Source organism: Euphorbia lathyris, chromosome 5 (genome assembly GCF_963576675.1).
Source record: "Euphorbia lathyris chromosome 5, ddEupLath1.1, whole genome shotgun sequence".
Classification (NCBI taxonomy): domain Eukaryota; kingdom Viridiplantae; phylum Streptophyta; class Magnoliopsida; order Malpighiales; family Euphorbiaceae; genus Euphorbia; species Euphorbia lathyris.
The window spans coordinates 842,758-914,846 of record NC_088914.1 but is presented as its reverse complement, the minus strand read 5'-3'; the positions used below and the strand labels follow the sequence as shown (position 1 = coordinate 914,846).

At 36.6% G+C, this 72,089-nt stretch overlaps 3 protein-coding genes across 9 annotated transcripts in view; 2 read left to right on the top strand and 1 right to left on the bottom strand.

Moving 5' to 3' along the window:
* The window catches only part of LOC136229233 (beta-hexosaminidase 3), a 19,195-nt gene extending 13,516 nt beyond the window's left edge, over positions 1-5,679 (top strand). For all 7 annotated transcript variants that reach the window (XM_066017882.1, XM_066017881.1, XM_066017884.1 and 4 more), the window contains 5 exons: positions 1,132-1,162; positions 1,567-1,665; positions 1,746-1,805; positions 3,171-3,421; positions 5,353-5,679. In XM_066017882.1, the coding sequence (XP_065873954.1) occupies positions 1,132-1,162; positions 1,567-1,665; positions 1,746-1,805; positions 3,171-3,421; positions 5,353-5,519 (608 nt within the window). In that variant the 3' untranslated portion in view covers positions 5,520-5,679. The remainder of the gene's footprint in view (positions 1-1,131; positions 1,163-1,566; positions 1,666-1,745; positions 1,806-3,170; positions 3,422-5,352) is intronic.
* Positions 5,680-7,191: 1,512 nt separating this feature from the next.
* On the bottom strand, positions 7,192-17,900 carry LOC136230248 (endoglucanase 7). The gene is made up of 5 exons (XM_066019257.1): positions 16,314-17,900; positions 13,336-13,643; positions 11,629-12,226; positions 9,091-9,263; positions 7,192-7,867 (listed from the first exon to the last, which is right to left on the bottom strand). Exons 1-5 carry the CDS (start codon positions 16,699-16,701, stop codon positions 7,466-7,468), a joined length of 1,869 nt encoding a protein of 622 aa, XP_065875329.1. The 5' UTR covers positions 16,702-17,900; the 3' UTR covers positions 7,192-7,465.
* Positions 17,901-47,674: 29,774 nt separating this feature from the next.
* LOC136231126 (conserved oligomeric Golgi complex subunit 1) lies at positions 47,675-57,578 on the top strand. Its single transcript, XM_066020411.1, has 6 exons — positions 47,675-50,150; positions 51,567-51,761; positions 53,018-53,298; positions 54,607-54,786; positions 55,474-55,651; positions 56,483-57,578. Exons 1-6 carry the CDS (start codon positions 47,925-47,927, stop codon positions 56,654-56,656), a joined length of 3,234 nt encoding a protein of 1,077 aa, XP_065876483.1. The 5' UTR covers positions 47,675-47,924; the 3' UTR covers positions 56,657-57,578.
* The last annotated feature ends 14,511 nt before the right edge of the window (positions 57,579-72,089 follow it).

Here is a 72,089-nt window from a genome sequence, read left to right as displayed (position 1 = left end):
TGTATAACACATGCCCATCTTACCCTATATTGATATTAAATCAATAAATGGGGTTGCCAGGATTCGGATTCTTGATCACTTAATATATCACCGCTTCCTGAACTTGTACATAAAAGTAGATTGACTCCCTGAACTTTGTTAGTGTTTCACCAACTCCCTAAACTTGCTTATTTCGTAATAGTAGCTCCCTAAACTTGTCCATAAAAAATATATTAGCTTAAGCTTTTAGTTCAAATGGTTTCATGATATAATATTGGCCTAATACATCACTAACTCCCTGAATTTGTCCATAAAAGTAGATTAACTCCCTGAATTTTGTTAGTGTCTCACCAGCTCCACTAAACTTGTCCATAAAAATATATTAGTTCCCTGAACTTTGCAAGTGAGACACTAACAAAATTCAGGGAGTTAATCTACTTTTATGGACAAATTCAGGGAGTTAGTGATGTATTAGGCCAATATTATATCATGAAACCATTTGAACTAAAAGCTTAAGCTGATAGTTAAGCTTAATTCATATTAATATCGGGTTAAATGCACCGTTGGTCACCGGACTTACATTGTTGTCTCGGAATAGTCACTCAACTTCAATTTGTCTCAATAAAATCACTCAATTTTGAGTTTTGTCTCAATTAAGTCACTCTAACGATTCCAGTGATTAAAAAACATCGAAATGATGACGTAGGTGACATGTCAGCATGAGTCAACTCAGATCTCTGACCGAAACGACACATGACATCCACGTGTCGGTTATTTTTTTCATAAAAATAACCGACATATAATAGCCATATGGCGCATACGTTGATGTCATGTATTATTTTGGTCAGATATTTGAGTTGACTCATGCAGACGTGTCACGTATGTCATCATTCCGATGATTTTTAATCACTGAAATCGCCTGAGTGACCTAATTGAGACAAAACTCAAAGTTGAGTGATTTTATTGAGACAAATTGAAGTTGGGTGACCATTTTGAGATAAACATGTAAGTTCAGTGACCAATAGTGCATTTAACCCTATTAAATTAATATCTGCCAGTCTTAGACTACAATAGTACAACTTTCACTATTTCCTGTATTCTATGGAGAGCACGACAATTCATTTCTCATGTAATTGCATCAATTCATTTCAGGTTGTTGGAGAACTTCCCATGTGATGAAATGGTAATAAATCCTATAAAAATAAATAGAATACTGAAATTATTTTCTCAAGCAACTAAAAGTTATAAACTTTATTATGTTATAGAATATATAATTTATTATCTTACCAAAAATAAAATAGAACTTATTAATTTAATTGTATTATTGTTTTTTTTTTTTTTTTTTTTTTTTAGGGCGAGCCTTGGCGCAACTGTAAAACGTTGTTGCCGTGTGACCTGAGGTCACGGGTTCGAGTCTTAGGAGCGGCCTCTTGCCAATTAAATTGGCAAGGGAAGGCTTGCCCCCAATACACCCTTGTGGTGGGACCCCTCCCCGGACCCTCGCTCAGCGGGGACGCGTAATGCGACCGGGCCGCCCTTTTTTTTTTTTTATTGTTTTTTTTTCTTTTAACATTGTTGTCACTGCAGGTTAAAAGAGAATCGTATGAATGAAACTGATGCTTATCAGTACTTTGTCCTGCTGGCACAGAAATTAGCTTTATCTCATGGATATGAAATCGTTAACTGGTATTTAATTTATAAAAAAGCTAGTAAAAATAGTTCAGTTTTAAGCCCATATAGAACCATCTAATTATGAAATCTGACAGGGAAGAAACCTTCAACAATTTCGGCAATAAACTCAACAAGAAAACTGTGGTGCACAACTGGTATATCTTCCTAGAATGTTAATCAATGATCTATCTGATTCATGATGCATCATTTCAGTTTTATTTATTCATGAGTTTTGATTTATGCTCTTCACTATTAAACCCAGTTTGTTTGTCAGAAAATATTGGTTAAGGGAAATTTTGTGTTGGAAAATGTTTGGCTACAACGCCGGAAGCAGTAAGAAGTGGTGTGTCAGTTTTGTTACTATACTAAAATTTTGGGTTGACTTATTTTTCTAGGGTAAAAAGAATTGAGTAGGGTTAAAACATTTTTCTAACTTTCTTCACAAATTTTTCTGGTGACTATACTAAAATTTTGGGTTGACTTATTTTTCTAAGTAAACAAACATTGGAAAATATTTTTCGGCAAACAAACGGACTTAGTCATTAAATAAATTGTTTCCAGCATTCTTTGTTTTTTATTAGGTCATCTTTCTTTTACATCTTTCGATTAACTTATACTATAAGTCTATAAGAGAAGAGATATATGTAAGAATATAAATCAAACTTGTTTTGTTTTAAACATGTATTGATTAATACATCATTTGCCTCTGAACTTGTCCAAATAAGTTGATTAGCCCCCTAAACTTTCAAAGTGTTCCGATAGCTCCGCTAGCTTGCTTAAAATGTCTCGATAGCCCCTCAAATAGCTTCAAATATAGTTAATTAATCACTTGTTTGCCAGAAGTAAGCTGCATGAGGAAGGTGTATTGCATGCGTCTTGAAAAAGTCAAATGACCAAAGTTGGGGTATGCGATTCTAAGAACTTCCTTTTTAATATGTTTTTGAATTATGTAATAACATTTCAAGACGCGTACAACACACCTGCCATATGCAACTTACTTATGTGCAACCAGGTGATTAGTTGACTACTTTTAAACAAGTCAAAGGAGCTTATCAGAACACTTCGAAAGTCGAGTCCAATTAAGCTTAAAGTGTACAATTTTCAACTTTTTTAAAGTGTACAAATTTCATATGAAAAAGTTCTACTTGCCCTTAAACTTGCTTAAAGTGACCACCCGACTCTGAAAGGTACTTAATAGCCTCCTGAGCTTGCTTAAAGTGTACAAATTTCAACTTCTCCAAAATCTCCTCCATGTGGATTTTAGGGGTTAACTGTTCACTTTAAACAAGTATAGACTGTCAATAGAACATTTTTAAAGTTCAGGGGTCAGTTAGCGTTTTGGAACAAGTTCAGAGGAGCATGATGTATTAAGCCTATAAATGGAGTGCTTCAACTCCTAATATGCGTGTGACATGTGCTCCCTGGTTGGACTTAGAATTACATGCATTTTCTCTTTAAATTGTTGTGTATGCAAGATGAAGCTCATGGCAGATTCGTTGTCATTCAATTTCCCATTGCAGGCTTGGTAGTGGTGTAGCTGAGAAAGTGGTTAATGCTGGTTTGAGATGTATAGTAAGCAACCAGGATAAATGGTACTTAGATCACTTGGATACTACATGGGAAGAATTCTATATGAATGAACCGCTCACAAATATCACAGACCCTCAAAAACAAAAGTTAGTTATTGGGGGTGAGGTATGTATGTGGGGAGAGTCAGTAGATGCATCAGATATCGAGCAAACCATATGGCCACGTGCTGCAGCTGCTGCAGGTATCTACACTATCATATTTCATGACAATTTCGAATCACAGTAATGTTCACCTGGACCTTGAATAACCCAATGAATTTGGTAGGCTTATTAAATCTACGTCTTAGGATGCTCTGAATCTCCACCCTAGAATTCTAATAAATCTAAATCTTCTAATAAATCTAAATCCAACATTGAGAATCCAGGTGAACATTACTGTCTCGAATTATATTGTTGATCTTACAGTTGTGTCTGCTAGAAAACGCTTAATACATCACCCGTCCCCCGAACTTGTTTAAAAAGCTTGATTGACCATCTGAACTTTTGATGGCCCACTCAACTTGCTTAAAATGCAGTCAGTGGAAAAGGAGTAAGTTGCAAACGGAAGTTGTGTTGCACGCACTTCGAAAAAGTAAAACAAACAAGATCGGCGTATGAGGTTTTAATATAAATCTTTTAGAGTTGAGCAAGTAAGAACTTCCTTTTTAATATGGAAAAGAAGTAAGTTGCATGCTGAAGGTGTGTTGCACGCACTTTGGAAAAATAAAACGACCAAGATTGAAGTATGAGGTTTTAATATCAGATAGGAGAGGTTTTAGAGTTGAGCAAGTAAAAACTTTATTTTTAATATGGTTTAATCTATTTTGTAAAATATGTAATACCATTTCAAGGCACCTGCAACACACTTTACGCATGTAGTTTACTTTTTTGCAACCGAGTAAATAATTGACTACATTTTAAGCAAGTTGATGGGCTATCAGGATATTTTAAAAGTTCAGGCTCAATCAATCTTTTTGGACAAATTTAGGGGCAAATGATATATTAGGCCGCTAGAAAAACTTGTGCTTCTCAAACTATGTATGTATTTGTGAGGCTTAATACATCATTTGTGACTTGAACTTGTCTAAAAAGCTTGATTACCCTCTGAACTTTCAAAATATATCGACAGTCTTCTCAAATTGCTTAAAATGTCTTGATTGCCCCCTAACTCACTTAAAATGTAGTAGATTGATCATTCGGTGGAAAAGAAGTAAGTTGCATGCATAAGGAGTGTTGCATACGCCTTGAAATGTTAGTATGTAATTTATAGAATAGATTAAAACGTATTAAAAAGGAAGTTCTTACTTGTTCAAATTTTAAGACATTTCCTTTTCTATATCAGAACCTCATATACCCTGACCTCGGTCGTTTTAATTTTTTAAAAGTGCGTAAACACACCTTCTACGTGTGGCTTTCTTCTTTGCCATCGAATGATTAATTGACTGTATGTTAATGTTGAGGGGCTATAGGGACACTTTGAAAGTTTAGGTGACCAATTAACCTTTTTGAATAAGTTCAGGGGGCATATGGCATATTAAGCCTATTTGTGAAGTCATTCCTGTTGGGTTCAAATGCAAATGGTTGTCTAAAAAATGGTCACTCAATTTCAATTTGTCTCAATAAAATCATTTAATTTTGAATTTTGTATCAATAAAATCACTCCGATGACTTCAAAAGCAAACAAACACTAGAAAAGTGACGTGGCTGCCACATTAGCAGTAGTCAACTTTCACGGTTGGCCGAAACGACCTAAATGACACCAAGTTGACCGAAACGACACGTGTCGTTTCGGTCAGCTAGGTGGTAGCCACGTATCGTTTCGGTCTGCTGTGAAAGTTTACTAATGTTGACATGAAAGCCACGTTATATTTCTAGTGTGGTTTTTTACTCTTGAAGTAGCCGGAGTAACTTTATTGAGACAAAATACAAAGATGAATGGTTTTATTGAGACAAATTGAAGCTAAATGACCATTTTTGGACAACCACAGTGACGAATCCCATTCTTATTACATCATAACGATTTTGGTTTTGGATATAGGTCAATATTTATCTGAACATACTATTTGGCTATTTTTCTTGGACATGTAACTAACTATCTATATGGTTTTTGTGCTTGAAATCTCTCTGATTTAAGAGCGGCTATGGACACCTATTGACAAGCTTGCTAAGGACCCAGACCAAGTTTATGGAAGATTAACACACTTCAGATGTCTGTTGAATCAAAGAGGAATCGCAGCAGGTCCGGTAGCTGAAATGGGCCGATCACCTCCTTTCGGACCAGCTTCTTGCTTCGAACAGTAATTAATATATTCACATCTCCTGTTGGGGTCGAGAACAATTCTTTCCCATTCAAAGGATCATTGCGATAACGAATAATGTATTTTCGAGGTGTGTAAAGATTGTAAACTGGAATGTACATTTTCTTAAAGTGAGCTGCTATATACCGCAATTTTTTTTTTCATTCACCGCACTCTTTTGACATTTATGCCTTTTCATTTTAGTTTTTTTAAAAACTCAATTTTTTTTTTTCTCTCTTTCTCTCCCAAGCCTAATAACCCGAATTTGACGAAAATGGATCCGAGTATTCCCGAAGACCATGATTTCGAACACGAAGTAATCTTACGATATAAATTTAAATTAAAAATTCGTTTTTTAAATTTTGAATTTTTTTTTAAGGAATAAGCCTAAACGGATGCGCCACCCAGTTCCACCATACGGTGGAACGAGCGCGGAACCTAGTTCCACCTTACGGTGGAACGGGTGCGCCACCCGTTCCACCTTACGGTGGAAAGTATGGCCGACGCCGTTGCCACCACGGGCGGAACGAACAGTTCGTCCGTTTCGCCCGTGGTGGCAACGGTGTCGGAGTTCCGTTTAGGCAAAAAAAAAGGGTTTCGGACATATTTTTTTAAAAAAAAACTTATCGGAAGATTCATTAAGCCTTTTCCCCTTCCTTTCTTTGGCGGTATGTCGTTTTAGTTTGGGTTTTATGAAAAGCTTCAAAAGCTAGAGAGAATTTGAGAGTTTTTGGTTATTGGTTTGAAATTGTGAGGATGGCATAAATGTCAAAAGAGTGCGGTGGAAAGTATAGCTTTTGCGGTATATAGCAATACCCTTTCTTAAAACAGTAGTGAAAAACAAGTGTAGAAAACATGTCATTCGTCTTGATTTGGACAAATATATATGCATGTGAAGCATTAAATATCAAGAGGTCTAAACCAACGAGACATATGAAAGGTTCGCGAATGTACAAACACTAGCTACCAAAAAAGATGAAAAGTACATAACGGTAGAGGAAGTAGGGTGCTTTTATGATCAGTTCAAGGTTTCCAAGGCGGAGGAGGTGGTGGGTTCGGGGGTAGAAAGGTGGAACCGCTGTGAAGATTGTGTTCTTATCAATATATCCACATCTCAGATTCTTATTGGTGGAGAACAATTCTTCCCGATTCAAAGGATGCGTTGCGATAACTAATAATGTATTTTCGAGATGTGTCAAGATAGATAGTAAACTGGAATGTATATTTTCTTAAAACAATAGTGAAAAACAAGTGTAGAACATATTGTTGGTGTCAATTTAGAAAAATATATATGCATGTGAAGCAGTAAATATCAAGAGGTCCAAATGAATATGTTCACATCTCCGATTCGTATGGGTGGAAAACAATTCTTCCCGATTCAAAGGATGCGGTGCGATAACTAATGATGTATTTCGAGATGTGTAAAGATAGTAAACTGGAATGTATATTTTCTTAAAACAATAGTGAAAAACAAGCGTAGAACATATCACTGGTGTCGATTTAGAAAAATATATATGTATGTGAAGCAGGAAATATCAAGAGGTCTAAATGAATATATTAGTAGAACATATCACTGGTGTCGATTTAGAAAAATATATATGTATGTGAAGCAGGAAATATCAAGAGGTCTAAATGAATATATTCGCATCTCTGATTCGTATGGGTGGAGAACAATTCTTCCCGATTCAAAGGATACATTGCGATAACTAATGATGTATTTTCGAGATGTGTAAACCTCGTAAACTGGAATGTATATTTTCTTAAAACAATAGTGAAAAACAAGCGTAGAACATGTTATTGGTATCGATTTAGAAAAATATATATGCATGTGAAGCAGCAAATATCAAGCGTTCAAAACGAACGAGACATACAAAAGGTTCTCGAATGTTCAACCACTAGTACGTATGTAATGGTATCCTCGACGAATAGTAGGGTGATTTTATGAGTAGTTCAAGGCTTCCAAGGCGGGGGAGGAGGTGGGCTCGGGGGGTAGAGAGGTGGAACCGAAGAAAAGATTGTATTCTTATCAATGCCAATGCCACCGTTGGTAGTCAGAGAGACAAGTGCAGCAACTAGACCGGCATTTCCCGCTAAGGTAGGCTCCGAGTGGTTAAAACTATTTCGCACATCACGGAAGTTATCAAACTTATCGGGGCCTCCAACCATTGCTCCGGTAATATTATTAGGATTGGGTTTGGGGCTGTCAAACCATTTCCATCCGCCCTTGCACGAGTACTTGTTCTTGTCGTGAGGTATTGATGCTCCGCGGTGGTGCACATGTCTCGGGAACTTGGTGCCGTAACCTACCACATAGCTCATCTTCTTGGGATTTTTACCCAGAATGTAGTCTATCTGTTGCAAAAGCAGAAAATAAGCAAAGATGAGAACCATTGGTATCGACCATGTTATAAAACTCAGACCGAACTGGCTAGTCGAACCAGAACCAGTGCTACCCCTGTTTAATAATCCGGTGCAGCATTGAGGTCGCACCCTTATGCGTGAAAGAACATTTTCTCTAGTAATTGGTTAAAGGTTTGTAAAACCCATTTACTTATAAACTAGTGCAAATTCTCATTTCTTTCCTTATCCATTTTGAGCTTATAATATACCGTTAAAAAAGATCTCATAACATAGAATACATTGACGTATTTCAAGTTATTTTAAACTTCATTTATCCGTTATATATTTAAGGGCTAATACACATATATGCCCTTGAATTTGTCCGTTTTGTCACATATGCTCCTATATCAAACAAACACCTAAATATATCCTCATATTTTTCAAAGGCCTAATACATCACCAACTCTCTGAACTTGTCCATAAAATAGACTGGCTCCCTGAACTGTGTTAGTGTCTACCAGCTCCCTGAACTTACTTATTTCGTATCACCAGCTTCCTAAACTTGTCCATAAAAATAGATTAGCTTTCTGAACTTTACAAGTGTCTCACCAACTCCCTAAACTTGCTTATTTCGTAACAACTAAATACAAAAACTTATTAAACCTAAATAAGCAAGTTTAGGGGGAGCTGGTGATACGAAATAAGCAAGTTTAGGGAGCTGGTGAGACACTAATAAAGTTCAGAGAGTCAATCTACTTTTATGGACAAGTTCAGGGAGCTGGTGATGTATTAAACCTTATTCAAATGACACCAAAAATGCCTCCATATCACCTCTACATCACATGTCACTCCACATATATCAAATAAATAGCCACATATGTCATCGTAATTTTCAACGACCGACAAATATACCCTTAATGGTGTGATGACTAGACTAATAAAACTATGTCAAATAAAATTAACGTTCAAATAAGAGTATATTAAATATAAGGATATTTATGAGTATTAGCAAAAAAAAAAAAACCAAAATTTGTTTATAATTTTTTTTTTATATATAATTTATAAAAATAATTTTAAAATAATTACATATATTTACATATATAAATATTATTTATTTATTTATTACGTCATCCGGTCCGATCAATCCGAGTCATCCGGTTTGACCAAGTAACTCGTGACTCGGGTTTGATACCGGTCCGATTCTGATAACATTGGATATGATGTGATATACGTACTTGGGAAGTGGCGAAACTCCTAAGTTCTTTCAGAGTAATGAAATTGGGACCGCATTTAAATCCCGGAACACCGGTTGCGTTCAGATAATCGACAAACAGCGACGCCAAGAAGGCTGCATTAGCCACATACTGAAGAGGCTGTGGCTTTCCACGGTTTAGTTGGATCATTCCTCCTGCATCCATTTTGTAAAATAGATTCAAGCATGTTATATACAGGGATAAAGACCAAATTTAACGTTTTCGGTGAAGTGCAAATTTAACGCTAACATATTAAATGGTCTAAATTTAACTCTAATGTTTCTAAGGAAGATCAATTTTAGTCATACATTACCGAAAATTTGAAAAATCAGGTTTGGCTGATGTTTAACTGTCACATCATGCCTTCCAAACAATTTTGTCAATAAATTAAAGCAGTTTCGTACTTTTTTTTTTTTTTAATTATATTAATAACACAGTAAATATTTTAGACACTTAGGCAAAATAATCTGTGATTAACTTATAGGTAGCAGATTTAGTTTTTAGCATTTTAACAAAATTTTCTGTTTACTTTACCTGATATTTGCTGTTACGGTTTGCTTGTGGAAAAAACTGTTTTTTTCCAAAAAAATATGGATTCTATGCTTTTGTAAAAAGCTGTTTCGGTGAAGTGCTTATTTAGCCTTAACATATTAAAGGGCTAATTACAAATCTAGCCCAATTAAAAGGGTCCATTTACATATCTAACCCACTTTGCTTCAATATCACCAAATTAGACACTTTCATCCACTTTGGACAAGAATACCCATATTTCTATTCGATCCATTCTTCTTCTTCGATCGATTCTTCTTCTTCTTTCTTCTTCGATCGAATCTTCTTCTTCGATCGAATCTTCTTCTTCGTTCGATTCTTCTTCTTCTTCTTTCTTCTTCAATTGGTTCTTCTTCTTCTTTTTTCTTCTTCTTCTTCTTCTTCGGTTCATCTTCTTCAATTTCTGATACCAATCGTTAGTGATTATTGAAGTATTATGTTCAATTTCCCGTAGAAATTGTATGTTTTTAGCTTATATACATGTTTTTCTTGCTAATCTTGCCTCTTTCTTCATCTGTAATGGTATTGTTTCAATTTCCTCTATTTTCCACCATTTTCCGTCAATTTCCTCCATTGTTGTCGCATTTATGACGAATTTATCGCATTTCGTCACAAATGCGACACCACTTCGCAAATGTGACAACTGTTGTCGCATTTCGTCGCAAATGCGACAACAGCTGTCGCATTTCATCGCAAATGCGACAACTTGCTATCGCATTTCGTCGCAAATGCGACAACCGTTGTCGCAGATGCGACAAATCTTGTCGCATTTGCGACGAATTCGTCACAAATGCGACATTACAGCAGTTCAATTGTTAGATTTTTTTTCTTTCTTATTTTTTAAGATTTCCTTCCTAATCCTCTTCCGCAGACACTAGTTCTTCAAAGGTTGAACGAAACAAAATCTATTCTCTCTATAAACCACCGTCTTTTCGCCCGTTTGGGATGACGAGAAAGACGTGCATAATCTGAGAAAGAAGATGAATTGAAATAAGGGTATTCTTGTCCAAAGTGGATGAAAGTGTCTAATTTGGTGATATTGAAGCAAAGTGGGTTAAATATGTAAATGGACCCTTTTAGTTGGGCTAGATTTGTAATTAGCCCCATATTAAATGGTCCAAATTTAATGCTAATGTTTATGAGGAAGATCAATTTCAGCCTTATATTGTCGAAAATTTGAAAAAATTGGGTTGACTGTTATTTTAACTGTCACATTAGACCTTCCAAACGATTTTGTCGATAAATTGAAGCAACTTCGTACATTTTTTGTTGGTTTCCTATATGTTTGACAAAAATATACATGATTAGTAGCAAATTTAGTTTTTAGCATTTTAACGGAATTTTTGTAATTTTGTTAGTACGACATTAATTATCTTAGACATAATTGATATTTGGACAACGGTCTGAGGTGACAGTTAAATAACAGACAAATCGGTCTTTTCAAATTTTAGATAACATAGAGATAAAATTGAACTTGCTTGGAAATGTTAGAGTTAATTTAGTTTGGGTTAAATCTGCACTTCGTTTGAAACGTTATGATTATATTATATGATTATTATGATAGAACAAATAGATTTTAAGCACGTTATTTATAACGTAAATATCATTTTTACTTAACATACTGTTTAGTCATCCTATTTTTAAAAACACATTATAAAGTCTCTATTTTTTGTCACATGTAACATTTTGATCATTTTCTGTCTTTTTTTTTAAGATTTTTAACCGTTATATTCAGCATAAATAAGCAAACAAAAATAACTAAGTAAGGTCATTTTGTATCGCACTATGGCTGTTCGGAAACCTAAGATATATTTGGTTAAAAATCTAAAAAAATAGATAAAATAGCTAAAAGGTTAACGATGACAAAAGATAGACCTTATAATGTGTTTTCAATATAAGGGGACTAAACAGTATGTTACGTAAAAAAAACAGAGACTAATAAATTATTTACCCTTATTTATATGTACGCACCTCGAGTCCATTTGAAGACGTGGAACTTGGGAAGATAAGAGCACATAGAAAGGCTAGTAGCGTCCTGATACATCCGCAACATTTCTTCATAAGGGTATCCCGGGCTGAGGAATATTCGGTACCTTGTTAACAACAACATGGCTGCAGGTAACTTATTATCCCAACTCGGCACACGCAAGTCTAGATTACCCGAAAAGGCGTGGGCGTTCTGAGGAATGCCAGATCTTGTTGCCAAGTCGATATAAGAGACATTTCCCGTGGCATAATACAACCATGTAGAACCCCACATGTACTCATCATAATAGCCGGTAGAGTTGTAGAATGGCGCGATGTAAGGTTGCCCGCGAGAGTAACTGGTGCGTTTGTCTTTGTTCCGCGCAAAGTCGAACACCGTTTCCGCACCTTTCACTAGCTTTTTCGAATAGGCAGCATTGTCTTGGAAAACTATTGAGGCTGCTGCTAATGCTGCTGCCATTTCCCCCGCAAGTTCGGGGCCAGCTGTTACGAATAAGGAAGGTCGCTTATAGTCCATGTCCTCCGGTCTTTGCCAGCAGGTATGGTCATCTGGTGTCGTAGAACCATTCAGAGCTCCGCCCACCTATACATACGTAAAATTAGAGGTGACAAAGTACACATGACATGAAATACATAATTTTAGTGTTTGGGTTTAGTTTAGCAGGTAATATGTCATTTTTAGGTTGACACGAAACTGACGCGTAAATGTTTGGGTTGGATTAAGGTTGACATGCTAAACCGAAACGGCATGAATATTTAAAATCATTGTTATATTCTCTCGTGTTTTTACATGTCACTTTATTAATAAAGATAAGGCTTAATACATCAGTTGTCCCCTGAACTTGTCCAAAAAGGTTGATTGGTCTCTGAACTTACATTGTGTCTCATTCGCCCCCTAAACTTGTTTAAAGTGTCATGATTAGGTCCCTAAATCTATAAAAATGCCATAAAAATGTACAAAACATAAAGTTAATATGTTTGAAACGCTTAAAATCACGAATTAGGCCTTTATTTGATTTTTTTTAGGGATTTAGACAAATTGCAATGTATGTTACTTTAAACAAGTTCAGGGGGCAAATTGATCACTGTAAGTAAGTTCAGGGGTCAATAGGTCATTTTAAATAAATTTAGGTGGCCAATAAGTTATTTTAAGCAAGTTGATGGGGCTAACGAAATACCGTGTAAGTTCAGGGGGTCAATCAATCTTTTTGGATAAAATTAGGAGAATTTTGATGTATTAAGCCTAATAAAAAAAATTTATAACTATTACTTGCAAATATGATCTGAACCTCCTAAATTTTTATAATCACATTACATGTGTTCCTAACATGATATTACCCGACTTTTCGATGGTTAACTTTAGCATATTGATCTAAAAATGACATAATTTTTTTTTAAAAAAAATAGTACCATATCTTCATATATTTTTAAAAGTTATCATTAATATATATATAACACGAAAACACAACACGAAATCGATTGTGACATGGAAGTTTTTGAGTTGGGTTTGGATTTACTCATTTTGAAACCAACCCAAAAATAACATGACTCGAACACGATAATTTTCAAATCCACGTAAAATGACCTATTAACTTTATTGCGTGTTGAGCCCGAGAACGCCTTCTCAAATAACTTAGTCTGCGCAACTGAGTGGCATCCAGTTTCAAGTGGAAATTACTAATTTGACCTCACCTGACAATAGAGTTTGTCAATTCGGGTTGCACTAGAATTGAACGTTCGTAGCAAGTAATCGGTACCCCATTTAATGAGATCACGCGTATGGTCATACTCGCCAACTGCTCGATACTTGTGACTATATTCTATCACACTCCAACTCAACATTGTCATTGCATACGCCATCGGAAAATTGAACTTGATATTGTCTCCCGCATCATAATATCCTCCTATCAACCCTCCTTTAACATCGGTATCATTCATTCCGTCGTTCAGCCCCGAATCCCCCCTCCACGGTATCCCGTTACTCTTTGGCAATTTCCCAGCTACACCAAATGAATCACAAAATCAATTCAATATCAGCGACAGAAACAACCAGGTTGTCGCAAATATTGGATAAATTACAACTATAGTATCTAAACTTTTTCTCTTTTACATTTTGGTACCTAGACTTTATTTTTGCACAAAACAATACCTGAACTTAGGTTGACTGGACAATATAGTACTTAATCACCCGCTACAACCGGTTAACCAATAAAATATGAGTAAATTACAATCTGTGGTATCTAAACTTTACATTCTTTCACATTTTAATACCTAAATTTTATTTTTGTACAAGAAAATATGGTCGTGGTGGGTCCTGTTCTAGTATGGGAAGAAATTGTTTTAGAGAGAGAATGGAAAGATTAGAGATGGAAATGAATGACTAAATTGTCTTTAAAACTTAAGTGGATCCCACATTTAAGTAAAAGAGTTTGTGAAACTATGTCTCTTGTGCAAAATGAAGTTTAGGCACTGAAATGTGAAAGAAATCAAAATTTAGGTATCACAATTGTAACTTATCTGTATTTTTAACAGTAAATAATTTATTAGTCTCCATTTTTTTTACGTAACACACGGTTTATTCCATCTATTTTGAAAAGCACATTATAAGATTCATATTTTTTTATCATAGTTAACCTTCTGGTCATTTTTTTTCTATTTTTAACAAAATATATCTTAACTTTCAGGACAGCCATAATAATACAAAATACTCATGTTACTCTGTTATTTTCTGTCTGTCTGTTTATGCCAAATACCGGTTAAAATTCATAAAAAAAAAATAGATAGAATGACCAAAAGGTTAATGGTGATAAAGGATATGAACCTTATAATGTGTTTTTTAAAATAAGAGGAGTGTGTTAGGTAAAAATGAGAAAACTTAAATTATTTACTATATTTTTAAGGGTAAATAATTTATTATACTCCACCTTTTTTACGTAACAAATTGTTTAGTCCCATATTTTGAAAAACACATCATAACGTCCTTATCTCTTATCAATATTAACACTTTGGTCTTTTTGTCTATTTCTTTTAAATTTTTAACCGAACATATCTTAGCTTTCAGGATGGCCATAATGCGATACAAAATGACTATGTTGCTATGTTATTTTCTGTCTGTCTGTTTATACCAAAAATAATTGTTAAAAATCTTTAAAAAATAGATAGAATGACTAAAAGGTTAACAAAGTGACAAATGATAGAAATCTTATAACCTGTTTTTCAAAATATGAGAACTAAAGAATGTGTGTTAGGTAAAAATAAAGAAAACTAATAAATTATCTACTATATTTTTAATGGTTAACCGGTTGTAGCATGTCAATAGGTACTATAGTGTCTAGTCATCTAAAGTTCATGTATATTTTTTATGACAAAATGAAATTTAGGTACTAAAGTGAAAAGAGTATAAAATTCCGGTACTATAATTATATTTACCCCACAAATATTGGAAATAACCAAATCATCAACGGAATGTTTATGTTTACGACAAATATTTCCGTCGGGAATGTTATTGTTCGTTATGTTCTCTTCGGAGAGACATAATAGAATCGAAATAAGCCAACTTTTTACATTTCTAGGCATTAAACACATTTTTTTGGAGGATTAAGAATCACCGACGGCAATATCCATGTGAAGATTGCCTCAAATATATAAACTAATTCTTATGTTTACAACAGATATTTTTGTCGTGAATGTTTTTTTTTTTTGTTATTTTCTCTCCGGAGAGGCATAATAGAATCGAAATAAGCCGACTTACATTTCTGGGCATTAAACACATTTTTTTGGAGGATTAAGAATCAGCGACGGTAATATCCATGTGAAGGTTGCCTCAAATATATAAACTAACGAATTCACCAACAGAATTCTTATGTTTACAACAGATATTTCCGTCGTGATTGTTATTTTCTCTTCGGAGAGACATAATAGAATCGAAATAAGCCAACTTTTTACATTTCTAAGCATTAAACACATTTTTTTTGGAGGATTAAGAATCAGCGACGGAAATATCCATGTGAAGATTGCCTCAAATATATAAACTAACGAATTCACCGACGGAATTATTATGTTAATGAGGCATAATAGATCAAAGACATTATATCCATTTGGGTCCCCAAACTAAAGTTTTAAAGTCAATTAGGATCCTAAACTATCAAAATCATCAATCAGGTCCCTGAACTAAGCAAAAATCATCAATTAAGTCCTCATTCTATACTAAAATCAGAAACTGTGACTGTTTGGTATATACTGTAATAATCACTGTGTTGGTTCAAAATGAGTTTGGAGAAGAGGGTCTGAAACTGTTCAATCGAATGATTTTCGATTAGGCTTCAATTGATAATTTTTGTTTAGAATTGGAACTGAATTGATGATTCTTTATTAGTTCAGGGACCTAATTGATGATTTGGATAGTTTAAGGTCCTAATTGACTTTGAAGCCTTAGTTTAGAGAGCCAAATGGATATTATGCCTAATCAAAATAAGCCGACTTACATTTCTCGGCATTAAACACATTTTTTTTAAAGAATCAGCGACAGAAATATCCATGTGAAAATTGTTCAAATATATAATTCACCGACGGAATAATTGTGTTTACCGACAAATTTCCCGTCGGTGAATGTTATCTTTCGTTATTTTCTCTCTAGAGAGGCATAATAGAATCGAAATAAGCCGACTTACATTTCTGGGCATTAAAGAATAGAAGAGCCTTGTGAAGTGCAACATTGTAGCGGTCCGGAGGAGGCGGACGAGACTTATGCTCGGGCAAAGACTTGACGATAATCGTCGGAAGTGCAATGACAAGAAAAGCAAGAACAAGTGAATATAGAGTCCATTTTATAGCTTTGTGGCTGCAAACTATGCAACCAAAATCCACATATTTCTTCTTGTTCTTGGCTTGTTGTGGATAAAGTAACCAACTTTGTTGTGTTTCATCTAGATGATGATTGTGGTAATTTTGTTGTTGATGATCAGATTGAAATGCTGCTTTGTCAAAATCTGGTGTTGATTCTGTTGATTTAGTGTTGTTTATCTCAAATGATCCTCCCCAGTTGCTTCGGGACTGCATTTTCTTGTTCCGTTCTTATGGTTTTTCAGCTATGTTGCACGGAAACGGATAGGGGAAAAGGTGGGGAAAGTAAAGGAAAGGGACAGGAAACGCTACTGAAGAAGAGTTTTTGTGGAATATAGGTTTCTTTTTTCTGGGTTTTAGCTATATTGCACGGAAATGGACACGAAACGCTACTGAAGAAAGTTTCTGTGGAATATAGGTTTCCTTTTTTTGGGGGGGTTTAGCTATGTTGCACGGAAACGGACACAAAATGCTACTGAAGAAGAGTTTCTGTGAAATATAGATTTCTTTTTTTGTGGGTTTCAGCTATATTGCACGGAAACGGATATGAAATGCTACTAAAGTAGAGTTTATGTGGAATATAGGTTTCCTTTTTTCTGGGTTTTAGCTATGTTGCACGGAAACCGACACCAAATGCTCCTGAAGAAGAGTTTCTGTGGAGTAGAATATAGGTTTCCTTTTTTTCCTGGGTTTCAGCTATATTGCACGGAAACATATACTGGAAAAAGTTGATTCTAGGAAACCGGAAAGAGAAGGAGAGGGACATGAAAGGCGGAAACACTATTGAGGAAGAGTTTTCGTGGAACATATGTTCCTTTTTGTGGGTTTCAGCTATGTTGCACGGAAACGGATATTGGAAAAAGTTGATTCTGAGAAAATCTAGCTAGGAAACGGAAGAGTAAAGGGATACGAAAAGCAGACGCTACTGAAGAAGAGTTTCCATGCAACATTAGCTTCCTTTTTTCTGGGTTTCAGCTATATTGCAGGGAAACGGACACCGAGAAACGTTGATTCTGAAACAAATCTAGCTAGGAAATGGAAAAGTAAAGGAAAGGGATACGAAATGTGGAGGCTATTGAAGAAGAGTTTCCGTGGAATATAGATTGCCTTTTATGTTGCACGGAAATGGACACCGGAAAACGTTGATTCTGAAGAAATCTAGCTAGAAAAAGGGATATGAAATGCGGAGGCTACGGAAGAGGAGTTTCCGTGCAACATATGTTTCCTTTTTTCTTGGTTTCAGCTATATTGCACAGAAACGGACACCGGAAAATGTTGTTTCTAAAAAATATGGCTAGGAAAGGGATATGAAACTCGGAAACGCTATTGAAGAAGAGTTTCCGTGCAACATGGGTTTTGAGAGAAGCTTTGATTAAGAAGACATTCTGATAATTCTTAGTCTATATGTATGGTGATTAAAAGAGGGTTGTGAAAAGAGAAGATTAAGGAATGAAAATGGATTAGCAATAATTAATAGGTTTAGTGGGTGATTAATTAGTCAATAAAACGAGTTATTGCAAGATATGTAAAGTTGAATTGATCAGAGAGGAGAAAAAAAAAATGAGTTGACTTATTAATAAAAACTGAAAGAAAATGAAAGCTAACTGGTAAATGACAGAGGGATGTATGAATCATGAATGTGACATTCTGTCTCTCATTTTCATATTTAATTTTATATATATATAAAAAAAGGTTGCAAAACGCTAGATGCTAGTCGGGTGGACAAGGGTCTGGAGGATTAATTAGAGATTAATCGGATATAAATTTTTGTATTTTTTATTGGCCTAATACACAAATAACCCCTTGAACTTGTCCAAATGTTGCAACTGCCCCTTCCAACTTTCAATTGTAACAACTTACCCCTCAAACTTGTCCAATTGTAAAACATAACCCCAAATTGCTGACACGGACTGCAATTGAATAAACACGTGAAATAAAAAAGCTGCAAATGCTCGTGGAATGTGATAATCAGATCTTTAGACCCAAAAAAATCAGTATTTAAGTAAACAAATCCTCAATTCTTCAACTTCTTCTTCTTTTTTTTTTTTTTGTTATTGCTATTCGTTTTTTTAGTGATTTCTTGATTCAAAGTTTTGAGATATTATGTGCGTGAAAATGTGTTTATGTGGAGAAATAGCTCCATTGAAGATTTCATAGCGTGATACGAATTCAGGGAAACATTTTTACGGTTGCTTCAAGTACGGGGTAAAAAAAAATCCCAATTTGGGGTTATGTTTTACAATTGGACAAGTTTGAGGGGTTATATTTTGCAATTGGATAAGTTTGAGGGGTAAGTTGTTACAATTGAAAGTTGAGGGGGGCAGTTGTAATATTTGGACAAGTTTATGGGGTTATTTGTGTATTAGGCCTTTTTTATTTGTCTATCAACAAATTGTTATATAAATTCAATTAAAATATGTATTATATAATTTAAAAAGGCTTAAAGCACTATTGACCCTTCATCTATCCAAAATTTTATCATTTGGCCCCTGACATATTAATTGGTCACATTTGGCCCTTGACCTATCTCAATTGATGAAATTTCATCTAATTTATATTAAAATTTAACCGAATCATTATTTCATTGATAAGTAACGATATTTTGACACTTGAACTTAATAGATTTTAGTTTATGATTTGTTTTCTATTTTTTTTTCTTTTTGTTAATCTAATTAATTATTTCCACATAATGTGGCAAAAAAAACTTTAAGAAATATCACGTGTAAAGTTCAAGTGTCAAATATCGTTCTTTGTCAATGAGATAACGATTCCGTTAAGTATTAATACAAATTGGATAGAATTTCACCAATTAGGATAAATCGATGGCCAAATGTGACCAAATAATAGGTCAGTGGCCAAATGATAAAATTTTAGATAGGTCAGAGACCAAATATTGCTTTAAACCAATTTAAAAATAATAATATAAAATTATTTAATATAAGAAAACACGTATAATTTATTCTCTGTAATTCTCCCTATCCTTTTTTTTTTCTATTATTCGCATAAACATCAACATTTATAGGTTATAAAGAGTCCGTATTCTAAGTATACAAAACTTCTTCTACAAGACTTAATAGAATACATACATAATAAGAAATTATAATTTCTAAATACTCCCTCCGTTTCATATTATACTCCCTCCATTTCATTATATAGGTCATTATAGGATATTTCACACAAATTAAGAAATATATTGATTAATTAAAAATAATTTTTTCTCATGTCACTATTGGGGAATAAGTATTGGAATATTAAAAAATACATGTACCAATACAAAAAATTTAATGTTCGGACCAAAAACCTATACTAAAAGTTCTTGGAATCCTGGAATGACTTATATTTTGGGAAAAAACTAATTTGCTAGAATGACCTATATAATTGATAACTTGCTGGATCCGATTAGATGATCTCCACCGTAGTTACCTGCAAAACAGAACCGGAGACACGATCTCCGGGAAAACTCTCCGACGATCAAGTCAGTTTTTGTAGGAGGGTTGGTAAATTGATAATAGTATTGCTGGAAAAATATGAACGTACCTCCCCCTCTGGCCTTATGGCTTTTTATAAGTGTTCTGAAGTAACCGCCGAGGGCGGTTACTCCTTCTAGGCCACATCCCTTACGTGGCAACAAACGTGTTTGAGTGGGAGTTTTAATGCTCCGTTTAGGATGTCGGGGTGGTTATTCGCTTTACCCGCTTCCTTTATTCGGAGCCCGTTTGATCTTGGACCATGGGTCTAAGTGTAGATTGGGCCCGTGTTTATGATTCGGCCCGTTTTGGCTTCGCGGATCATCACATGCCTCCCCTTTAGTTTGGCAAGAGCCCTTTAGGGTCTTTTCACATGTTATAGGGGACTCTTCGTCTTTGTCTGGATATTCGAAAGTTGTTCTTTCAAAATTCGAAAGTTGTTCTTTCCTTCTCCTGTCATTTCTTCTCCGGCGTCAACCCCTTAGTGTTCGTTCTTCTCTGTATTCTTTCCCACATGTAAGTTTTCCTTTCCGTTACTTGTAATTCGTTCGGCTCTTTACTTCTGTTCATTTTTCTTCATCAATATGTCGAACCTTGACCTCGATTTCGCACCGTTCGACGAAAATTACGTCCGCGAGGTGTCTCATGAGGTCGATGAGATGGTTGATGAAGCTTCAACCAGCTCTCCTGGGTCTGATTCCCATCCCGCCGACTTCCTCCACCTAGCGAATACAACCGATGAGGGTCTAGGTTTTGACCCTAAGAAGTTGATTCCGCCACCTGTCCCAACCCCCCGTTTATTACCGAAGAAGGACCGGTCAGGAAGCCTAGTTTGTCGCGAGACAATTGATGATTTGCGGGAGCAGTATCCTTGGCTTCAAGGTCTCGAGACCATCATTCCCGGGGAGGATAGAGGACCGGGCGACTACCCAAAGGGGTATTTCACCATTTTCGTCGCCCAGATTATCTGCGGTTTCACGTATCCGCTGGCGGATGAGATTGCTTCCGTCCTGGGCGGTTACGGAATCGCACCCGGTCAATTGCATCCCAATGGATGGGCCGACTTAACTCTGGATAAATTTCTGGCGGATTGTTTGGAGGTTCCCTTCTCGCTCAAAATTTTCTCCAAGCTTCATCATTTCAAGAGTTCGGCGGGGTATTTCACTTTCATCCGTCAGAGCGGTTACTATGGTTTCGATGAGAAGCTGAACAAGATCCGCGAGTGGGACCGATCTTACTTCTTTATCAAGTTTAATAAAGGGAATCCAAACTTCCTTCGCTGCTGGGGCCGACCCAATGTGAAGAGTTTGAACTTCGGTTACCCCAGTGAGGAAGAATCCGCTGTTATAAAGTTCTTGAAGAGTACGCCTCCTTTTGTATGGACGTATGATCAGGCTTTCCACATGCTAAGAAGTCGAGTGGCGATTGCCTACCGCGAGGGAGATCGCGTTGTCTATATCCCTTATCGCGTTTTTGTTCAAGGTACTTTTCTTTTTTTTTTTCATTTCCAAGTTGATGATTTCTTTTAACCCTTTGCAGGGGTGATCCTTTATCTCAACTCGCTGCAGATCGGGAGGCGAAAGCTCTAGCAAGAAGGAAGAAGCGGATGGAGGGAACAACTTCTGTTGCAGGGGCGAATTCTCCTGTGGGGGCGGCTCCTTCTGTTGAGGCAGCTTCCCTTCCAATCGCTTCCGTTTCACAAGGCCCCACTTCTGTTTCTGAGGACCTTCCTTTAACTAGGAAGCGAAAGAATAATGCAGATACGGAGTCTTCTCGTCCCAGGAAGAAAAACACATCTGTATCTCCTACTGTTGGCGGTACACCCATATCTGCTTCATCAAAAGGAAAGAGCAGTACACCAATTCATGAGGTATCTTGATTTATTGCAATGTTTATTGTTCTTTATAAGCTATCTGCTGTTCTTCTGATCTCTTTCCTTATGCGTTCGCAGCTTATTCCCGATATTAGCGGGTGGTGGACTAGGACCTTTGGCATGGCCGTGAGTTTCTCCTGTAAGGACATTGTTTCTTCCATATGCAATGTCCTTGGGCGACTCCCCTCTGCTTCCCGCGTGCGAGAACAAGTACCGCTTCCTACTGCTATGGAGGGGATCGAGAAGCGCGCCATAGAGGTATATTTGTTGTTTTGGGGGTAGAAGCTTGTCATTCCCTTTCAAGGATTTTGTGTCCATAGTAATCGCATGTTTTTATTCGCCCTTTTTATTCGCGAGCCGTCTTATATGCAGATTATCAATTTCGCGGAGGGCGCTCTCCGAAGGGATGCTGAACGAGCCAAAGAGTTGGAGAACCTTGGTACTGAATTGGCGACTCAGAAGTCGCTTTATGATGATGTCCAAGGGAAGGCAAAGGCTTTTGAAGGCGCTTGTCAGAAGGCTATGAGCGAGAAGGAGGAAGCTCTCAAATCCCTCCAGGCTAAGTCCGACGAGCTGCAAAAGGTCCTTGATGATCTAAATTCATCCAAGGAGGCTCTGGAGATGCAAAAGAAGAGGGCTGAGGAGATTCTAGCTGAAGATAGTGCTCGCATCTATTGGTATGGGGAGCGAATTCATGCCGCTTATGAGCATGGACATCCAGATCGAATACTTAACCGCCCCAAGGTTCCCATCCCTGAAAAGGATTTAACTGAGAAGTGGGACAAGCTGGAAGCCGAGGATGCTGATATGGATGAGGTACTCCTCTTAGATTGGCAGAGTTTTCAGGCCTCTCCAATTAGCTGCGAGATCCCTAATCAGAACGCGGAAGAAGAGGTACCACAAGGCGTTTCTCATTCTGAGCAAGAGGTACCTCTCTCTGAAGCGGTTACTGATTCGAGGGTTGAGGATTCGCTTGAAGCAAATCCGCCCACTGGAGGAGATGAGGGAGCCGTTGAAGGCGAGGAGGGCAATAGGGGTGAAGGAGAGGAAGCTGTAGCGTAGTTTGATTTATATTTTGAACTGTTGTATGTAACAAACTGCCCGTATATATTAATTTTCTTTTACTTGCCGCTTTACCTACATGTGCGATTGTCGTTTTATTCCTTGTTGCCCTTTATTTTCATATGTTACCTTTGTCTTTTGCCGACTTCATCCTATTAATTCTTTGTAGTTAGTTTCGTTTTCGCTAGGGTGGCCAGACCCTTTTTGCAATTTTTTGAGTACTCGTTTATTCGCTTAATTTTATGCCTTATCTTATGATTTTTCTTTCGAAAATAATCATAAGGTTAATCATAAGGTTTTGCGAGTGATGCGTAATCATGCATCCGCCTTTCTTTAATAGGCAACACATTTATGTGTTTTTAAGATTAACCATAAGGTTTTGCGAGTGACGCGTAATCATGCATCCGCCTTTCTTTAATAGGCAACACATTTATGTGTTTTTAAGATTAACCATAAGGTTTTGCGAGTGATGCGTAATCATGCATCCGCCTTTCTTTAATAGGCAACACATTTATGTGTTTTTGTGATCATGTTGAAAAGGATCCGCCTTCGGACGTAGTATATTGAATAAATGTAAATACCTTTATTGATAAAGAAAAAAGGCTTCTTATTACATGGGTACATAAACTGCGTGGGATCAAAGCCTCATTAAAACCTTTTATCAGAAAACCCAGTGGGAAAAACTCATAAAAGGAAAAAGAGTACTCGTCATTTCCTTGAACTACTCGGCCTGTTTATATAGGCGTAGATTCTCTAAATTCCAGGTGCGCGAGAGCTTTTTACCGCTCATTTCTTCTATTTCAAAAGTTGATGGTCCTAGCTTCTTGGATACTTTGTATGGTCCGATCCAGTTGACACCTAATTTGCCTTTGCCTTCTCTGGATTGTATTTTATCCGCTTTTTCCAAGACCAAGTCGTTCTCGTTGATTATCACTTTTCGCACCCTTCTGTCATGATATTTCTTGATTCTATTGCGGTACACTGCCATTTTCATGTAAGCTTTTTCCCTTCGTTCTTCAATAGAATCCAATGCATCCCTAATATTGATAGGATTTTGTGTGTCGCAATAATAAATTATCCGATTTGTAGGCGACTTGATTTCAACAGGCAGGACCGCTTCGGCTCCATAAACCAGCGAGAAAGGTGTTTCGCCCGTTGCTGCTTTTACAGAAGTTCTGTATGCCCATAGCATATGGGGTATCTCATCCGTCCAACCTGTTTTTTTATCACCTAGCCGCTTCTTGATTCCCTGAATCATGGCCCTGTTGGTAACCTCTATCATACCATTCGATTGAGGATGATTTACAGAAGAAAAATGATTCTTGATTCCCGTGCTTTCGCAGTATGTTTTGAATTTGACACAGTTGAACTGGGTGCCATTGTCGGTTATAAGCTTTTGTGGGATTCCAAATCGCATGATAATGTTCTCTCGTAAGAACTCGATCATTCGCTCAGGTGTTTGAGCGGTTACTGCCTCTGCTTCTACCCATTTGCTGAAGTGGTCAACTGCGACTATCAAGTACTTCCTTTTCTTTGTCGTTTCTGGGAATGGACCCACTATATCGATTCCCCATGTTGCGAATGGCGATGCCGTCATTATAGTGATTTGTTCGGCTCCGGGAACATGCTTTTCATTCGCATGGATTTGACAGCTGCGACATTTCGCTACCATCTTCCGGGAATCATCCACCACCTTGGGCCAGTAACATCCCATCAACTTAACCTTTCTTGCCAACGCCACCAAGGCTTCATGTGCGCCACAAATTCCTTCATGTAGTTCTCGTAGTCTCCTTCATTGCGGCTAATGCATTTCAACCATGGACATGTATACGATTTCCGATACAAAGTTCCATCTCGAATTGAGTATCTCCCTGACTGCCCAATTAGCTTTCTGGCTAAGCTTTTATCAACCGGCAAATCTCCCTGTTCCAAATATTGGCGAATGGGCATCCGCCAATCTTCATCATCTACCAGTTCTTCGATGACCATAATCTGATCGACTTCGAACGCTGGTGTCGATCTTATTTCCAAATCGCATGCTTTTTGACTCCATGGTTCTCTACTCGCCGCTGCTTTTGCCAATTCGTCAGCCTTTGTGTTTTGGCCCCGCGGAACATGTACCATTTCCCAAACGACTCCCTTGCGTGTTAACTCCTGCGTCAATCTGCCGACCTCTTTATGGTATTTTACTAGATCCTCCTGTTTCACCAGATAATTTTTTGTGATCTGATTTATCATGAGTTTAGAATCGCTGTAGATTACCACTCTTTCTGGCGTAAGTTCATTAAGCAACTTCAATCCGCATATCATTGCCTCATACTCTGCGGCGTTATTGGTAGTTTCGAAAGTTAACTTTGCCGTATAGTACAGGCGAATAACCTCCGGGCCTTTGATGACGACTCCCAGTCCAGCTCCCTCTGTGGATAATGCCCCATCTGTGAACATGCTCCACTCTTCTTTTTGTGCCTTTGGACATTCGTCGTCATCCCACGTGAACTCATTCACGAAATCGGCGAGTACTTGACTCTTTAGTGCTGGTCTTCCTTCATAGCGAATATCGAATTCTCCTAAGCGAATTGACCATTCCATCAATCGGTCGGATGCGTCAGGTTTCTGCAGTACCTTTCGCATTAGAATACCAGTTCTCACAATGATAGTATGCGCCTGAAAGTATGGCTTTAATCTAGCCGTCGTGGTTATCACCGCGAGGGCCATTTTGTCTAACTTCGAATACCGGAGTTCTGCATCCTTCAAGACTTTGTTCACATAGTACACTGGATATTGTTGTCCTTCTTCTTCTCGCACCATCACAGTGCATATCGCCATACTGGTGACGGATACATAAAGAAATAAATCTTCTCCATCCTCCGGCCTGCTCATTAAGGGCGGATAACATAGTAATCGTTTTATACCCTCAAATGCCTCTTGACAATCCGGCATCCATTCAAAGGACTTAGATTTTTTGATGGCATTGTAGAAAGGTAGACATCTCCTAGCTGAGCATGGTATGAATCGCCCTAATGCCACCAACCGCCCATTCAGTCTCTGTACTTCTCTTACGTTCCTCGGTGTTTTCTGCATCCTTCAAGACTTTGTTCACATAGTACACTGGATATTGTTGTCCTTCTTCTTCTCGCACCATCACAGTGCATATCGCCATACTGGTGACGGATACATAAAGAAATAAATCTTCTCCATCCTCCGGCCTGCTCATTAAGGGCGGATAACATAGTAATCGTTTTATACCCTCAAATGCCTCTTGACAATCCGACATCCATTCAAAGGACTTAGATTTTTTGATGGCATTGTAGAAAGGTAGACATCTCCTAGCTGAGCATGGTATGAATCGCCCTAATGCCACCAACCGCCCATTCAGTCTCTGTACTTCTCTTACGTTCCTCGGTGTTTTCATCTCCATCACCGCTTTTACTTTCTCCGGATTCGCCTCAACTCCCTTGCCGCTAACAATGAAACCCAGGAATTTTCCTGCTCTTGCTCCAAACGTGCATTTTTCTGGGTTCAATTTGAGGCCATATTTGATCAGCACTTCCAGGATTTCTTTAATATCCTGCGGGTGGTCTTGCATCTTCTTGCTTTTAATGATCATATCATCTACGTAGATCGAGAAGTTCTCGCCTGACTTGTCTGAAAATATCTTGTTCATCATCCGCTGATATGTTGCTCCCGCGTTTTTCAGTCCAAAGGGCATCACCTTGAAGCAATAAGTTGCCTGATGAGTTATAAATGATGTCTTGATTTCATCCGCCTTCTCCATGGGTATCTGATGGTAACTGGATTTCACGTCGGTGAACGATAAAGCTTCAAATCCTGCCGTCCCATCTACCAATATATCAATGTTAGGTAGCGGATACATATCCTTCGGACAAGCTTTATTCAGATCTTTGAAGTCGACGCACATTCGGTACGTTCCATTTGGCTTTTTGACTAGCACCACATTGGCTAGCCACTCCGGATAGGTGACTTCTCGAATTGCATCTGATTTTAGCAAATCCGCCACAGCTTTTTCATTCGCCTTCTGCCTCTCTGGAGCGTGTCCTCTCTTTTTTTGTCGCACTGGGGTTGCACCTTTGTCCACATTCAAATGATGGGTTGCTATGTCTGGACTTATTCCTTTCAGCACTTCATTTGGAGCTGCGAATGCCGACTCGCATTAGATCAACACCTCGGTAATGGCTTTCTTCGTTTCTTCTGGGAGTCCTGCCGCTATTCGTACGTTCTTGTCATTTGAGATGGCGAATAGTTCCGTTTCTCCCAACGCTTCCGCCGGCAACTTCTCATCAACTTTATCCTCTTCATCTGGTCTTGGTTCAAGTGACAATGTATAGGCTTGTTGAGATACAAGTTGATCACCTTCCACTATGACTCGCCCTTGGTGTGTTGGCAAATGTAACGTCAAATGCTTCGTTGAGATGAGCGATTCCGTTTCTAATAGGAACGGACGCCCCAGAATTATGTTGTAGGCCAATGGGAGATCAATAATTGCGAATTCTAGATCACCTCGCCATTTTAGATTCTTATCACCCATTTCTGCCTCCAGCACCACCTGTCCACTTGTTTGAGATGATTGACCTCCAAAGCCAGTTACATCCATGAACATATGTTCCACTCGTTCGTCATTAATTCCCAGCTTGTTGAATGCAGTCCGAGTAATAACATTACAAGAACTGCCTGTATCAATAAGGACCCGCTTAACGTCCCATCCTTCTACGGCCATTGTAATCACCAAAGCATCCGCATGTGGCTCCGTGATTCGCGCAAATGAGTAATTGAGGGCATCCCCCCTATGTGTGTTGCTTTTTCGCTGTTCACGGCGAGCCCTTTTTGTTGGAGGCTCATAGATCCCGCCTGCTATCACGTTTATCACCCCTTTTTTCTGCTTCTTTTCTGGCCTTGCATCCACTTCATGCGGGAGCGTTGTTTTCTCGTCACTCGCCTCTTTTCTTACGAATTGACTCAGTTTGCCTCTCTCGATTAGCTTTTCAATCTCCTTCTTCAATTCATAGCAATCGTTTGTGTCATGGCCATTCAATCTGTGGAACCTACAATATTTGTTAGGATATCTCCCCAAATTGGTTCGTCCCTTGGCCTCAGGAAACTGCACATCCTTTTTCAGGGGGCTTTTCTCAATCCAAAGTAGCACCTCATGACGAGTCGTGTTCAATGGTGTTTGGTATCCCCCCCTTGAAAGGAACGATTGCCCTTTCGAACAAAATTATCCTTGTAATGTGTTTGGTTTTGATGTCGTCGACCATCTGAAGTGTATCTAGCCGCCTCCCTTTCTCGCCTTGTTTGAGCTCTATGCTCCCTGTTAACGTCGTCCACTTCCATGAATTCTTTTGCTATCTTCATGAGTTCAGCCACGGTGCGTGGCTTGTTCCGGATGATTTCCTCCCGCATGCTCCAATCCGTGGTTCCATCCGCCATGATATTGCGAATGCTCACTATATCCGGGTTCTGTAACCACACCAGAATATCATTAAATGCGACAACAAATTCCCTTAGGGAATTATAATTTCTCTGTTTGATCTCCTTCAGCTGCCTATCCGTCACATCCGCTGCTTTACAGCCCACGAACTTTGCACAGAAATCACGACTGTATTGATTCCAGTTGTGAATGGATTCAGTAGGTAAAGACCGAAATCAATCAGATGCCGCTCCGCCCAAAGTGGTCGAGAATAATCTGCAAATTATGCTTTCACTCGCTCCTGCAACATCCATTAATTCTCTATAGTTCCTGACATGTGCTTCAGGATCAGAATTTGGGTCCCTATAGTATTTAGGTATCGCCGACGCTTTTATCCTGTGATCTGGAATAAATTCCCACAACGATGGAGCGAAGGGCGAATCGCTCTGCACCTCTGCTCTCGCCCTAGGTGTGTACCCCATTCGCTCCATCATACTCCGCAGTTGATCTTCCAATTCAATATGGGGTATTCCCCGATCCTCTTCCATCCGCTGCTGGTGAACTCTAGGTGGCATCCACCCGCCAATTGGTGTTGAAAGTTGTTCCCGCCGTGGTTCTAGCCGCCGTCCAGTTATAGGATCAAAGTTCCAAGTGTGCTCCTGTCCAGACGTATTCGCCCCAGACGTCATCAACTCTGAATATCCGTGAACAAAGGGCTCCGTTTGTCGTAGCGGAAGGATTCCTGGCATTCCCGATGTCGGTTGGGATGTTTGCCAGGTCGGATGGATCGTCATACTAGGATCGTGATACGAGTAGTTGCCTGGGTGGCTGTGTGGGTTCATGTGACTACTCTGACCTATCTGATTTGGCTCTCGAGATGGCTGCGGAAGCGCACATATGGTGGCAGTAGTCGATGGTTGTGTGGAGATGACAACAGGTTGTTGAGGAGCAGCCGCCACGGCGGTATTGTGATCAGCGATTGCGGTTAGCAAACCAATCATTCGATCCCCCGCCGCTTGGCTCATATTTGAAGCCAAGACTTGTCCTGCCATTTGGACGAAATCGCTATTGGACATCTCCATCTCAGTTTGCACTTGGACTTCCAATAATGGACTCAATTGTCCCGGAGGGTTCGTCGAGCTAGGCACCATAGGTTGTGTACTCGCAGGCTGCGAATTCGCAATCTGTGGACCCCTTAAGTTCATACTAGCTGATCTGGTTGTAACGCCGGTCGTTCGTGATGGTTCTGACATGTTCTTTGTGTACCTTTAACCAAATGTTGGTAAAAAAGGTCCACGCTCACCGCACCAATGATAACTTGCTGGATCCGATTAGATGATCTCCACCGTAGTTACCTGCAAAACAGAACCGGAGACAGGATCTCCGGGAAAACTCTCCGACGATCAAGTCAGTTTTTGTAGGAGGGTTGGTAAATTGATAATAGTATTGCTGGAAAAATATGAACGTACCTCCCCCTCTAGCCTTATGGCTTTTTATAAGTGTTCTGAAGTAACCGCCGAGGGCGGTTACTCCTTCTAGGCCACGTCCCTTACGTGGCAACAAACGTGTTTGAGTGGGAGTTTTAATGCTCCGTTTAGGATGTCGGGGTGGTTATTCGCTTTACCCGCTTCCTTTATTCGGAGCCCGTTTGATCTTGGACCATGGGTCTAAGTGTAGATTGGGCCCGTGTTTATGATTCGGCCCGTTTTGGCTTCGCGGATCATCAATAATGGAATGGAGGGAGTATGTCTTTTCAGAGAATTGTATAGAAATTAAGGATATTACAAAAAAGACATTGTTGCCCCTTATTTACTGATTCCAATATTTATTTATTCTATAATAAATCTATTATTCTAATTAATTTCCGTAAACCCGCGTTTTATAGCAGAAAAAAGATGACTTAACGTGTACTGATCATATAAAATGACATGTAATATGAACAAAAAAGAATCTCTAGAAAAACATCTAATATAAAACAGAGATAGTAATACTGTGTCGCTAACAATTTTCAATACTCCCAAATACATGTTATCATGATAGCCTGTTTTCTTCAATCCCCACATAATTCTTTATACGAAAAAAAATCCAAATTTATAACACTAATTTACTTTTATTATAAGATTTTGATATTTACTTTGTACATGTTAAATTAAATAATGAAGTCAAAGCTTATAAAATAAGAAATACATTGATGCCATTCATAAAAAAACATGGACTTATAAATATAAATAAATAACATATGCATACACGTCAATTAGTTAGCCACTTTAATTAACATATTTATAGGCAAATATTCCTTCCCATATGCAGTTTGCATTTTGAAATTTTCAAACCTACTCTTCTAGAATTTTTAGCCGGCGATGGTGCATGCCTCGTATTTGAAATTGATATTATATCCATGATTTTCATCTCGTCCGTAATGTCACACATCAAATAAATTTACCGGATATTTGTTAGAAGGGATATAGGAGATGGAATAGGGATAGGGACAAGAAAAACGAGATAAGTTATCTCGTGTTTGTTTGAGAAATAGAAGGGTGAGACAAGGAAGAGATAAGCCTCTTATCCCACTAAAGTTATACCTAGACGAGACGTTTGGTATTCTATTGGGATAGAGATAAGGATAAAGGTTAGGATAGAGATAAAGATAACTGGTTGAGATACGGATAAAAATATGATAGTCGAGAATTATTATTCAATGTTTAGTATGCGGGATAGGGATGAGGATAAAATAATACATTTTACTATTTTAACCTTATTTAAACTACATAACATTAATTTGAGGGATAAGATGGACTTTGCCATCCTATTAAAATCGCAGGAACTTATCTCACCTCCTTATACCACCCCATCCCCCTCTTGGGTATAGGATTTGAGGGATAAGAGGCTTATCCCTCATCTGTCCCACTCTTCTATCTCTCAAACAAACACGGGATAACTTATCTCGTGTTTTTTTTATCCCTATTTCACTTCCTATATCCCTTCTAACTAGGGTTGTAAATGAACAGAGCTGCTCATGAGCGGCTCGGTGATCGGCTCGATTTGTAAACGAGCCGCTCGTGAACATGATTTACTGGCTCGGTTGGTAAACGAGCCAAGCTTGAGCAGGCCAAAGCTCGGCTCGAAAGCTCGCGAGCAGGCTCGATTAGAACATTTATGAACAAATTTTAGTTTTGTAGAAAACTATATAGTTTTGTGTTAGTTCACAAATATCGAAACTTAATATTATTTCATTTGCTATTAGATAATTTTCTTAATGAACCAAGTCCAAAAGTGGATTTTGGGCTCGAAACAAGCTCGAAGCTCGGCTCAAGCTCATTGAGCAAGCCAAAGCTCGGCTCGGGCTCGAGCTCGTTAATTTTATAGCGAGCAGAGCTTGAACAGGCCAAAGCTCGGCTCGGCTCGGCTCGATTACAGCCCTACTTCTAACAAACACCCTGGGGTGATATAAGATATGTGAATAACTTATTTAGATGGAAAAGTCTAATTTGTCCCTTAATTTTTATTATTTATTCCATTTGTTGTGTTTTGAAAATTTAGTAAGGTGTTCCAAATATTTCTCAAGTTAATTTTAATCTTAAACTTTTTTTTTTGAAATGTTTAATCTTGAACTTTTAAAAACCTAAATCTGTCTATATATTATTATAATATCAATGTCGAATAAAATTAATTAAATTTAATTTATCCTCTTAAATATATTAGTTTTTCTATTTTTGTGTTTTGAAAATTTAATACAGTGTTCCAAAGTTATTCCATTTTTTGTATTTTGAAAATTTAATTTAGTGTTCTAAGTATTTCTCAAGTTAGGTTGATAGATTAAGTTTAATTAATTCCAGTCGACGTTGATACTACAGCAATATATACTTTCTATTTTAGATAGGAACAATATAGTAAAATGAATCATTTTATCCAACTCCCTATCATACGTATCAAACATGGGATAATAAACTCTCCTATCTTATTTTTTATCATTATCTCAATCTTTTATCTCTATTCTCATAGAATACCAAACGTCATGTTAGAGTCTATTTAGTTTATTTGTTTCTATTTGCTGTTTGTTGTTACTGATATATGTAGGGTCCGTCAGCTGCTCCTATTTGATGTTGCTGTTAACTGTTTGTTGTTTGTTGTTACGGATATGCAGCAAATATTAGTTGATTTTTATCTAAAAAGCAGTTGTTTCAAATTTTTACCAAACACTTTTTGTCTCCTATTTAGACTTGAAAGGAAAAAAGCAGTTCCGAAAAATGAAAACAAACGGACACGTAGTAGATGTTAGTTGATTTTGGTGCTAAAAACAGTTGTTTCGAAATTTTACTAAACGCTTTTTATCTTCTGTTTAAAATTAAAAGGTAAAAAACAGTTTTGAAAAATGGAAACAAACGGACACTTGTTATTTACCGTTAGATTTAGACTTATTAAATTTAAACTTATTTTCCCATAATTAACTAGGGTAGATTTTGCAATGAAAAAGTAATTTTTATCCTAATTAATTAAATTGACTAAAATAACCAAAATATTTCTACACCTTCTATCTTACTTCATAATGATGTTCAAGACAGCTAATTAGAAAGCTGCTCAAATTGCTTGTAAGTCTCATCTACCTCTGCTGAGTCGTCGAATTTTCATTGGTCTCCGTCGGCTTCCAATTGCTTCAAACTCAACGTCGACACTGTGATTTTTGAAGAGACTGGTACAGCTGCGTTTGGTGTGTCCTTAAGGGCTCTTTGGGTAAATTTATAGCTGCTACCAATGGTTTCATTGAAGGAACATTTGATGTTGCTCTGGCAGAAGCATTATCTATTAATGAAGCACTGGGTTGGATTAAGAATAAAGGTTGGAACAATATCCAGATAGAATCAGATTCTCAGATTGTTATTCAGTCTATGGCTTACACATCAAAGGCTTTATCATCTTTTCATGCTTAGTCAACGATTGTATTTATACATTTAACGAACTTGTTAATAGTTCTATTCATTTTGTTAAAAGATCGGTAAACGATTCAGTTCATTTTTTGGCTAGAACTGTCTCTACTACTCTATCAGGAGTGAATGGTTTTCTTTCATTTCTCCTTTCTTTTTGTAATGCCCTTCTTGTTGATTTTTAAACAATTTTTCCCTTTTTAAAAAAATTGACTAAATAATTAATTTTATTTAATTGTTTTTATTAATCATAATAAATTACTGCAAGAAATATTGCTACATTCGAAGTGTACTATTTCACAGGGACCAAAAAAAACCAACCGTCATATGCACAAAGGCTGAAAGTGAGAATGTGTAAATTCATCTTTTAAAAACTATTTACAGCTATATTAAGTCATAATTTTGGATTATGTCAAACTAGTTAAAATCAGTACTTTTAATATATTTAAGGATTAGAATTTATAAATTAGAAGTTTAGAATATATTTTCTACGGTTTATGGTTTAAAGCATTTCTAGTGGTTCTCTAGGAGGACTAATCTGCAAATAAAAAAAATTGAAAGTTTGTATCCAACCATTAGAATATAGAAATATATGTGTATCTGGATTTGGTGGGTGATCAAATTTGGAGGGTGTCCAAAATTTGAAAGCTCTGAATTAGTGGGCCCAATAACATATAAAGAATTGTATTTCTATTATCTATTACTCATTAAGTTGGATTTTTTTCTCACATTGAATTATTACTTGTTAACTCCGCCTGTGAGGGTCACTTGGTGGGTTTTACAGCCGGTCCCAAGTCCGGATAAAGGAGGAGGGTTGCGGTAGGTTTGTGGCGACCAGCGTAAAACTTAGCCACATCTTATGACATGAACCACAATATAAATATCGTGGGGGCGTTCCCTACTCAGCGACGCGCTACACTTCCTAGACCCGGGTGTAGTGATAACTGTGCAAGGGTTGCTAGGTCATCGCCCCGAAGCGGCGCGCCACCCCAAGACCCGGGGGTGGTGTCAAATATGCAAGGGTTGCGGGTAAATAAGCTAGTCCACGGTAATGATAGGGGTAGGGTTAAAGGTAGTAGGTTACAAGATGTTATGAAGAGGAGGAGGATAAATATAATGTGCCTACAAGAAACCAAGTGGGTTGGAGCCAAGGCTAGAGAGATAGCTCATTGGGGTTATAAGCTTTGGTACTCAGAAAAGGATAATGGTAGAAATGGAGTAGATATTCTTATTGATCGGGAGTATATTGATGATGTAGTAGCGGTGTCTAGGAAGAGCGATAGAATTATGAGTGTTAACCTAGTGATAGGGGATGAGGTTGTGAATGTCATCAGTGTATATGCGCCACAAATAGGATTAGATGTCTCTATAAGACAAGCTTTTTGGGAGGACTTAGAGGAAGTGGTGCAACAGGTTCCTAGGGATGAAAAGATGGTACTTGGGGGTGATCTCAATGGACACGTGGGTTCTAGGCGAGATGGGTTTTAGAGTGTTCATAGAGGGTGTGGTTTTGGAGATAAGAATGAAGCAGGAAATGATATTTTGGAATTCGTATCAACCTATGACTTGAGTATCATGAACACATAGTTTATGAAGAACATCCCACTTAGTGACTTATCAGAGTGACGGTAATGCGAGCTAAATTGACTTCTTCTTAGTAAGGAGTACTTGGAGAAAGAGTTATATTGATTGTAAGGTGATCACTGGTGAGAGTATGACAACCCAACATAGAGTAGTGGTGCTTGATTTTCGAAGTAGGAAATGTATAAGAAAACGAACAACACAAGTGGAGACTAAGATTAAGTGGTGGAAATTGCAAGGGGAGAATCAACAAAAATTTGTGGATGAGATGACCAAAAAAGATATTTGGACTTGTAATATGGATTTAGATATAGATTCGATGTGGACTAAGATGGAGCATAGTATAAGGGAAGTAGCAAAGGAAGTTCTAGGGGAATCTAAAGGTAGCATGCCACCGAGTAAGGACACGTCTTGATGGACAGAAGAAGTACGACAAGCAGTAAAGAGTAAGCGAGAATCCTATAAAATATTGGGGAAATGTAGGAGTGGCGAGAACTACAAAAAATACAAAGAGGCTAAAAGGGAAGTAAAGAAGGTCATACGAGATGCAAGAGCAAAGGTGAATCGGGATCTGTATACAAGATTGGATACGAAAGAAGGGGAAAGAGACATATATAGAATTGCTCGGATGAGAGATAGGAAGGCGCGAGATCTAGGAAAAGTTAAATGTGTGAAGGATGTGGACCAGAAAGTCCAAGTTGGAGATAAGGATATCAAGGAGCGATGGAGGTCCTATTTTGATGACTTATTTAATGGAGATCGCAGACAAGATGTTGGAGGTATAAGTATCCCTCACGATATGATAAATCATGAATGCCCGTGGAGAATTCAAAAAGGTGAAGTCAAAATGACATTAAATAAGATGAGGTTGAAGAAAGCAGTAGGACCTGATGGCATTCCTATTGAGATTTGGAGATGTTTGGGAGAGAGAGGATCGAATGGTTGACGACGTTCTTCAACAAAATTTTGAGAAATAATAAGATGCCATCAGAATGGAGGAAAAGTATCTTAATCCATTTGTATAAGAACAAAGGCGATGTCCAAGATTGTGCCAACTATCGAGGAATCAAATTAATGAGTCACACTATGAAACTTTGGGAGCGAGTGATCGAACAAAGGCTAAGGAGGACGGTGAAGATCTCGGAAAACCAGTTTGGCTTTATGCCGGGAAGATCAACTATGGAAGCCATCCATCTAATGAGACAATTAATGGAGCACTATCGAAATAAGAAGAAATACTTGCATATGGTTTTCATTGACTTGGAGAAAGTATATGATAAGGTACCAAGGGAAGTACTTTGGTGGGCCTTGATAAGGAAAGATATTTCGCGGAAATATATTGATATCATAAAGGACATGTATGAGGGAGCATGCACGAGTGTACATACTAGTGTTGGGAAGACTGAAGAGTTCCCTATTACGATTGGAGTGCATCAAGGTTCCGCACTAAGCCAATTTCTTTTTGCCATCGTTATGGATGAATCTAACAAGTTCACTTCAAGATGGTATACCATGGTGCATGTTGTTTGTAGATGATATTGTGTTGGTTGATGAGACGAAAAAAGGAGTGGAGAGGAAGTTGGAACTATGGAGACAAACTTTAGAATCTAGAGGCTTTAAGTTGAGCCGAAGTAAGACAGAATATTTGGATTGTAAGTTTAGCGGCCATAGGAGTAGGGAGGCAGGGACAATCACCCTAGATGGGAGAGTTGTCTAGGCATCGAATTGCTTCCGGTATTTAGGATCTATTATCTAAACGGATGGAGAAGTAGATGGAGATGTTGCTTATAGGATTAAATCTGGTTGGTCGAAGTGGAAGAGTGCTACGGGTTTCCTTTGTGACCCCGGCATGCCTAATAGATTGAAGGGAAAATTCTACCGCACGGTAATCAGACCGGCATTGTTATATGGTACGGAGTGTTGGGTAGTGAAACACTGTCACATCCATAAGATGTCGGTGGCGGAGATGCGTATGTTGAGATGGATGTGTGGTCATACGAGAAAGGATCGGGTGAGTAATGAAATAATTAGGACAAAAGTAGGGGTTACATCTATTGAGAATAAAATAAGAGAAAACCGACTAAGGTGGTTGGGCCATGTGAGACGTAGAGCGCTTGATGCGCCGGTAAGGAGGACCGAAGAGTGGCAAAGGGATGTAGTGGTGAGGGGTAGGGAAAGACCTAAGCAAACTTAGAGGAGGGTGATCGAGAGTGATATGAGTTTACTGGTTATTCTGATGGTTCATGTTAGCCGACCCCGAATCATTTCGGGACTAAGACTTTGTTGTTGTTGTTGTTGTTGTTGTATTGAATTATTACTTATTATTCTGAATTGTGATTTTATTCAATACAAATTTGATTATTGGGCTCATTATTTAAATATCTGATATGCGATTTTTCTAATTAAATAAATTAATCAAATAATTAAAATTTATTTTTATTCGAATAATATAGCAAAGTTCATTTTTTATTTAATTATTAATGATTATTCAATATATATTAAATATTATTAATAAATATAAATATTTGAATTAAAATGAAGAAATTAAAATATTATGACGTATGGGACCCATTAAAGTAAAGTAAAAGTATCTAACCATTAGAGGTGCTTTTGTAAGGAGAGTATTTTAATATGGAGGGTGTTTTGTAATAATGTTATTTGATGATGTGGATGGTGTTTGAGTACCCAACCATTAGAGGCGCTCTTATGAATTGGAGTCTAGAATCTTTAAATTATAATGTAAAAATCATAATATATAGAAAATAATGATATATTAAGAATTAAGTTTGGTGATATGACTTAGTTATAATTTTGTACTTAATTATGATATCCGTGTAATTGACCCATGTGTAAATGAGCAATTCAGTTCATTTACATTCGGCCCAACTCAATGATTTGTATATTTTTTTAGGTTCCTACGTGAATATCATAATTAACTATAAAATTATAACTAAATCAGATTATTTAATTCTGAATATGTCATTATATTTTATATATATATATATATATATAAAGTATACTTTTACATTTTAATTTAAAAACATTAAACTTCAATTCATAAAACCCTAGACAACAAATCATAAACCCTAATTTATAAGCTATAATTCTTAAAACATATTAAAAATAATGATTTTATTAGTTTGATATAATGGAAAATTATGACTTGATATAATTATAGATTGTTTTTCAAAAGTGTATTTCCATATAAATTTCCTTTTTTTAATAGACTAGTTGTTTCCTAGATTACATTGTTTGTCACAGAATATTTTTAATTATTCAATTTCAATTTGTTTCAATAAAATTAATTAATTTTGAATTTTATCTTCGACGATTTTAAGAGCAAAAAGATATCGGAAAAGTAATGTGTCTTCCACGTCAGTACTAGTCAACTTTCACCGCTAACTGAAACGATGTATGACTGCCACTTAACTGACATGTGTTATTTCAATTAGACACATATCAACTAGGTGGCAATCACGTACTTTTTCGGTCGGCGGTGAAAGTTAATTAGTGTTAACGTGAAATTCAAATCGTATTTTCAGTATCTTTTTACTTTTGAAGTTGTCGGAGTGATTTATTAAAAAAAAATGAAATTGCGAATGATTTGAGTAAATTACACCTATACTCATTGAACTTAATCATTTTTATAGTATAACCACTAAACTTAAAAATATAACATAAAAATCAATCCACTTTACATTTTCTAATATTATTGGCACTAAACTTCTAATATAACATAAAATATAACATAAAAGTCTATCCCCTTTAAGCCTCAAGCATCATGTCAATTCATCTGTTGGTTTTTCGTCTAGGATGGTCTCTCTGTGCATAAACCTCGTCTTATAAAAGACCCGCACTATAGGCTAACTCCGGAGTCCAAAGTGTCCATTGGGGTTCCACCCTACGAAGACATCCGCCTCCCTTCACGAAGGCCGGATGACCGACTATCCTAGTCCCTAATAGATTATGATGGATCGTTTAGACCAGTACCGATATTGACCCATGGGTTGGCGGATCTAACGCTAGAGTATATGTCTCTTACAATGTTTCTCAATAAAATTAAAATTGAGTGACCATTTTAAGATAATCATGAAATTAAGGCGGTGTTTGGTTACTCTATTTTCTCCTCTCATTTGCCTTTTCAATTTAAATGGAAAGTTTGATGTTTGGTTAGACATCTACCTTTTAAATATGAAAACAAGAACTAACTTTTTACAACAGCAAACAGCACGGGATCTGTGGCTCTGATACCAATAAAGGAATTGCTCTGTATAATTCAGATATCAAATATGGATTGTCAACTTATCTCTTGTAGAGCAAAATTCCATTGAGTTATTGCAGCAGACAAATTGAATCGCCATCTTGTATTATCGGTCGCACATCTCCTACAACAATGTTAATCGGGAGGAGCTGCGATGCCACGAACTAAGAACGAATACTGAGAGAGAGAAAGGGGGAGGCGCACCCGTCGAATCTTAATCATGGTTAGATATGGTAAATCTTAATCAGTTATAATTCTAACTCTTAGTTAGATAGGATTATCTCTTTAGATAGTTAAGATTGCTATTTATCTTAATAGCTTAATTAGATAAATAGGAATCCATATTTATCCATCCAATTCAATTTAGTACGAACGGATTATCTCTTTAGATAGTTAAGATTGCTATTTATCTCAAGAAACTTGTTTATAAAATTTAGAGTGACTATCAAATAACGATCAAACCAATTTATTCAAATTTTCAATTAAATAAAGTAAAATTGATTCTACTCAGAAACATTGCAATTCTTCAAAAAAAAAAAAAAAAAAAAAACATTGCAATAATTATTTTACCGTTTCATATGTTAGCATAAATCTACACTTCTCTTATAACAGTAAATTTAAACGTAATTTTATATATATATATATATATATATATATATATATATATATAGGTGTAGGCTGCAGTCACTTTGTTGAAAAACAAAGTACCTGATACTATGCTTATATTACCATTGATTACAATTTTGGTTAATCTAAATCATTAAATAATTCAATCGTATTATTCAATTATATTAACTGGTTACTGCTTGTGCCGGTCAAATCTTCGCTGAACTCTCCACCTCTTTTTATTCTATCTTCTTCCTGCATTATTTTCTTCCACCCGCCTCTGGTCTCCTTTAATCGGTGCTGGTGAAGCATGAAGCTTCAAAATCACATTTATCATGAAACCACATTTTTTATGAATGTCGTTCTGAACAACTTTAATTCTTGAATATTTTTATTTTGAGGTCGTTAACCGTCATTTTGAGGAGTTAGTTAAAATTGAATGGTCACCGATGTTAAAAAGTGTAAAGTTTAGTGGATACCGTTAAGAATTAAAGTTCAGTAGATATAATATAAAAATGGGAAAGTTCAGTGGCCATGGGTGTAATTTACCCAACATTATCACCATGGATGTTTGAAAAACTAAATCGATTTTAAACCTCTTTTCATATCCAACAAAAAAAAGGGAGGAAAGTAATTAAGGTTTGTGGCTTCCTGGTTTGGAGGATTATTGGTTGGGTTGGTCGGTTATCTCCATGACCGCCTTTTTGAAGCTTCATGCTTCACCAGCACCGATTAAAGGAGACCAGAGGCGGGTGGAAGAAAATAATGCAGGAAGAAGACAGAATAAAAAGAGGTGGAGAGTTCAGCGAAAATTTGACCGGCACAAGCAGTAACCAGTTAATATAATTGAATAATACGTTGAATTATTTAATGATTTAGATTAACCAAAATTGTAATCAATGATAATATAAGCATAGTATCGGGTACTTTGTTTTTCAACAAAGTGACTGCAGTCTATATATAAAGAAATATCATGGTTTTAAAAATCGGACCGGATCAGCCGTTCAAACCGGTTCAACCGGAAACCAGCTAGACTTTCGGTCCGCTTACACTACTCAGGGGTCAATACTATTGACCCCTTTAGAACCGGGTGATCCGGTTCCACTCCAGTTTCTGTGAAAAGGATTTAAAAAAAGAAAGTAAGAGATTTACTTTAATCCATTTAATATTCACTGACTCCCACAGGCTATGTCCTTATTTTCATCCGATGTGGGATTGTTTGTTTCACTATCACTTCTTTCTCTTCACTGTCACTTCCTTCTCTTCTCATCTTCTTTATTTTATTTTATTTTTTTGATAAGATACTAAAATAGGCCAAGGTTTTTGGAAAAGTACCAATTTAGGCTAAATGTTCAAAATAGTACCAATATAGGCTTAACGTTTACAATATAATATCAATTTAGGCTTAACGTTTACAATATAGCATCAATTTAGGACTCACATACAAAATAGCACCAATATAAACTTAACGTTTACAAAAAATAATACGAATTTAAGCTTAACGTTTACAAAATATATCCAATTTAAGCTTATCTTTTTATTTAGTTCTATTTTCTTATTTATTACAATACAATTAATTAGTATTCTTGCCCATTAAAACCTTACATTTGTTTTTCATCAACCATTCCATGGCTCCTAAATTTTATGGCTCATGTAAAATGATATTGATACATGTTAGTGTTCAAAATATTGTGGATATTCAATTACTTTTAGTTTGCATAGATTACATAAGCAATGAAATTTAGTAGTCATAAAATCATTGATGAAAAACAAATATAAGATTTTAATGGGCAAGAATACTAATTAATTGTATTATAATAAATAAGAATATAGAACTAAATAAAAAGATAACATATAAAGTTAATACGGAAAGAATATAATATGATTAATTTAATTAGGGTAATTAATTTATTAGTCCCTATATTTTGACAAAACACACTGTTTAATCCATGTATTTTCAAAAACACATGATAAGGTCCCTAATATTTTTCTCAATGAACTGTTTAGTCCTTCCGTCTGTTTGTTAGACTTTTTTACCGTTTATGACTTCGGAAATGACTAAATTACCCTTTACTATTTACCTTCAAACTTTAGAAGATGAAATTCAATTTAAAAGAAGAAGTTATTTGTATGGAGAACAAGAAAAAGAAAAGATCCAATTCTTACGAATTTGAACGATTAAGAAGAAAATCAAGAAGAAGAACACTAAAAGTTGATTTTAGATGCATTAGAGTTTAAAGGAAAGGAAAAGAAGAACGCAAATCCAAATTGACTAACAAAATCTTCATGAGAGTCTAACGGCAAGGACTAAACAGTTCACTGAGAAAAACGTTAGGGACTAAACAGTTCATCGAGAAAAAGGTTAGAGACTTTATCATATGTTTTTTAAAATACAGGGACTAAACAGTATGTTTTGTTAAAATATAGGGACTAATAAATTAATTACCCATTTAATTATGACGTTTAGCTTAAATGGTATATATTTTGTAAACGTTAAGCTTAAATTCGTATTAGTGCTATTTTGTACGTGATGCCTAAAATGGTGCTATATTGTAAACGTTAAGCCTATATTTGTGTTATTTTGAACATTGAGCCTAAATTGGTACTTCCCAAAAAACCTTAGGCCTATTTTGATACATTTTTTTTTTTTTTTGTAAGAATTCTCATCTTCTTTATTCATTTAATATATATTTATATTAGCATCCTCACCTCCCTCCCACATTGAATATATTCAACTCATAAGCCATAAATATTTATCATAAAATAGGATACAAAGAACCCCAATTTTCACTTCCTGGTAAAAAAAATAAAGTGGATTTTGTTTTACAGGTTAATAATCAATTAATAGTGAAACAAAAAAAAAAAAAAACAAAACCATACTAATAATAATTAACACATTTTTTTTAACATAAACTAAACATAACAAACATTAACACTAACAAAAAAATTATATTATTATATTTATTTATTTATAGATAAATATATATTATTATTTATGACGTCATCCGGTTCAACCAGACCGAGTCAACCGGTTGAACCCATTGACCCCTGAACCTTTAACATACCGGTTCGATGTTCGATCCGGTTTTTAAAACATTGAGAAATATTGCTCCATTCGAAGTGTACTATTTCACAGCTACAAAGAAAAGGGAAAATTGCACATAAATTCATCTTTTAAAAACTATTTACAATTGTGTCAAGTCATAATTTTATATTATATCAAACTAATTAAATCAGTACTTTTAATATATTTCAAGGATTATAATTTATAAATTAGAAGTCTAAAATATATTTTCTAAGGTTTATGATTTATGAATTGGAGTCTAGAATTTTTAAATTATGGTGTAAAATCATAATATATAGAGAATAATGGTATATTAAATATTAAATTTGATGATATGACTTAGTTGTAATTTTGTACTTAATTATCATAATTATGTATTTGACCCCAAAGAAAAGCCCAACTGTCATATGAACAAGGCCTGAAAGTGAGAATATGTAGATGGGCCAAGGCCCAATTCAGTTCATTTTTCATCCGGCCCAACTCAATGATCTATATATTTTTTGGGGAAAGTTCAAATAAAACTCATGTGATTTTACTAATTTTCAGATAAAGGACTATGGTTTATTTTTTGTCAAAACGATGACTGAGGTTTCACACTTTTAATAATGCTATTAAAACTATCTTTAACGACCTGAAAATGAAAATTTTCAAGAATTAAAGTTGTTCAATGCCATATTTTCTATGGAACTACATTTTCGATTTTAAAAAATCATATTTTTTGGAACTTTCTCTCTCTAAACATTAACTTTCTCTCTCTTTACCAAACATCATCTAAATAATCTCGAAATAAAAAAGCTGAAGAATTAAAGTTGCTTAGAATATTAGTATCTCTTAAAATATGTCATTTTTGAAGTTGTTAAGGGTGATTTTAATAGTATTAATCGAAAAAGTTCTTATTTTGTTAAAGTTGAAAACCTCAGTCCTAGTTGTTTCCCGGGTTAAATGCATCGTTGGGCACTGAATTTTTATAGTTATCTTAAAAATTGTCATATGATTTTAATTTGTCTCAATAAAATTAATTAGCTTTGCATTTTATCTCAGACGATTTTAAGAGCAAAAAGACACTGAAAGGGTAACGTGTATTCCACATCAACACTAGTCAACTTTCACCGCTAACCGAAACGATATATGACTGCCACTTAGCTTATACATGTCAGCTAGGTGGCAATCACGTGTCGTTTCGGTCGACGATGAAAGGTAACTAGTGTTAATGTGAAATTCAAATCATATTTCGAGTATCTTTTTACTCTTGAAGTTGCCAGAGTGACTTTATTATAAAAAAAATTGAAAGTTGAATGATTTGAGTAAATTACACCTACGACCACTGAACTTTATTTATTTTTATAGTATGGCCACTAAACTTAAAATCATAATATAAAAGTCATTCAATTTTATATTTCCTAACATTATTGGACTAAACTTCAATCGACGCTTTAAAATGACCATTAATAACATCATCAACAACAACACCAACAACAACAACAACAAAGCCTTAGTCCCGAAATGATTCGGGGTCGGCTAACATGAACCATCATATAAAACCGTGAAATCAAGTCGTGTCAGCGACACAAATTCGCTCCCTCCACTTCGTCCTATCCTCTACCATATTTTCCTCAATTCCCAGTAAACTCATATCACTCTCGATCACCCTCCTCCAAGTTTGCTTAGGTCTTCCCCTACCCCTCACCACTACATCCCTTTGCCACTCTTCGGTTCTCCTAACCGGCGCATCAAGCACTCTACGTCTCACATGGCCAAACCACCTTAGTCGGTTTTCTCTCATTTTATTCTCAATAGATGTGACCTTACTTTTGTCCTAATTATTTCATTACTCACCCGATCCTTTCTCGTATGACCACACATCCATCTCAACATACGCATCTCCGCCACCGACATCTTATGGATGTGGCAGTGTTTCACTATCCAACACTCCGTACCATATAACAATGCTGGTCTAATTGCCGTCCGGTAGAATTTTTCCTTCAATCTATTAGGCATGCCGGGGTAACAAAGGAAACCCGTAGCATTCTTCCACTTCGACCAACCAGCTTTAATCCTATGAGCAACATCTCCATCTACTTCTTCATCCGTTTGGATAATAGATCCTAAATACCGGAAGCAATCCGAGGCCTGAACAACTCTCCCATCTAGGGTGATTGTCCCTACCTCCCTGCTCCTATGGCCGCTAAACTTACACTCCAAATATTCTGTCTTACTTCGGTTCAACTTAAAGCCTCTAGATTCTAGAGTTTGTCTCCATAGTTCCAACTTTCTCTTCACTCCTACTTTCGTCTCATCAACCAACACAATATCATCTGCAACTTGATGCACTCCAATCGTAATAGGAAACTCTTTAGTCTTCCCAACACTAGTACGTACACTCGTGCATGCTCCCTCATACATGTCCTTTATGATGTCAATATATTTCCGCGAAATGTCTTTCCTTATCAAGGCCCACCAAAGTACTTCCCTTAGTACTTTATCATATGCTTTCTCCAAGTCAATGAAAACCATATGCAAGTCTTTCTTCTTATTTCGATAGTGCTCCATTAATTCTCTCATTAGATGGATGGCTTCCATAGTTGATCTTCCCGGCATAAAGCCAAACTGGTTTTCTGAGATCTTCACCGTCCTCCTTAGCCTTTGTTCGATCACTCGCTCCCAAAGTTTCATAGTGTGACTCATTAATTTGATTCCCCGATAGTTGGCACAATCTTGGACATCGCCTTTGTTCTTATACAAAGGGATTAAGATAATTTTCCTCCATTCTGATGGCATCTTATTGTTTCTCCAAATTTTGTTGAAGAACGTCGTCAACCATTCAATTCCTCTTTCTCCCAAACATCTCCAAATCTCAATAGGGATGCCATCAGGTCCTACTTCTTTCTTCAACTTCATCTTACTTAATGCCATTTTGACTTCACCCTTTTAAATTCTCCGCATGCATTCATGATTTACCATATCATGATGGATACTTATATCTCCAACATCTTGTCTGCCATCTCCATTAAATAAGTCATCAAAATAGGACCTCCATCGTTCCTTGATATCCTTATCTCCAATTAGGACTTTCTAGTCCACATCCTTCACACATTTAACTTTTCCAAGATCTCGCGTCTTCCTATCTCTCATCCGAGCAATTCTATATATGTCTCTTTCCCCTTCTTTCGTATCCAATCTTGTATACAGATCCCGATTCACCTTGCTCTAGCATCTCATATGACCTTCTTTACTTCCCTTTTAGCCTCTTTGTATTTTTCATAGTTCTCGTCACTCCTATATTTCCCCAATATTTTATAGGATTCTCGCTTACTCTTTACTGCTTGTCGTACTTCTTCTGTCCACCAAGATGTGTCCTTACCCGGTGGCATGCTACCTTTAGATTCCCCTAGAACTTCCTTCGCTACTTCCCTTATACTATGCTCCATCTTAGTCCATATCGAATCTATATCTAAATCCATATTACAAGTCCAAATATCTTTTTTGGTCATCTCATCCAGTGTTGTTTTGTTAGGAATAATAAAGTAAATTTTTAGAGAGATAAAGCTCTGAAATTGTAATTTTAGAAAATAAAAAATGTGGTTTCATGGTAAATGTCGTTCTAAACAACGTTTTTGTTAGATTTATTTATTTAGTTTTGAAGTCGTTAATGATCATTTTGAGAGTTAGTTAAAGTTTAATGGTCATAATGTTAAAAAAATGTAAAGTTGAGTAGCTTTTATGTTATATTTTGAAGTTTAGTAGCTTACTGTGAAAATGAGTAAAGTCCAGTAGCCAGTGTAATTGACCGTGAAAATGAATAAAGTTTGGTGGCCATGAGTGTAATTTACCCCAAATGATTTTATTGAGAAAAATTAAAGTTGAGTGACCAAATGTCACAAGGCCAGGCTAAAGCTATGTGTGCCGCCGAGATTTCTCCGAATCCTCGGCTAGCCAATTCCTACGGAAGAAGTCTATCCCCTTTAAACCTCAAGCATCCCGCCAATTCATTTATCAGTATTACGTCCCAGAGGGTTTCTCTGTACATAAACCTCGTCTTATGAAAGACATGCACTATGGGCTAACTCTGGATCCCAAAGTGTCCGTAGGGATTCCACTTTACGTAGACATCCACTTCTCTTCATGAAGGTCGAATGCCTGACTCTCCTATTCTCTAATGGACTAGGGTTGATCGCTTAAACCAATACCGACAACTGATCCAGGGTTTGACGGATCCGACGCCAGACTATCTATCCCCTACAGTGTTTCTCAATAAAATTAAAATTGAGTGAACATTTTGAGATAATCATGAAATTAAGGTGATATTTGGTTACTCCATTTTCTCCTCACGTTTGCCTTCTTTTCGGTTTGCCTATTAAACATGAAAATAAGAAGCAACTTTTTCCAACAACAAACACCAGCATAGATAAACCAAACGGTCCTTAGGTGACATCTGTTGCATCTAACTCGTTGTTTTTCGGGTTAAATGCACCATTGGTTACTGAACTTACATGGTTGTCTCAAAACACTCAACTTCAATTTGTCTCAATAAAATCACTCAGTTAGGTTACTCTGCCGATTTCTGCAATTAAAAGGTATCAAAATAATGACATGAGTGACACGTCAACATGAGTCAACTCAGATCTCTGACCGAACGAAACGTGACAACCATGTGTCGGTTATTTTAATGAAAAAAAAAACTATTTTTTTTTCATAAAAATAACCGATACGTGATAGCTAGGTGACACATACATGAATGTCATGTATGTTTCGATTAGAGATCTGAGTTGACTTATGCTGACATATAACCTATGTCATTATTCCGATGCTTTTTAATCATGGAAATTATCAAAATGATCTAATTGAAACAAAACTCAAAGTTACACAAATTGAAATTGAGTGACCATTTTAAAACAACTGTATAACTATATACGTTCAGTAATCAACCGTGAATTTAACCCGTTGTTTCCCTTCTACGTTACCTTCGGCGCAAATGGGAAGGTGAGAAGGAAAAACAGTAGAGCAAGAACACATCTCACTTCAATTCCTTCCACAATCTTCACCTCTGTAATTCTCACCTCTTTCTGATCGTTACAATGCTGATTTTCCCGATGGAACAACTGGAAAAATCATGTGTTTGAAGTATCTGATTCTCCAATCTTCACCTTTCGATTCTGCAATTTCTATGTGCCATTCATCATGAGAATTTCAACCTCCACCGACGACCGCTCTGCCACTCTCACCGGCGTTGGAATCCGGGAGGCGGAGGCGCTTTTCCGTTCCAAACCTATATCTGAAATTCGAAATGTCGAAGCTACTACCAGAAAACAGATCCAAGATAAGAAGGAAGAGCTCCGTCAATTGGTTGGAAACCGCTACAGAGACCTCATTGACTCCGCCGATTCCATTGTTCTTATGAAGTCTTCCTGCGATTCGATTTCTTCTAATATTGCTTCCGTTCAAACTATGATTCACTTTCTCTCTGCATCTCCTGTCTCTGAAACCCCTAAATTTACGAACCCTAACCCCGCGCGTATTCAAATCTATGGGATCGCTTGTCGTGTCAAGTACTTGGTTGACACTCCCGAGAATATCTGGGGATGCCTCGATGAATCCATGTTTCTTGAAGCCGCCGGGAGGTACATTCGTGCCAAACACGTACACTACAACCTTATGCAACCTAGCAATGCACTTGCTAATTCCACCGTTGATTGGGATCACTCGATGATCTTTTCCAACTTTCCTCTTTTGCAACATCAGTGGCAGATTGTCGAGAGCTTCAAGGCCCAGATCTCGCAGCGAAGTCATGAGAGGCTGTTGGATCCGGGCCTTGATGTTGGGGCTTATGCTGATGCTTTGGCTGCTGTTGCTGTCATCGATGAAATAGACCCCAAGCAGGTACTTGATTTGTTTCTTGATACTAGAAAGTCTTGGATTTTACAGAAATTAGCTACTTTTGGTGGCATCGATAATAATGCTGCCACTGGTGAGGTTGTGGTTTCTGTCTTTTGTGAAGTTTTGAAGATTATTCAGGTAACTGTAGGCCAAGTAGGAGAGATGTTTTTGCAAGTTTTGAACGACATGCCTCTGTTTTACAAAGTTATTTTCTGTTCCCCTCCTGCATCTCAATTGTTCGGGGGAATTCCTAACCCAGATAGTGAGGTGAGGTTGTGGAAATTGTTTAGGGAAAAACTGGAGTCTGCTGCTATTACTTTGGACAAACAGTATATTGCAAGGACTTGTATGACTTGGTTGAATGATTGCGGTAGGGAGGTTCTGTCTAAGATCAATGGCAAGTACTTAATTGATGCAATTGCTACTGGTAGAGAGCTTGCCACGGTGGAAAAATTGATAAGAGAGACTATGGACAGTAAGCAAGTGTTGGAAGGGAGTTTAGACTGGCTTAAAAGTGTTTTTGGGTCTGAGATTGAGCTGCCTTGGAGTAGGATACGGGAGCTAGTTCTGGAAGATGATTCTGATCTTTGGGATGAGATATTTGAAGATGCTTTTGTCCAAAGGATGAAAACCATAATCACCTCTCAATTTGAGGATTTAGCCAAAGGTATTAAAGTGCAGGACTCCATTTGTGCAATTGGTGTGGCTCCTGGTGAACATGTTGACTTCCAGGCTTACTTGAATAGACCTTCCACGGGAGGTGGGGTCTGGTTCATAGAACCCAATGGAAAGAAGTCTAATCTGGGATCAGCTTATAAGGCATCGCCTGGAGAAAATGATTTCCATGATTGTCTTAGTGCCTACTTTGGTCCTGAAGTTAGTCGAATTAGGGATGCTGTGGACACCCATTGTCAAAGTGTTGTTGAGGACCTTCTTAGTTTCTTAGAATCTCCTAAGGCAGCGATCAGGCTTAAGCAATTGGGGCCATTTTTACAAGATAATTGTTATGATAGCATGTCAGCCATATTGGCAGAGTTGAAGATGGAGCTTGATAAGTTATATACTTCCATGGGAAATGCCTCCAAAGGAAATCAACCTTTGCCTCCTGCTATTGTTGTTGAGAGATCTCTTTTCATTGGAAGACTCTTATTTGCATTACAAAAGCACACAAGACACATTCCAGTGATCCTTGGTTCTCCAAGGTCTTGGGCAAAAGATTCCATAAATGCAGCTTTTGACAGGTTACCATCTGTCTTGAGGCAACCTAGAGTTCTCCCTGATTTTGTTATTGCTGATAGTTCTGGCAGACAATACACTGGCTCTAGACGGCATACTTCATTTGCTACTGCTGCTTTGCTTGGAGCAAATGAAAATGCAAGCCCTAAACTTGAAGAACTAGTCAAAACCACGAGGGATCTTTGCATCAGAGCTCATGAGTTGTGGATATCCTGGTTATCTAATGAGCTCTCATCCATTCTTGCCTGGGATCTCGGAAAGGATGATGGATTGGCAGCAACGACTCCATTGAGGGTATGTGGTCTTGGCTGGAATTTTATTCTCTCATGCTTTTTCTTGTCATAACTAAGCATTTTATAAATGATAGCAACTCAGTTTAATGCATATTTCCTACATTTCTTTTAACCTTCAAGTTTGTAGGATAGCCATTACCCATTAGTTATGTGAGGGAATTATAGTGTGAAGAATAATAGATGCATTTAGAAAGATACAATCAGAAAAGGTTTCATTGCCACACACCTTTCTTTAGCATTTTACATTGAATTGGAGGTTTATATGCTTAGGGGGTGTTTGGTTTGCATCGAGAAAGGAAAGGAATGACCCTGAATTCCCTTGTCTGTTTTCCAGAATTGCATTACCCCTGATTCAATTTGTGACTATGTGGTTCAAATCGGGCAATCAACCTGTTTTCATGATTTTTTTTTTCCAACCTGTATAATTCAACCTGCTTCAAATAAACAATCTATTTTTATGATTAAACTTGTTTCCAATGTCTATCATTAATCAAAAAGTCCAAAATACCACTTCTTGACAATGTTACTCATGAAGTGTGGTGAATTATCTTCAGAAGATATTCTAGACCAGCCACAACTAAACATTTATTCATGTAAATTAAACTCTAGTTTGATTAGTTCCAATTTGTTTCATGATGCACCCCATTCATTTCTCTCCTTTTTTTTTATTGGAAAAGGTCATGAAATAATTAAAAGCTTAATTTAAGGAATATTAATATTAAATAAAATCAATTAATAACACAGTTTAATTAATGAAGACTTCGAATTTGAAATTGAATGATAATCAATAATTGGAGTGTTGAGAGAGATGAACTCTTAAAAGAGAGACGAAATAGAAAACCTTTGGGGGAGGGGAGCTGGGTAATGATATTAGAAGAGATTGGAGTTTACCCAAAACTAAAAAAAGAGTGAAGGGAATGATTGTATCAATAAAACAAACAGCAAAGGAATGAAAACTCTTTTTTCCCTTACTCTTTCCTAAAACCCCCAAAACACACGCTCCCTTAGTGGTTTTGCATTTGATTTTTATGTTAATGCTTGTTATTTAGTGTCAGCGGTCAGCCATTGTTTCTCTTTTTGCTAGCGAGCAAAAATTAGTAGATATACGCAAACACACACTATGTGTTCGCACACATCAAAAACTTGCTTCTTTTTATGTATTTTTATAAAAGAAATATTACATAAGTACATACATATACTTCTACGCTCTTTATACAGTCTTTGGTTTAGCATCTGGAACCCAGCATCATGTATGCTAGCTGGCTATACTAATAACTGCATAGCCATTATTTCTTATTAGTGTGCACATTTGCCTGACAAATTACTTATGAAATAGTTGAACTTTATACTCTGTTGTTCTTGATATATATATGGCTTATAAGGGTATAAACTGCCCCATTTCCTTTATATTGTGCAGGGCTGGGATGAGACCGTAGTCAAGCAAGAACAACCTGATGGGGATGAATCTGAAATGAAAATATCACTCCCTTCCATGCCTTCACTCTATATCATTTCATTTCTGTTTCGAGCATGTGAAGAGATTCATCGGATTGGTGGTCATGTACTTGACAAATCCATTCTGCAAAAATTTGCATCAAGGCTACTAGAAAAGGTACACCATCATGACTGGACTTCTGATTTAACTTATTCTGTGGACTTGAGGACGTTATTGCAAAATTCTTGTCACAACATGTACAATTTTATGGATGCACGTATATTATTATCATTTAGCTTTTTGTATCTTCACCTTTGATAGTGTTGCACTGTGGATACGGTCCTCTGCTAAATTTCTATTATGGTGCACTATTGAATTAGGATCATCATTAATACTAGTATTCACTGTCTCATCTATCCTCTCCTAATTGTGTGACCAACATATAGTTTCCTCCACTCCTGGTCATTTGAGCTTATTCACATCATACACCATTATTTCATAATTAGGATGTCTATTCGCCATAGCTGTTAAAGGCGCACTAAGGCGCTAAGGGGTCCTAGAGCCTAGGCTCAAGACGCGATGCATGGCGCCCACCGCAGAACATGAGGCGCAGAAAATTCTCTCTCTATATATATATACTCTTTTACTTGTTAAAGTATAAACCAAAAAAACACACTTATGACCACACAAACAAAACAAACCACCTAAAAACATAATACTAAATCATAAATGTCAAAAACACCAAGTTAAGTTCATACTCCATAGAGACATTAACATATACTTACGTCTTAACCTAAGTACCTAACTAATGCTACTAAACTAATAACCATTCATTGTCACTTGATATTCTTCTGTGCGTCTGTCACAGTTTCTCTTTGAGTGGAGTGGAGGAGACTCTTCTTTATGTGACTGCTCTTAATCCCTCTCTAGTCTTTCTATATTTATTTACGTCTCTTGATATTCTTATTTAGATCAAGGGTTAAGATTAATCTTATTTAAATTAGTTGAGATTAGTCAAAATTTGTTTCACACAAAACAAAAAAAAACCCTAGTGAAAACAGAGAGACACTCCTTGATTCAGGCTCCGAGGCCCAGGTGAGGCGCACAAGGCGAGAGCCTTTTAAACAGGGCATCACATTCTGCTATCGAGGCTTATGCTATTCGCCGCCTATTTCTTGCTGCGTGTTGTGGGTTGATTACTAGTTGGGTCATATGTTCTTGACTGGCATACTAGCAAGTATTATAATTTTCTTTTCTTTTCATTTCTAGTTGCTTGCTTTCATTCATTTCCGTCCTCTTTTTCAATATTTTTCTTCTGTGGGATTTCATTTGTATTCTTCTTCTTTTTTGAAACATTCATTTATATTCTTAATGTCAGTGGACTGAGTGTAAATTGGTATTCCATAAGATCTTCTATTTTGATATTTATGCAGCTAATTGCAATTTATGAGGACTTCCTATCTACTAGAGAGTCTCATGCATCTCAAGTGTCAGAAAAAGGAGTCCTTCAAATTCTCTTAGACCTAAAATTTGCTGCCGATGTTCTCTCTGGGGGTGATTCTAATATCACTGAGGACTTATCCAAAGGTCCTAAGTTGAAGGTTTCTTTCAGAAGAAAACAAGAGCAAAACCAGACAAAGTCAGTTCTTAGAGAGCGATCCGATGGTCTGATTAACAGATTTTCACAAAAGTTGGATCCAATAGACTGGCTGACGTAAGTTCCCTTTTTTTTCCCGTTGATTTAAACAAGCAAAAAGCATGGAAATCTATGATCTTATAGTGCTGATGAATTTTAGATTTTACTGATGACTGGAGCTATGCTTAATTGTCATGATATATAGCATAAAGCCTAATTGGATCTAGCCCCCGCTATACTGTTGTTTAACAAAGTGGTTTCTTTTAAAACAGTTTCTCTATAAAAGCATACGCAATATTTTGCAAAGAGTTGCTTTTACTCACAATCACTCTCTATGTCAGAGATTGAAATTCTCACTTTTCCTGGCAGACTCATTTGTGAGATATGTTATTTTATTATGGACCTCTATTGTTGAATCCTTTCATTGGATTTTTATGAGTAGTTATTGCAAAACATCACATATGAGATTGTGTTTTGCTTTGTCGTTATTTGAAGTAAATTTGTTAGTTTTGTGTATTTTCTAATGCCTGTGCAGTGTGATATTTATTGGCAATGAATGTGATAGTTTTTTTGGAGATTATGGGGTGTCATTCTTACATCGATTGCCATTAAACGTTTTCAATCTTTTTCTAAATTTTTCGTTTTATTCATTATGAAGCAGGTTCGTTACTCCTTAACAACCCTAAATCTGTTTTTCCTCATCTTTGTACTTGATCATATCTTTGAGAATATTTAAATGCAATAAGGCATTTGTTCTGTTTTATTGATTAGCAATTTCTAATATGTTGATTGGTTTCGTTTCTTCACACCAATAAATCGAGGAAAATCACCAATTGCCATTAGAAATTATAAGTACTTTTATACCAAAATTGTTCTTTGTACTGTTTACTATGTTGCACAGGAAACTCTTCTTCATTAGCATTTCGGTTTCCATTACGGTTTCCTAGCTATAATTTTTCAGAAATAACCTTTCCTGGTTTCAGTTTCCGTTTCGGTGCAACATAGACTGTTTATTTGCAGATTTGCTACTGCATAACAGCCATAAATCTCACATCCCTTATCTTTTCATTTTGATCATATCATTGAAATCATTATGCTCTATAATAGATCTTCCTGGTTTCGGCACTTGCTCGAAATTCTAAAGTTACTGAAGGCTCCTCTAAAGGGCATACCTAATGCTGCCATTTTTTACCATGCTTCCAGTCTCTGTCTCTAGCTTTCTTATGCTAGTAGTAATGTTTCTGTTGTATGTGCTATGATAACAGCACTTTTAAGGGTTTAATTTTTTTCCATTTTTCTTTTGCTGTATATCAGTTATATTCACATCCTTTAGATTCAGTCATGGTTGAATGTCCACATTACCTAATCTATTTTTATTTATTGAAGGTATGAACCATATCTTTGGGAAAATGAGAAACAGTCATATCTAAGACATGCAGTCCTGTTTGGGGTTTTCATGCAACTGAATCGGATGTATACAGACACTGTGCAGAAATTGCCTTCTAATCCTGAGTCAAATATAATGAGATGCTCCACTGTTCCTCGTTTTAAGTACCTTCCTATCAGGTATGTCCACTGTTCAGATATATATATAGAAAAATTATTCTGCATCTTAGTTTAGTTTAACTTCTGACATCTAAGAGTTAACAGACCAGTTCCTGTGTAAATTACTTGAATCTAGAATGAAATCATCACTGCAAAATCAAGTTTTTGAAGCATTTATATTTCATATAAAAAGGGGGGTTACTTCTCATGTTATACACCCCTATTGAGATATATTTCATATAAAAAGGGTGTCATCTAATGTATCCTGTAGGAGTACTACTTGACAACATTAAGAATTCATGTCATATTGTTAGGAGAATTATCTCTTTGATAATGTTCCATGTCAACTCAAGAAAGTATGTCCGGGAATGCCATCTCTTGTGATTGCAGCTCCAAGATATTATTTTCTTCATCACATAAATTGTATCAAAGGACCCTTATGTTGGCTTGTTTGGTTGGTCTATTATTGGATTTACCTGCTCAGTTGCTCCTTGGCAATTTTCAGGATAACATTCATTTAAGTTGGGGAAGTGGACCCATGGTTCAGATAACCTATTACTGTTCTGAGTCACAACCTTATAGTTTGATAACCTTATGCTGAGATCAAATCCTAACATATTCTTATTATCACTAACCAATGCTCTCTATTTATTTACCGTATACACGGTGGACTGGATCTTCATTTCTAATGTCATCTTAAATATCCAGTGCACCTGCATTGTCTTCAAGAGGATCTACCAAGACATCCATTCCAGCAGTTTCAGATGATATCTCTTCAAGAAGTTCCTGGAGAGCGTTTGCCAATGGAGAGCTTTCAACGAACATTGATATGGATGACAACTCGAGTTTTGGTGTAGCAGCACCCATTTTTAAGTCTTTTATGCAGGTATATCTTTTTGTGCCAATTTTCTTACCTTCTGCATCTTTTAGGTCAAATACAACAGACTAGACAAGCTCATAATTTGAACAAATGGCTATCTTGTCCCCAAGTTTTAACATTGTATATGGGCCTAAAGGAGTTATAGAATAAATGTGCTGTATGGAGCTGGCCATATGTTCATGCCCCCACAAGCAGTAGAACTGAACAACTGTTCAGTTCGTTCATGAAAAATTGTAGTAGTACCTACAGGACGTTGAAATTGGTGGAGGTATTTTCACAAAGGCTTTAAATGGGGATCGGGTTAATTATATTTGTGACATGCCGGACGTAATTATATCTATTCTCCTGCTTGTGGGGGAACGCTAGGAATATAGATACCATAGAGTTGAAGGCTAGAAAACTGTAGTACGTTTTTTTCAATTGAAGCAGTAATATGATTCACTTGTTTCTAATAAGATCGAATGTGGATGCCGGTTGATTGCTTTAAATGGGACTCGGGTTAATTATATTTGTGACTTGCCGGAGATAATTAAATCTATTCTCCTACCTGAGGGGGAATGTTAGGAATATAGATACCATAGAGTTGAAGGCTAGAAAACTGTAGTAGGTTTTTGTTGTAGTAATATGATTCACTTGTTTCTAATAAGATTGAATGTGGATACCGATTTATTGCATGAGAGCATGATTTGTCTGGTTTGGGGATCAGATGTGGTAATTAATTGTGGGATAGTAGCCTTGGCGCAACGTAAACGTTGTTGTCGTGTGACCGAGAGGTCACGGGTTCGAGTCTTAGGAGCGGTCTCTTATGACGATAATTTTTTCTCTTGTAATGATCAGGTTGGGAGCAGGTTCGGAGAGAGCACATTCAAGTTGGGATCCATATTAACTGATGGCCAAGTCGGCATATTCAAAGACCGATCAGCAGCTGCCATGTCAACATTTGGTGATATTTTACCTGCCCATGCTGCAGGACTTCTTTCATCCTTTACAGCAAACAGATCGGACTCTTGATTTGCAGCGGAATCCTTTTTCTTTTGTCTCTATGTCGAACTAACTCCGCTGTGCGCTTTATTTGAATGAAGTCAACTGAGAAATTGGGAGACGAAAACGCTGAAAAAGTTCGCCTCTGAACGAATTGGAATGGTTCTATCTATGTTAGTTAGGAAATGAGAAGATTCACAAGTTCTAAAGGTGAAGCAAGAAGGAAATTTCAGTAGCCGGAAGCCATTGTGTTTCTCAATCCGTGTACTGTTGAACAAGGCGGGAAAGCTATTTCAGGTTGTAGATTGTTTCACCGGCCGGAGCTGCCAATCTAGAAAATGACCTTTACAGTTGTGGGAGTTTCCTTGAAAAATGACAGTGATGGTGATTCTTATGCAATGGAGTAGTGACAATAGCTTGTCCTGATAGATTTTCGGGTTATTTGCCGATGAGGATCAGATCGAGGCTGGGGCAGTCGTAAATGTTATAACCTATCTACTGCCCTTTACCTCATTGTTCAACCTGCAGAAGAGGATTTTTGAAGAACCAATTGAAAATTTGTATGCCTAGATCGATTTCCTTAGATCATCTCTGGGTTGTTTTTTTTTAATTTTTTGGGTAAATAATTTATTAGTCCCTATGTTTTTTCTAACACGCTATTTAGTCGTATTTTAATAATACATTATTAAAGTACAAAATTTAAATAGTGCGTTAGGTAAAAATGTACGGACTAATAAATTATTTACCCTTTACTTTATGGTCCATTTTCTGGTCATAGTAAATATACTATTGTGTAGTTATGGGAAATTTGTGTCATTATTTGGTTTAGAAAAGAGAGAACAGCTGGATGGTAATAAATAAAAGAGGCATCATTTATTGTATTGTTAACGATATTTTTAGAATATATTAATTTCAATTTTGACGCTTGTGAATTTTGTGCGAGCGTATTAAAGATTAATTTTCAATTATTTTTAATGTTTCTGGACTGTGATTATGCGTTTTCAACTTAACTTCTAAACAGATGATTGAACGTAAGACTTGAGGATTGAATAAAATACTTTTTGGGAATTTTTCACTTTTCTTTTTGATTTTGAAGATAACTTGATTATAAATCTTTAATTGGAAAGAAAGGAAAATTGAAATGACAAATTGGAAGCAAACAAAAAAAGGTAATTTCATGGCCTTGAAGTTGGAATTTGGCTCGTGCAGTAATGAGTAGAGTAAATCGCTGAAAATCTAGAGCAATAAGTTTGAGAAAACTTGAAAAAAATATGGCTGGAATAATTCAAATACAAGAATGGGGAATGAAGAGCATGATTGAGGACGATTAAAATGACACTTCGAAAGCTTAAAGGTTGCTGTAACAATGGCGAAAACGAGAAATTGTATCTGAGTTAAAAATTAATTGAAGTTGAGTAAAAATGAGGTTCGGAAATGTGATTAAAGAGTCCGAGATTAATGATAAGTCTTGGAGATAATTAATTAGGCTGTAAAAACAAGCTTGGATGGAAGAAAATGAAGTTTAAACGCTTGAAAGCTGCTGCAACAATGATGGAAAAATCAGACTAAGTAATCGTTGGATATTTGCAGGGGCGGAGCCAGTCCAGGGCTTGGGGTGCCGGAGCCCCCCGGCCACCGGCTCTGTCCTTGAGTACGGATCGATTTTTCTTATGTAGCCCCTTCTAAAATTAGTATATATCAACTATGTAGTATTATTTTAATGTTTAAAAGTAGATGAGATGATTAAAGATGTTTACTTATGTTTGAAAGATCCTATGTTCATGTCCCGAGACTAAAAAAATTTTGCCCAGCCTAACGGGCTGGACTTTGAAAATTTACCCTCAATCGCACGAATAAAATTAGCCCCTCCAAGTTTTAATTCCTAGCTCCGCCACTGGATATTTGAGTGTTGAGTTGATCTTAAACAGTAGAAATCAGACAAAGTAATGATTGGATATTTGAGTGTTGAATTGATCTTAAACTGTAGAAAATCGGATTGAAAACTCGGAATTTGAAATAAGGGGCTTGAAATTAAAGCTTGAAGAAGATTGATGATGCAGTAATTTTTTAATTGGAAAGTTGATGTTTCTTTGGAGTTTTTAGTTGGAAGTTGGGTTCATTGAGAGCTTGAAGATGAAGAATGAAATTTTTTTTTTTTAATAGCAGTTGTCACTGAAATGCAAAGAATCCTGTAATTCCACTCCTATACTTGTCCTGGAATTTTCATTGTACGTTCTCCAGGTAAATTACATACGTGGTTTACAACATTTGTCATATTTCATAATTTAGTGTACAACCTTCAATTTTACATACAAAATTGTACAACCTTTTGGTGACTTTCCACTAAAGTGTACAACCGGTAATTTTGACCGGTCAAGGCGAAGTCAATCCTAACTTGACTAACAAATGACTGTGTAAGCTTAAAACAACGAAAAAAGCTAAATTTCAAATAAAGAGAATGACTTAACTAAACAAAACGATGCCGAGTTAAAAATAAAAGCTTGAAAACTTAAATTAAACTAAAATTGAAAGCTTACAAATTTAGGAATTGAAATTACAGACTTGGAATTGAAACCAAAATCGTAAGACTAAGCAAGTAAACTACAAATAACATAGGCATGGCATTATGTAATCTAGAGCTTTTTGGCTGATTTTGAGTGGGTCATAAGACCTAGAAGCAGCAGATTTGGATCAGCTGGACCCTGCCGGAGGGGTATTGGGTTAAGGGTTAACACGGACGGGGCTTGCAATAGTAACCTGGGTTTCACTTCGGCAAGGGGGCTGATTAGAGACTCTAACGGGGAATGGCTCGGCAGGTTTGCATTAAATATCGGAATATGTACGATCACTCTGGCCGAATTAAGTGGAGCTTTTTATGGGTTGGATCTTGCTTGGCAGAAAGGTTTCAGGAAAATTATAGTTGAATTGGACTCTTGAACGGTCTTGGTTTTTTTTGACAGGTATTTACCGATAAACACCATCCCTACTTCTGGCTTATAAAGCATTGCCACGAGCTCTGTGACATAAATTGGGACATCCGTTTTATTTGTTATGGGTCCCGCCCATATTTAAGGTCCATTTAATATTAATTTTGGCTTCTTTGAGAAGCTATATTAATGTGTATTTATTGGAATGAGTTGTATTCATTTAATATAAGTGAAGGAAGAAGAAAAGACACACACAAGAGAGATTTTCGGATTTGGCCTTTCTCTCTTTAGGTCAGTTCACGTTTTTATCGATTCCCGGAGATTGAACCGTCGGATCGTCACGATTTTTGGACAGGAGCTTCTAGACATATTGTTCCATGTTCTGACCGTTGTGATTGTCGTTCGGAGGTCGGGAAGGTCTGTTCGGAGTTGGGGCAGATTGTAGACTGTTTTCTTCTCTTTCTTGGTATTTGTCTATTTCTTGAAATCTCTTATTGTTTCATGATTGTTGGTGGGTTATAAACCTTTTGTAAGACTTTGTTGGGTTTGTTTTGCCCTCAATTTTATCATAATAAGAGAAGTAGGGTGGACTCCTCAAACGTCCCGTGGTTTTTACTCTTCACACCGAAGAGGTTTTCCACGTATAAATCTTGTGTTGTTGATTGTGGTTTTGGATTTCCATTCTTGTGGTTATTGTTGCTGTTTTGATTTGGAACTTGGGTTGTGCTTTGGTTGATTGTTTGTTAGATTGATCCTTGTGGTGGTGTTATTAGTATTCCGCGTATTTGATTGTTGTTATTGGTAACCCGTCTTTTGGGTCCTTCAATTGGTATCAGAGCAAGGTTAATTTTGGAGTTAGCTATGGAATCTAATAGCAATAATAGTTCCATGGTTAAATTGACATCAACCAATTATTCTATATGGAGACCTATAATGGAAGATTTGTTATTTTGCAAAGATTTGTATGACCCAATTGATGCAGAAACCAAAGAGGATGGTAGTTTGTCCAAACCAGTCAAACCAGAAACATTGGAAGATAGAGAATGGGAAAAGTTGAAAAGAAAGACTTTGGGGACTATCAGACAATGGGTTGATATTAGCATTTTCAACTATGTTTCTCAAGAGTCTGACCCATATGATTTGTGGAAGAAATTAGAAGGTCTTTATGAAAGAAAGACTGCTCATAATAAGGCTTCTTTGATTAAGAGGCTTGTTAATTTGAAGTTGAAGAGTGGGAAGTCGGTTTCTGAACATCTTAGTGATTTTCAAGATATAATCAACAAACTTACCACTATGAAGATTATTCTTGATGATGAGTTGCAGGCTTTATTTCAGTTGAGTTCATTGCCAGATAGTTGGGAAACCCTTGTTGTGACTATTAGTAACTCTGCTCCAGATGGTGTACTTTCTTTGGATGTGATTAAAGAGAGTATGTTTAGTGAAGAGATAAGAAGAAAGGAGATGGGAGTTGATAATTCACAAGCTCTTGTTGTTGAGAACAGAGGTAGAGGCAAGAGTAGAGGTCCAAAGAGGCGTGGTAACTCAAGAGGTAGGTCTAAGTCCAGAGATGGGAAAGAGCCTATGGTATGTCATCACTGCAACAAACCGGGTCACATAAAGAAATATTGCTACCGTTGGAAAAGAGAACAAGGCAAGAAGCAAGATTCTCAGAAGGAGGGAGATGACAAAAATACTGCAGCTGTCACTTCTAAAAGCGATGATGGTGTTTCTTTGATTTGTGCAACTAGTGAGTGTCATCATGTTGATGGTTCAGGCACAGAGTGGCTTGTTGATACAGGAGCTTCCTATCATTGTGTTCCTAGAAGGGAATACTTCTTGAACTACAAAGCAGGAGATTTTGGTAGTGTCAAGATGGGAAATCAGAGTTCGGCAAGCATTGTTGGCATGGGTGATATTCGAGTGAAGACAAGTGTTGGGTGCATGCTTATATTGAAGAATGTGCGCCATATTCCCGATATACGCCTTAACTTGTTGTCTGCAAATGTTCTTGATCTAGAAGGATTCAGACATACCTTTGGAGATGGCAAATGGAGATTGTCCAAGGGTTCATTGACAGTTGCTCGAGGTGATTTGTGTTGTTCTTTGTATAAAACATACTTGAATGTATGTTCTGGTGAGCTAAATGCAGTTGAAGAAAAGAACTCTCCAAATTTGTGGCATAGAAGATTGGGACACATGACAGATAAAGGGTTAAAACTTTTGGCAGGTAAATCTCTTATTCCTGTTGATAAATCTGTTTCTTTTGACCCTTGTGATTATTGCTTAGCAGGAAAGCAACATAGAGCTTCCTTTTCTAAGAAGTCTACAAAGAAGGAAGGAAAGTTGGAGTTGATACACTCTGATGTTTGTGGTCCTTTAGAGGTGGAGTCTCTTGGTGGCAGTAAATATTTTGTCACTTTTATTGATGATGCTACTCGGAAAACTTGGGTTTACATGTTGAAGACAAAGAGTGAAGTGTTTGAAACTTTCAAGAAGTTTCACGTCATGGTAGAAAGGGAGACAGAAAGAAAATTGAAGTGTCTTCGATCTGACAATGGTGCTGAGTACACTTCTAAAGAATTTGAGAATTATTGCTCACACCATGGAATTAGACATGTAAAAACTGTGCCTGGCACCCCTCAACATAATGGTGTAGCAGAGAGAATGAACAGAACAATTGTGGAGAAAGTGAGATGTATGCTTAGAATGTCTAATCTTCCAAATACATTTTGGGCTGAAGCTGTTAATACTTCAGTGTACTTGATCAATCGTTCACCATCAATTCCTCTTGGCCTTGAGATACCCGAGAGAGCATGGAAGGGTAGAGATCCTTCATATTCACATTTGAGAGTCTTTGGATGTAAGGCATACATGCATGTGCCAAAAGAACAGAGATCAAAGCTTGATTCCAAGACTAATCCTTGTGTATTTGTTGGCTATGGTGATGATGGGTATGGTTTTAGACTCTATGATCCAGAGAAGAAGAAGGTAGTGAGAAGCAGAGATGTAGTATTCTTTGAGCACGAGATGGGCTCAGAACTTCTAAGTACAAGGTACATTTCTACTCCTATGTTGTCTTTTGATACTACTGATGTGTCTTCTGTTTCTATTCCTATTCCTGTTGAGCAGCCAACAAATGAGAATGTTGAAGCAACACTTGATGGTGTTGAGGAGGTACAACCAAATGAAGATGGTGATGCACCAGAATTTGATAATGATGGTGATGGTGTACCAGAATTTGATGATGTTCCACATGATGATCAGAATGATGTAGAGGATGTTCATGAGCAGGGGGAGCAGCCAGCTCCTTTGGTGGAAGAAGCACCGATTCGAAGGTCAACTAGAGAAAGAAAACCTTCTACAAAATATCCTAGCTCAGAGTTTATTCTTGTCACTGATGAGGAGGAGCCAGAGAACTTTGAAGAAGTGTTGTCTAGTAAAGACAAAAATCTTTGGCTTGATGCTATGAAGGAAGAGATGGATTCCTTGAAAAAGAATGAGACATATGTGCTTGTGAAGCCTCCCAAAGGCAAGAAGGTCTTGAAAAACAGATGAGTTTTCAAGAACAAGAAAGATGGTGACAAGATAGTGAAGCGCAAAGCTATATTGGTGGTAAAGGGTTGCAATCAGAAGAAGGGCATTGATTTTGATGAGATCTTCTCTCCTGTTGTCAAGATGACATCTATAAGAACTGTTTTAGGTTTAGCTGCAAGTCTTGATTTGGAGTTGGAGCAGCTTGATGTGAAAACTGCTTTCTTACATGGTGATTTGCATGAGGAGATATATATGGAGCAACCTGAAGGGTTTAAAGAGAAGGGAAAAGAAAAGCTTGTTTGCAAGTTGAAGAAGAGTCTTTATGGGCTCAAACAGGCACCAAGGCAATGGTATCGGAAGTTTGATTCTTTTATGACAAAAAATGGTTATAATAGAACTTTAGCAGATCCTTGTGTGTATTTTAGAAATTTCCCTGGAGGTAAATTTATTATCCTTCTTTTATATGTGGATGATATGTTGATAGTTGGACAAGATGCAGAGATGATTTCCAACTTGAAGAAGGATTTGTCCAAGTCATTTGACATGAAAGACTTGGGTCCAGCTAAGCAGATCTTAGGCATGGAGATAGTTCGTGATAGAAAAGCTGGAAAGTTGTGGCTATCACAAGAAAAGTATATTGAACGTGTGCTTGAAAGATTCAATATGAAGAATGCCAAGCCTGTTAGTCAACCTTTAGCAGCTCACTTCAAGTTGAGTAATAAAGCTTGTCCTAAGTCAGATGAAGAAAAAGAAAGTATGTCTTCTGTTCCATATTCATCTGCTGTTGGTTCTTTCATGTATGCTATGGTTTGTACTAGACCAGATATCGCACAGGTTGTTGGTTTGGTGAGTAGATACTTATCCAATCCGGGTAAGGTTCATTGGGAAGCTGTTAAGTGGATTTTCAGATATTTGCGTGGTACTTCCAAATTGAGTTTGTGTTATGGAGGTGGAAAATCGATTCTTGAGGGATATACAGATGCAGACATGGCTGGTGATCTTGATAATAGAAAGTCTACCTCAGGTTATGTGTTTACATTTTCAGGGGGAGCCATTTCATGGCAATCCAAGCTACAAAAGTGTGTAGCATTGTCTACTACTGAGGCAGAGTATATAGCAGCTGTGGAAGCATGTAAAGAGATGATTTGGCTGAAGAGGTTTCTTCAAGAGTTGGGTTTGAATCAATGTGAGTATGTGACATTCTGTGACAGTCAGAATGCTATGGACTTGAGCAAGAATGCCATGTATCATGCTCGTACCAAGCACATTGATATCAGATATCATTGGTTGCGGAATGTGATTGAAGAGAAAGAATTGCTGTTAAAGAAAGTCCACACAGATAAAAATGCAGCAGACATGTTAACCAATGTGGTTCCCGGAAGCAAGCTTGAGCTTTGTAATAAGCTTTCCGGGATGAGATTCAAACGTTGAAGAATTTGAGTTTTTCTTCTCTCCGTGATGGGCTGGAGGGGGAGATTGTTATGGGTCCCGTCCATATTTAAGGTCCATTTAATATTAATTTTGGCTTCTTTGAGAAGCTATATTAATGTGTATTTATTGGAATGAGTTGTATTCATTTAATATAAGTGAAGGAAGAAGAAAAGACACACACAAAAGAGATTTTCGGATTTGGCCTTTCTCTCTTTAGGTCAGTTCACGTTTTTATCGATTTCCGGAGATTGAACCGTCGGATCGTCACGATTTTTGGACAGGAGCTTCTAGACATATTGTTCCATTTCTGACCGTTGTGATTGTCATTTGGAGGTCGGGAAGGTATGTTCGGAGTTGGGGCAGATTGTAGACTGTTTTCTTCTCTTTCTTGGTATTTGTCTATTTCTTGAAATCTCTTATTGTTTCATGATTGTTGGTGGGTTATAAACCTTTTGTAAGACTTTGTTGGGTTTGTTTTGCCCTCAATTTTATCATAATAAGAGAAGTAGGGTGGACTCCTCAAACGTCCCGTGGTTTTTACTCTTCACACCGAAGAGGTTTTCCACGTATAAATCTTGTGTTGTTGATTGTGGTTTTGGATTTCCATTCTTGTGGTTATTATTGCTGTTTTGATTTGGAACTTGGGTTGTGCTTTGGTTGATTGTTTGTTAGATTGATCCTTGTGGTGTTGTTATTGGTATTCCGCGTATTTGATTGTTGTTATTGGTAACCCGTCTTTTGGGTCCTTCATTATTCAGTATTATCGTGAAAGAAATCGAGTAGCTGGTTGGATGGAAGATTATACAGATCTCTTCTTTTAGGACATTGCGAGTGTGGTATGTCCCTGCACAGGGGCGAATCCAGGATTTCTCCCCCATGGGGGCAAACAATACGACTAAAATAATTTTTATCCAAAAAATAATAATTATAGAAAACCAGGGATCAAAGCTCAAGTTCAAATAAAATAGTAGCAGAAATATCAAATCAAAATTCAAGTAGGAGCAAAAAAATACTAAAGCAGAGAGGCAAAGATCGGAGATGGAGTGCTGGACCAACGATCCAATTACGGAGGGATTGGCTGTCGATTTTGATTTAATCTTATTTAGAATTAGGGATTTCAATTTAGGCTTAAGAAGAAAGAGGAATTGAGGAAGAAGAACAAAAGAGATTAAAGAGAGTAAGAGAGACCGATGGTTTGTTTTAGGACCTATTTAGTTTTACATTTAAATATTTACTTTTTTTTATTTTTGTTGTAAATAAAACGATATAGTTCTAATTAAATAAAACAACGTTGTTTTGCTTTAAAACAGAATTAAAAAAATATTAAATTTAAAATCATTCTTGATCCTCAATTATAAAACCAGTAAACCCTAAACGTTCATTGATAAAGGGAGGCAAAGCTCTAAAACTTCAAAATTAATACCTGGATTTAAAAAAAATACAAATGTCAGTGGGGGCAACTGCCCCCATGCTGGATTCCCCACTGTCCCTGCACACATCCATGACATTTTATTTCAAGATTGTTTAGGAACTTACCCTAGCAGGGAGATTTGTCCGTAACTCCCCCCATAGTGGGGTTTCTGTGTTTTTCTTTCTTGGATTTGAGCCTTCATTTACCAAAAAAAAAAATTGTTCACGTGGCAAAATAATAACGAATTTTAACAAATTGAAAAGTATACCATTTTATGTGAATATATTAGTTTATGCAAATTTAAAAGGCAAATAAATAATTTCAAACAAATTTGGGTCGCTAATAGATTCTATAATTTCAGAAAGTCCATCTATTTTTTTAAACCAAGTTAAAGGGTTCGTTTGGTTTATCTGTTGTTTACTGTTTGCTGTTACGATTTGTTGTTGCTGTTGGAAAAGCAGGGATTCTCTGCTTTTGTAAAAAAATTACTTTTCAGGTAGAAAAGACAAACACCGGCTCCCTAACCAAACACCTAAAACTACTTTTCGATATGAAAAGGCAACAGAAGGTAGAAATAGAGTAAACAAACACCCTCAAAGTCTCTCCTAATACATTAATTTCCCGTTTGTTTTCAATTTTCGGAACATTTTTTTTGCTTTTTAAGTCTAAACAGGAAACAAAAAAAATGTTTGGTGAAAATTCAAAACAACTGTCTTTTATAAAAAAAATTCAACTAATATCTATTACCTATTAGTAACAGCAAACAACCAACAGTTAACAATAGCATCAAATAACAAACAGGAGCATGGGAAACAAACGAGCCCTAAACCTAAATAATAATTGGATTTCTCCCAATATATTAAGCTTAAATATTAATTAATTAGGTTGTTTATATTTCCTTCTTATGAAATATTAATTATATTTCCTAAATATATGAGGGAAATATCATAATAATATCAATTAGGTGATCATGGGTGACTTTCACTTGGTAAATGGTAAAAAGAAAATTTAAAGTTAGTAAATGGTAAAGTTAAAAAGGTAAGGAGGAGTGTAATTTCTCCATTAAAATAGGAAGGAAATTAAAGAGTTTTCTCCTAATTATTAATTTTTGGGATAAGGTGAAAAAAATACGTATAATATTAATAGTTATTTACAATTTTACTCATAATATTTAAACTGATGTAATTTATAATTTTACTCATAATATTTAAACTGATGTAATTTTATATGTTGGCAATCAATAGAAATTTTATCTTTAACATTGACAGATTGAATTTATTTGAAAAATAATTCATGAATCTTGTTACATGTGCGTTATTTTATTACTCATTAGTTACAGATGACAAACATTTTGATACACATGGAAAAAAATTATACTGTGTAACGTGCAGACATGGGGAAAAAAATTTAAAATTCCAAATCTCTATTATTTTCAATGTGGATCCATCACTGATTTTTTCATATCCTTATTACCCTTCACATACCTTTTTCTCCCGTACAAAAATTATTATTTACCTTTTCTAAGAATTTCCTTATTAATCACCATTCAATAAAATTTACCATTAAAAAATTTTCCATAAAAAATGGCTTTCTCTCCTATATAAAGAAAACCATACCTTGTTCATGTACGATAAGTCTTTCATATTATTGAGTCTGTAAAGGTTCTCGAAAATTATCAATGGAGAAAGAAGTGATCATTATCAGATCTGTTACTTCACTTCCATCCATGGATGATTATAGTGATTAGGGACGGAGCCAAGAGGTGGGGAGGGTCTGCCGACCCTCCGGCCCTGCCAAAAACCTTCTAGGAGGAGGTTTAAACCCTGGCTCCGCCCTCTAACCATGGCCGCCGAAGAAGAAGACGAAGTTGTCTTCTTCTTTGCTTGCAATAACTAAGAGGTGGAAAGGGCAATTTTGTCATTTCTACCTCTTAGGTATTGCAACTGTCTTACTTTCTCTCTTTTTCTTATCTCTTTCGCACATATAGAAAAAGAAAAGGAGAGAAAGTAAATTATTTTCTATTCTCACTCAACTTTCAAGTTCCAAGTAAGTTTTTTATTTTTCATTTTTTATTTTAGTTTTTTTTATGTTTCATTCTTTATTTTATTTCTAGGTTTAGGTTCATGATTTTTAAATTATGAAATTTTAAATTAGGGATTATTAATATATTGTTTACTTAGAGATTATTTAGCAATTATAATTAATTTAGGGTTTAATTTAGAAAATCTAATTTAGGGATTTCTAATTTAGGGTTTAATTTAGGAAATCTAATTTAGCGATTTCTAATTTAGGGTGTAATTTAGGATTTCTAAATTAGGGATTTATAATTTATGGTTTAATTTAGGAAATCTAATTTAGGGGTTTCTAATTTAGGGTATAATTTAGATATTTCTATTTACTTCAATTTAAATTATGATTTATTTAATATGTTGGAGATTAATTTCATTTATTTGTTTTTATTTTATTTAGGAACAAAATGCTTAGATTTTTTTTGTCCACGGTCTAGCCCCCTCGACCTATAGGTCCTGGCTCCGCCACTGATGGTGGGAAAAAATTGAATTATCTCATTAATATTTCTTAAAAAAAATCACCTTGTGGTTTTGCCGATTTGCAAAAAACAATCATCGTGTTTAAAAGTTTGCAAACAAATGTTTGTACTTTATGAACTTTGCAGTTAAAGGATACGTGAGTCAGTTTTTCAGCCAAACAGTGCATGTAGTTTAGTTAATTTGAAAAATTAGACATTGTATTTTAAATAATTTGCAAAGTCGGTATTTTTTTTTATAAAACAAAGTCAGACATTTTAATTGCTCCAAATAGCTTACTTTTGGGGTAAATAGTCACGACAATAATTTTTTGAAGGAATGACTGAGTTTGTAAATAGTAAAAAACACAGACCCATGTTTGCAAAATTTTAAAGCACGAGAATTGTCTTTGCAAATTGGCCAAATCACATGGTTTATTTTCGTATTTTTTCCTAAAAAAACCAAATTTTTTTTGTAAATAATTGGATTATTCGGTTTAAGGTTGTTTAGACAATCTTTAGCTCTAGCTGGCTCATCTCCCAATTAAGATTTTCTGTGTACACTAGGAAGACCTAACTTAAGCGACTAGAGGTTCTTTACTCGAGCCATCCTCAATTGGTAAAAAAATGAACAGTTTTTGACACCATTTGTTTCACGGGAAATATTGTGCATTAAAATGTTTTCGGATTTTTCTGTGTTTGTTTGATTAGAAAAATAAGTCAACATAAAAGCTTATGTTAGTCAAGACAAAAAAAAATATGAAGAAAGTGAGAAAAATGACATATTTTACCATTGTGAAAAGAGTAAAACATTTTTCTAAACCTTTTTTAACACTAGTTCATTCTAAACCTTTTTTAACACCAATTCATTACCTTTTGTACTTCTCAAAATACAACTAGATTAAAACTCTCGGACCTTTCATTTCCCTCAAAAGACGTTTTAGTTCCTATTCTACAGACTGTCAATGACGGATCCTCTTGAGTCTGATTTTGTTGAGTTCGAAATAGGCAATCTTTTGTCGAATTCCTCACCGCTTCCATCTGAGCTCACAAATCTCCCATATGGCTTCCAGATTTACAATTGATTGAGTTATCTTTTCAGCATCAATCTCTTCCTTCGAAGCGTCGATCCCCTTAAATCACTAATCTCATTCGTTAGAGAAGCTCTGTCTTGATGGATCTGTTAAGATCTCAGATTCACCTCCTTCAAGTACCTATGTTCTCAAAGAGAAGAATAATCTTTTGTTTTCTGGTTAGTCTTCTAAACGGATAACTAAATAGTTAAGCATTGTATCCATGCTTCACATGTACAAGATGATTATTCTCGATCACTCCAGCTTAATACAGCTCGTAATCCTGGATAGTACTAAGTACATTACCTATAGTAGGGCAACATTGAGCCGTATTGAGCTGGAGTGATTGAGAATAATCATCTTGTACATATGAAGCATGAATACAATGCTTAACTGGTTTAACATTAGATTTAGATTTCAGTTTAGAAGAATGATCGGAAAACAAAAGATTCTTCCTATCTTTGATAACAGAGGAACCTCAAGGAGTAAAATCTTAGATCTTAACAGGTCTACGAGGACGGAGCTTCTCCGATGAAGGAGATTAGTGATTTGAAGGAAATCAGCGCTTTGCAGGAGGAGATCGATGATGAAAAGTTAACTCTATCAATTGTAACTCTAGTGGCGATATGGGAGATTTCATGAGCTTGGATGGCAGCGGTGAGAAATTCGATGAAAGATCGTCATCTCAAAGTTAAAAAAACTGGGCTCAAGGGGATCCGCCATTGATAGTCTACAGAAAATTCAAAGATCTCGAAGAATGGTATGAGAGCAACGGGAAGAACAACTTTAGAAGAAGAGGAACTAAATCGTCGTTTGAGGGAAATGAAAGGTCCAAGGATTTTAGCCTTGTGGATATTTCGAGAAGTACAAAAGATAATAAAAAGTAACGGATAAAAGTGAAAAAAAATAACTAATTATTCTATTATGATAGCATGTGCACTTTATAAGAGAGAGAAAATATAATCGCTTGACTTTATTAGTAATACACATTTATATTTATAGTGGATTACTAAACCCAGCCATGAATTCCCACCCCTAGCCCCGTAAAAAGACCAAACTACCCTTTACCCAAAATTTGAAAAAACACAAAACCTCTCAAATACCCTACACACTCTTTGATCAAATCCGGACTAATTTGTGAACCAAAATATGGAGTGTAACAATAACCGTAAAGGGAAAGCGAAAATAATAAGATTTGCCGTTTTTGTTTTTTTGATTTAAGTTAAAAATTGAATCTGTGGGTGATTTTTTTAAAAACGCCGGAATCGCAGTCGGGCATATGAACATCACGCCCGACCTATGGTGCGGGCGTATGAATATCACGCCCGACCTGTGGTTCGGGCGTGAGGCTATCACGCCCGCACCATAGGTCGGGCGTGATATTCATACGCCCGCACCATAGGTCGGGCGTGATGTTCATACGCCCGACCTATGGTTCGGGCGTGATGTTCATACGCCCGAGGGGTTTTTGAAATGTTTTAAAAAAAAATTATATTTACGTTTTAATTAAATTGTTAAATGTTTACATTAATTTGGGGTTTAATTTATATATGAAATTTTGATATTAATTCGATTATAATTTATATGTTAAATTTTTAGATTAATTTAGTGTAATTTTGTAGATGGAGCGGCCTACTATCGGGGGGAAATCCGTCCCGTCACCTGCTCGTCGTCTAGATATGGACTAGCGGACTAATTTTTTTACGGGTTTAATTCAACAACGGACTAATTTTTTTTACGTAACAGGTATTTACGGATTTAATTCAATAGCGGACTAGCTATTTTTTTTTGCTCTCCCGACACGCGGGCGTGTGACTATCACGCCTCACCGTGTGGTCGGGCGTGATAGCCCCACGTCTCACCGTGTGGTCGGGCGTGTAGCGATCACGCCCGACCACACGGTGAGGCGTGGGGCTATCACGCCCGACCACATGGTGAGGCGTGATAGTCACACGCCCGCGTGTCGGGAGAGCAAAAAAAATAGCTTTTTCCTCCCCAAAACCCATAAAAGGGTATTTTCGTCCTTTCACGGAGCTAGGGGTGGGAATTTGGGGCTGGGTTTAACAACACCCTATTTATATTACAATATGATAGTCTACTCTATAATATATTTACAATTGTACCATTATATAATATATGATTTACATACAAGGTTAAAGAAGCTATTATTTTAGACGCCTTCGGTTTGTATCAATTGGGTCTATTTTCTTTTTCTGATTTTTTTTTTTGTTGGATTAAGCTAATTTGCCTTTTATGGAACAGCTGCTGAGAGGGGCGTAGACGGGGCCCGAGCCCATCTGGTCGTTGGAACCACCTTGACCAGGGGTAGTTTCGGCCTTCTGTCTCCAAAATAATATTAATGAGTGCTAAATTAGCACCCTCAAGATGGGCGATGAAGTGTTAGGCCCTTCCACAATCCAATTTTTTTAATTTTTTGGGTCTATTAGGCCCTCCCTAGATCTAAATTTCTAAATTTTTTTACATGTTAGACCCTTCCCTAAATCCAATTTTTTTTATTAAACACATTTTTTTACGCGTTAATCTTAGACACAATCCAGCTTAA

Excerpts from the sequence above, each read along its gene's own strand:
- LOC136230248 (XM_066019257.1), bottom strand. The coding sequence starts at position 16,701 with ATGCAGTCCCGAAGCAACTGGGGAGGATCATTTGAGATAAACAACACT. Across the intron at positions 12,227-13,335 it reads TTGACAAACTCTATTGTCAG|GTGGGCGGAGCTCTGAATGG; the intron begins GTGAGGTCAAAT and ends ACGTATGTATAG. Across the intron at positions 7,868-9,090 it reads GGAGTTTCGCCACTTCCCAA|ATAGACTACATTCTGGGTAA; the intron begins GTACGTATATCA and ends CTTTTGCAACAG.
- LOC136231126 (XM_066020411.1), top strand. The coding sequence starts at position 47,925 with ATGAGAATTTCAACCTCCACCGACGACCGCTCTGCCACTCTCACCGGC. Across the intron at positions 50,151-51,566 it reads CAGCAACGACTCCATTGAGG|GGCTGGGATGAGACCGTAGT; the intron begins GTATGTGGTCTT and ends TATATTGTGCAG. Across the intron at positions 51,762-53,017 it reads CATCAAGGCTACTAGAAAAG|CTAATTGCAATTTATGAGGA; the intron begins GTACACCATCAT and ends ATATTTATGCAG.